Source organism: Armigeres subalbatus, chromosome 3 (assembly GCF_024139115.2).
Source record: "Armigeres subalbatus isolate Guangzhou_Male chromosome 3, GZ_Asu_2, whole genome shotgun sequence".
Classification (NCBI taxonomy): Eukaryota; Metazoa; Arthropoda; class Insecta; order Diptera; family Culicidae; genus Armigeres; species Armigeres subalbatus.
The window spans coordinates 327301267-327373355 of NC_085141.1; the positions used below are offsets into that span (position 1 = coordinate 327301267).

At 39.6% G+C, this 72089-nt stretch overlaps 1 protein-coding gene and 1 pseudogene across 1 annotated transcript in view; both read right to left on the minus strand.

Moving 5' to 3' along the window:
• Positions 1 to 8126: 8126 nt before the first annotated feature.
• LOC134222714 (ankyrin repeat domain-containing protein 13D-like) lies at positions 8127 to 46463 on the minus strand (annotated as a pseudogene).
• A 23800-nt stretch (positions 46464 to 70263) lies between these two features.
• The window catches only part of LOC134225575 (ankyrin repeat domain-containing protein 13D-like), a 22454-nt gene continuing 20628 nt past the window's right edge, over positions 70264 to 72089 (minus strand). Inside the window, 2 exon segments of the mRNA XM_062705758.1 lie at positions 70264 to 70825; positions 70926 to 71233. Coding sequence (XP_062561742.1) covers positions 70939 to 71233 — 295 coding nt within the window. The 3' untranslated portion in view covers positions 70264 to 70825; positions 70926 to 70938.

The following is a 72089-nucleotide window of genomic DNA, read 5'->3' on the forward strand; positions in this document are numbered from 1 at the left end:
CTTTTCTCTTCTAACTTTTCACTTCTCACTATTCGCTTCGATCTTCGTACTCTAAACTTCTCACTTCTCACCTCTCATTTTTCACTTCCCACTACTCACCTCTCACTACTTGCTTCTCGTTTCTCACTTTGAATTTCTCACTTCTTACTTTTAACTTTTAATTTGACACTATTAATTTCTCACTTCGCGCATCTCACTTCTCACTTCACACATCTAACTTCTGACTTCGCACATCTCATTTCTCACATCTTATTTTTCACTTCTTACTTCTCACTTATAACTTCTTATATCTCACTTCTGACTTCTCATTTCTTACTCATCATTTTTTACTTCAAACTTTTCACTTCTCACTATTCGCTTCGATCTTCGTACTCTAAACTTCTCACTTCTCACCTCTCATTTCTCACTTCCACTACTCACCTCTCACTTCTTACTTCTCATTTCTCGCTTTACTTTTCTCACTTCTAACTTTCAATTTCTCACTTCTCACTTCGCCCATCTCACTTCTCACTTCACATATCTCACTTCTGACTTCGCACATATCACTTTTCATTTTTCACTTTTAACTTCTCACATATAACTTCTTATATCTCACTTCTGAGTTCTCATTTCTCACTTATCACATTTCAATTCTAACTTCTAACTTCCCACTTATCACTTCTCCCTTCATACTTTTCACTTCTCATAACTCTCTTCGCACTCCAAATTTCTCACTTCTTACTCTGTATTTTCCACTTCCCACTACTTATTTCTCACTTCTTACTTCAAACTTCTCACTTCTTATTTCTCATTTCTCACTTTCCATCTCTCCCTTTTAATTTCTCATTTCTAACTTTTCCTCTCTCACTTCTCATATCTCACATCTCATATCTCACTTCTCATTCTTCACTTCTAACTTCTTATTTCTCATATCTCATTTCTCACTTCTCACTTATCATTTTTCACTTCTAAGTTCTAACTACTAACTATGTCGTGCATGTACTGCTTCTAACAACATCGAGTTAGCGAGGTGAAAATGCTTTAGAAAATTACTTCGACTTAGAGAATATTGAGTAAGGGAGATATCGAGTTACGGAGAGAGCGCAATATGCTAGATTCAAGGGACTTTGAATTTCATCGAGTTAGAGAAAATATCGAGTTACATTATATCGAGTTAGGGAGAGTAAATGGTTTAGTAAAGTTTGAGAAAAAATTGTGTAACATGCTGTAAAGTAGTTGTGCAGACACGTCAAAAACAGCTGAATAGATTCGCCAGATTTGCTAGTAAAAGCATTGAATAGAAGTTCTTGATCATATGTATAGCACACATATTCAGCTTGAAGCCGTATAGACGAGTTGAAATAACATTTACATTGACATTAAATGTTAGTTGGGAAAGACCGAGTGATGATGGAAAACGTAAATGAAAAATGATGACGTACATATTTGTCCGGCTTCATATTTCATTCAAACATATTATCAGTTTGTGAATAAACATGAATATTTTTGAATCGAATGGATGAAATTAGTATCCGTGAAACTGGTTTCCTACGCTATTAACATCATACCAAGAAGCACATTAAAAAGCACGTGTATTGCCTGATATTTGCTCCACACTCGCACACTTCCCACGGCTAGCACGCTGTACTGTAATTTAGCTGTGATTTTTTTTCTCGAATTAGAAAGAATCATCAGACTAAATGTTAACCTTCGGTTTTAACCTCATGAAGTTTCTAGATCATAATTCGCTTCTTTTAACGATCGAAGGAAGTATTTAATGCACAGTAATCTATTCGCATTGCAATTTCTCTAGGTCAATTGTCACCATCCGACTCCGTGACTTGATCACACGCGCTTGTATCTGCCAAAACATTACACGTTGATCTCTTGATCTAGATTCTAGAACATTTTCAGCTGCTTTTTAAACGTGAGAGAATTAAGTAGTAGGGGAAAGTGGGGCAAGATGGCCATCCTAAGCGGTAACCCTTGTAAAATAGTGACACTCCTTAAAATTCTGCTGATTTGTTTATGAAACACCTTTATGATGACCCGTCTTTGACATAAGTATCAATAAACACTTATTAATAACGTTTCAGTATCTTATAAACTGGTTTTAAAAAAGGTGTTTTTATGATGCCTATATTTACCATATGGGGCAATATGACCACCCCTCGGGGCAAGACGAGCATGGACCAAAAACTATATCAAAAGTGTGCTAAATTTATTTAGAATAGGGGACACATTTCTTGCACTTCTATGGATTATGTTCAAATGATGCTTCGTTTAAAAATGTCGTATTTCATGTTGATTTCTTGACAACTGGCACTACAACAATATCAGAATTTGCCTAAAGCTAATTTTTACTGTTAAAACCATATCCTTTGTTTTGAATCATCTCTGATTCACGCAGAATCATTTTTAAAATGCATTTAAGGGTTAGGCGACTCTTAATCCTGGAGATGACCTTGTTGGCAATACCGTTGAGTTGGCAATGTTGAGTTGGCAATACCGCCCCAGGCCGACGTATATCCAAAAATTTATATCCTATCGAACCTAATTACTGTGAATCTCCTCAAATTATTATTGTATATAGGCTATACTGCCGTGAATCGCATATTTGTTCCATATGTATAGGAAACCCAGCAAAGATGGACAGATATGCGATTCACGGAAGTATAGTTATATAAAAGCTTTGGTAAATATCAATTTGTCCTGAAAAATGAGTAATTTAGGCTTCAATTGTTAAATTATGTAACTAGAAAATTATAAGAAAATTCGAATTTCAACTAAACCATTTTCAAATCAATATTACAAGAACAAGTGAGGTTGTCAAAGTGCATTTTTCAGTTGTACCGTGACCTGCCCTAATTCCGCGCATCGCCTAATACCGTGGTTTTCATCAAAAATCAGAACCTGGCTATCATGGACATCGTATTATTTGGTGAAATATTCAAACATAATATGTTTGAACAATTCACCAAATAATGTGATGTCCATGATAGCTAGGTTCTGATTTTGACGTAAACTACGTCTAAGGGGAAGACTCAGATACAGGGTGCAAAACCAAAATTTCCAAATTCGAGACCGTCACGAAATTAGGATAGATTTCAAACGCTAATAGCGTCTTTATCTTTCGATGGATTTTCGACATTTGCTTATCAATCGATTCAGAAACTCTCCAGCAATTTGCCAATTCTATTGATACTATTGATTATCAACGTTAAACTATTGAAAATGTTGTTTCTTTCCAAACCGGGTGAAAAATTCAATTCCGTTCATAAATCCCCAACACGGACATCAGATTGCAGTAAGGTACGTGCCTTTTGATCCACTGCTTCGTTTTCCCTGTGTATAAAAAGCCCCGTGTTTCGCGTGCGCGCGTCATTTTCATTCTGGATGTCACGGCGAGCGGACCAGGGCGTCAACAAGCGGTCCCAGTGACAACGGCTGTCTCAGCGGTGTGGTGGTGCGGATGAAATTTTTTCGGTCGGTGGTGGTGGCGGTCGTGGAAGCAGCAGCACATCATTTTCATCCGTGTCCCATCTTCGGCGGATCTGTCAATCGACGGCGTTCGTTGAGCCGAATCATCGGATGGCGGTCGCGCAGCCCAGTGGCTGCTGATAAGGCACATAAGTGGCAATTAATCGGTTCTTTTCAGGACCATCATTATATTTGGGAGGAAGGTTAAGTTGAAATAATTTTCCTAAAGTGCAACCGTTAGGAACTGGAAAATTCTTCGGTGAAATTTTCTAGCGTAATTCGGAGTTATATGATTTTAGTGATTGAGAATGTTGATATTAGACGAACTTTCTTCATAGAACAAAGCATAATTGTTTGGCATCGGTAGCGGAATCATAGCATTAGTGCCGGTCCGAGCATAGGCTGTCATCGGAAGATTGCTACAGCAATTTATTCACTAATGTGGCGTTTGCAACGATTTGGATGTTGTCGGCACAACATGAAATTTTCCCGCGAGACTTTAATTTTGTATTTTTCCTGTTGATGATTGAAAAAGAAATCGGTTCCGAGATGAACTTTATTCAAAGCGCAACCCTAACGTCGGTAGTTGAATCCCAAGCAAGTATCGGAAAGAGACCATGCAAACAATTGATTCGCATTATGACTGAAGAAAATTGTATGGCTTGTATGGCAGTATTGATGTTTGCTACAGATTTTTTCACGTAAACTTCGTCTAAGGGGAAGACTCAGATACAGGGTTTAAAATGGAAATTTCCAAATTCGAGACTGTCACAAAAATTAGATTTCAAACGCTAACAGCGTCTTTATCTTTCGATGGATTTTCGACATTTGCTTATCAATCGATTCGGAAATTCTTCAGCAATTTACCAATTCTATTGAAACTATTGATTATCATTAATGCTTAATTTTTTTCTACAACAAATATGATTTTGAAAAAGTATCACCGGTGCGTGCTTACTCACAATGTACATGCTGATACATTTACAGTTACATCAAACAACTGAAAACCGAAATACGCCATTCCAAAATTACGAGGTGACAATGTTAGAAAGAGACAAAAGATAGGAAAAATAACACAGTGTGTAGTGCCTCCCCGAGTCACCTTAAGGGAAGATCCTTTAATTACGTAACGCAAAAATTGGGCATTTCAAACCCCCCCCTCCCCCCCCTATATCACACTTTTTGTATGAAGCATCTAAAAATTATGTATGGGTCGTCACACTTCGCCCAACCCCCTCCCCCTCTAAGCGTTACGTAATTTGTGGACGCTCCCAAGAGCCACTTTCATTGATGGTAGCCGATCGTTAGTACTTCATATCAAATATCATATCATATCATAGCATATCAAAGAATATAGTGGCCAAATTCCATAAAATTTGGTCAACAGAAACCCCCCTGACAATAATAGAACAAAACCTGCCAAAGCCGTCATTCCCCCTATTTCAGACAAGAAAATTCAATCTGAGCGCTGCTAATGTTGATGACGACGACCGCGCGACCCACACCATCGCCGGGAATAAAATTTCCGGTAGGAGCTCCGCTGATGCCGAACCACTGGTAGTGGTATCACTACCACGGTCTGCTCTCCGCGACATCTCGAACGAAATGGCTCGCGCGCGCGGAAGGGCTGCTTTCTTGTAATCAATAAAGTTGAACCTGTAGCCACGCCCCTTTGGGGGGTGTGTGACGGTTACACAATATTTGCAGTCATACCGGACAACAAAGAGGCGGGACTAATGAGCCATCTTTATTGATTATAAAAAAAAACTGCTCTCCCGCGCGCGGGTGGCATTTCAGCACCTAAAAACTCATGGATGAGTTGAATCATCGTATGTTTTCTGTATGTATTTGGACTCACTGTATGTATGTAGAATCACGAGCGCGCGTCAAACGGAGAAGCTGCAAAAATGTTTTCGCATGGATGACTACTTATAAGTCTTTCTCTGAATCGTGATCTCGTGATTTTACTACCGACGGAAAACAATCTGCCATCACCAAGCAATTAAGTTTTACTTTGATCAAAATTCATCTCGCCTCAAGTTGTGACATAAGAGCTACTTTCATTGATGGTAGCCAATCGTTAGTAGGGGAAATTACGGCTTTGGCAGGCTTTGTTCTATTATTGTCAGGGGGTTTTCTGTAACTAATTATGCTCAAATTTGGCCAAAACATTCTTTGCATATCAAAAAATATTGTGGCCAAATTTCATAAAATTTGGCCAACAAAAACCCCCTGACAATAGAACAAAACCTGCCAAAGCCGTCATTCCCCCTACTTCATACAATGAAATTTAATCTGAGCGCTGCTAATGTTAATGACGACGACCGCGCGACCCACACCATCGCCGGGAATAAAACTTCTGGTAGGTGCTCCGCCGATGCCAAAGGTGGTACCACGGTCTGCTCTTCGCGACATCTCAAACGAAATGGCTCGCGCGCGCGGAAGAGCTGCTTTCTTGTAATCAATAAAGTTGAACCTATAGCCACGCCCCTTTGGTGAGTATGTGACGGTTGCACAATATTTGCATTCATACCGGACAACAAAGAGGCGAGACTAATGAGCCATCTTTATTGATTATAAGAAAACGGCTCTCCCGCGCGCGCGAGGCATTTCATTAAAAATGTTGTGGAGAGCGGTTCCAGCATCGGCGGAGTTGCTGAGAGAATTAATCGGTTCTTCTCAGGGCCACCATTCTATACAAAGGAAGAGGCGAGGCGAATATTATTCAAAGAGCAAATTAGCCACTTGGCGACGCCATAATGTTGCCGTCCGTAGCAGAATCACGATTGCGCCCCGGGGGGAGATTCTATATAATATGAATTCGTATGAATGGCATCAGTGGCAGCCAAGTGAAAAATGTCGGAAGTGAATCACAAGCGTGCGTCGGAGGGAGTTGCTGGAGTAAATATATTCATATGAATGGTAAATTGGTAATGTGATCGCATTTTGACGTGAACTACAGGGGAGACTCTGATACAGGGTATAAGATGAAAATTTCAAAACTGGGGACCGTCACGTAGTCATGTAAGATTTTAAAAGATAATCTTTATCTTTTGATGGATTTTTGAGATTTATATATCAAATGAATCGGAAACTCTCCACCAATTTGCAAATGTTATTGAAATTTTTGATTATCAACGTTAAACTAGTGGAAATTTCAATTCATTCCAAACCCAGTAAAAATTCAGACCCAATCAATAATCCTGCAACCCCAACACGGACATGAGGTTGTTATAAGTTACGGTCCTTTTCGCCCATCGCTCCATTTTTCTATGCATAAAAGACTCGTGTCTCATACGCGCACATCATTTTCGTTCGAGCATTCTCAGAGAGCGGACACGATACTTCATTTGTAGCCTTGAGCCAGCATTGGAGGCGATTGTCGGGCGGAGACAAAGGCATCTCACAGCGATAGGCGGCTGTCAACGATGGTGGAGCGACGGTCGGGACGGCAGCCTCACTGGAGTGAAAATTTTGCCCGCTTGCGGTCCAAGCGACAACGGCTGCCGCGTTGATGTTGGTCGCGTCGTCAATGGTGGAGCTGCGGTAATTGCTGATAGTGAATGGAGTCATTTAAAGTAAATCAATTCTTTGGATTACCATCATTACCGTTGAAAAATGGTGTTAAGTTGAGAGGATTTTCGAAAGTGCAACAACTTGTGACCAGCACACTCTTGGCGTTCAGTAAAATCTTCTAGCAAGATTCTGAATTTGGTTATGTGCTGTCAGTGATTTCCAATGCGTACCATTGAGAAAAATAACAATATAAAATTGATCAATTGGAGACATTCTTCGGTTAGTTACGCAGAACTTCGGTTAGTTAGGAAATTTAAATGCAAGGATGATATCAGTAGCAGTCAGCTAAAATTTTCATTTTTGCTGTTAGGGATTGGAATTGCACATTATCGAAGGTTAATCGGTTCTTTTTAGAACCAAAATTTTATACAAAAGAACATTAACCGAAACTAATTTTATTCAAAGTGCAAATTATTATTTGCAATAGAAATACCCAAATTAAATTAAGCTCATTCAGAATATTTTTCGAAAAATAAGAAAAAACAACAATGAAATTGATTTTTTTTCAAGTGAAACCCCTAATAAATTAAACAAACAAAACTAAACTTCTCATATTATATAAAACTCGAGAATTAAAAATTTTTGACTTAATTACATGAATATATCAGCTACTTTCAAAATGTAAATTTTTAATTGTCGTATCCAACAAATTTTATGTTTTGAATATTGCTCGACACCAGTGTTGTCTCAAAAGTAATCAAAAGAACAATTTTGTAATATTCATGAATTATGGGTCTTGCTAGGTTCTTCATTTCACCAAACGGTTTTACGTAGTTTACGTCGGGCGGTCGTGTCTTGTACACAACCCTTATGATTTTTTATGAAAACCACGGTATTAGGCGATGCGCGGAATTAGGGCAGGTCACGGTATAGCCCTTTTACATTATTGTTATCCATCCCTTGTAATAATAATGTGAATATAATGCTCACTTAAGGCATAATTAACGTTGGCTGTCTTGCCCCATATGGCCATCTTACCCCACTTTCCCCTAAGTAGTAAGCAATGTAGAAAAATTTTAGCTTGGTGGCGTTGGTGGCAATTACAATGTAAAATCTTCAAAACTGGTTTCGAAGCAAATCAATTATTCAAATTATTTTTGATAGAAATACAAATAAGATATATATTTCGTTAAAATTTCGTAGTTCATTATAATAGAATACACGAATCTAATAAATATACATAGAATTTCGAAAACAAAGCTGTTTCATATCCTTTCAGAGTGTATACAAAAATCTTCCAGTTTATCTTGTTCGCGTGTCTTAAATAATTTATTAATGAACAAAAACGTTGGATATAAAATAAATAATATGCACTGAGAGAAATCGTTATCTTACTATAAGTTGTCTTTAGTAACGTATGCATTATTACTGCAATCAATAGCTTGTCAAGTTATCTTTCTCTGCTTCGTATTAAGCTTATCAGTGACTGAGTCACTTTACATTGGCTTATAAAATGTTTCTTTCTTTTTCACTTTTGTATACGTTACAGAAAAATGGCTAGTGATAATAAATATAAACATTACGATGTTCCTTTTTTTAATTTCTGTTAGTACACTAGACTCACGAATATCGCATACTCGTGACGGGCTGCTCATGGTTTTGCACCCTGCTCGCTCTACTTCCGTAACCTAATCTAATTTTGGAATCGTGTTCTTATGTGGAAAAAAATCATTACCGTATAAATTCAACAGCAGAAGAAAAAAATACTCTATTATACACAGGAAGCAATTACCGTCCCCTTCGGGGGGGATCTTACCATGGACGGAGTCCTATTTATCCTCTAAGCTCAACCGGAGCACCTCGGCGAGCATCTCTTCCTCGCGTTTGCGTTCCTCTTCGCGGCGTCTCTCCTCTTCCTGGCTTAGCTTGATCGCCAGCTCCAGATTGGGATCCAAATAGTCCGGTATGCTGTCGAGTTCGTCCGTACCGTCGTCGTTGGTGGTGTTGGCACTGCTGGCTACCCTCGGTGGATCCTGGGTTCCTACTGCGACCGCCGTTGCCCCTTCGGAGGACGTTGTTACGCTACCGCTTTGAAACCCTGAGATCAGTGATTCTTGCAAAGCTCTGTGGATTACAACACATAAAAGCGATTTGTTTCTCTCTAGCGATAGTGAGCGTGGATGGTAAAGGATACCATAGTGTATACAGTGCGTCCTCTCTCCCTGTACAAGATGGTGTATGAGTGTAAATAGTGAGGTAGCAATTCGGTGGGAATTGTTAGCGGCGGAATTCAATAAGCTATTTACAATAGACATGCAGTTTTCTATTTATATGGCAGTCTAATAATTAGACCGTTTCTATTATTAGATGGAAGGGGGTTTCATACAGTTGTGTTGTACATGAAATAGGTATCTTCTGTAGTTCTGTATTTTATGAATCATCAGTCGACTATTATTGAATTCTCAAATCGCATCAAGTAACGTGCAGCGAATACATGTTCAAACTTATTTTACCAACATTGACTCCACGGTTGGTCAAACTTTCAAAAAGTACGCTTTCAATTGCTTGACTAACATAACACAGGAACGAGCAATTACATACCATAAGTAGCACCAACCACCAAAAACTGTATGGAAATCAGTGCAACTTCATCACAAGCGCGATTGATCATTAAGACCCCGCCCTCGCTGGCTCAAACTTAGATTTAATTTGATTTTCCTACCAACCAAGCCAGCAAACGGTTATTCGAACAACTTGAAGAGCCATTAAAAACATCAACGTAGCGTTTTTTGAGGTAGGAATCAATGTTGGTTCATGAGCTAATTCAAACTACTTTTTTGTGATAAAGGTTTGCCTGTTAGGCTTCATAGCTCCTCCTTTACCGATTTCAGATTCCTTAAATTGAAAAATAGGGTGTCAGGCCATGGAGCCGAAGGCCATTTGCCTGAAGGACCTTAGACCGAATGATCATTAGGCCAAATAAGCAGAAAAATGAAAAGCTCTTCCTTCACCTTATTCCTTTTTCCTTCTCCCTTCCTGTTTCTTCCTTCTTTTTTCTTTCTTCTTTTATCTTCTTCGCTCTTTCTTCTCCCTTCTTCCTTCTTTATTCTTCATTCTCTTGCTTCCTTCATTCTTATTTTTTCTTCTTTCATCTTTCTTCCTCTCTTCTTTCTTTTCCCTTCCTCTTTTTTTCTACTTCTTTCTTCCTTTTTCTTTCTCCATTATTGTTTTCTTCTTACTTTTTCATTTCTTCTTGCTTCTTCCTTCTTTCTCATTCCTTCTTCCTTCTACCTTCCTTCTTCTTCGTTTTTCCTTCCTCGCTTTTTTTTTCTTCTACTTTCTTCTTCCTTCCTTTACCTTCTTCCTTTACTTTCTTCCTTCTTCCTTCTTTCTTCTCCCTTATTCCTTTCTCCTTCTTCTTGCTTCCCTCATACTTCTGCCTCCTTTCGTCTTTATTCTTCTTTCTCCCTTTTTGCTTCTTTCTTCATTCAACCTTTTCCTTCTTCCTTTGTTCTTCTTCCTTTTTTCGTCTTTATTCTTCCTTATTTCTTTTTCGCTCTTCCTTCTTCTACCTTTTACCTTCTTCCCTCTTGTTTCTTTCTGCTTTCTTCTCTTTTCATTCTCATTCCTTCTTCATTATTCCTTCTTTCTTCTTCCGTTTTACTTTCTCCTTACTTCGCACTACTCACTGCTCACTCCTTACTTCTCATTCGGCCTAATGACCCATCATCAAAAATATAATCAAAAAGACTGATCGCATTACAATGCCTTCCATTCGATGATGACCCTATGAAGGACAATTTTGAAAATGGGAAGCGCAGCAAAGATGATGCATTCAATCGCCATTCATGTGAAACATATAAGTATTTCATATGATAGTAACAAAATAATTCTATTTTTTTTAATGTAAAGATACTAGTTTTTGTCTATTTCCAGTACTATATAATGGACCTGTGTTGAACACATGAGGCATAATCGATAGCCAATATTACGCAGTGGCATCGTTTTTTTTAATCGTACCTTGATTCTAATTGCTTCCACTCATGAACGGTCGTTCATGCCCCAATCAAAGTGTAAAAATAGTTTAGTTTCATATAAGAACTAGCAATACCCCAAGAAGTAAGACAATCAATTCGATATTGTAATACTACATGAGTGCAATAAAAATTACCGAAACATTAAAAATGCAGCAAAATTGGGATTTCTATGATTTACACAAAACAAAAGCCATAATTGAAAATTATTGTATTCAATACAAAAACTAAAGCATAGACTACGTAGCATAAAAACTGAGCCATTAAATTGCATTACGGTGTGATATTTTTTTAATACTAAATAGGTGCATGGAAAAGTAACACATTAACGAATAAAAGAAAATCGTGATTAGCTTTTGCTAAACAGCTTCTTTAGTGGACTCTTAGCGAGTGAGTTCGGTAACACGGTGCTAATCAACGTCGATGGAGTCGAAGTGCGAGATCTCTTGTCGACATTGGTTTTTGACGAGCTACCAATAGAATACATTACGAAGCACAAGCAAATCCGGGATGATCGGAGTTAGTGAGCGAGGAAAAACAACAGCAACAAGCATCAGTTAGTGCAAACCACAGAACCACAGGAATTTGGGGACAGAGCATCGCCGAGTAACCATGCAAGAGAAGAATACAAAAACGTAACCAATTCAGTAGTGGCTCAACGTTGAAGAACCATTACAATACGGCAGTATAGGTACAATAGAGCGATTGAGAAAAGACAACATCGAACTTCGAACCGTAAAACTACAAATCCCCAACCCGGTCCCAGTCAAGACATACCTCTGCAGTTGTTCGTCCTCGTAGAAGCTGGGCGTGAGGGGCCGCTGCGCTTTCAGCGCTTCCCAAATGTCCACCTCGTCGTTTTCGCTGCCCTGCTCGATAAGGCTCTGCTGGATCGCAAACTGCATCAGTTCGTCCTCGTCCTCGAAGGTCATCTGGCGCCGGAAGTCGTTACCGCGGCGCACATACTCGGCCGGTACGTCAAAGCAGCAATCCTCGATGATGCAGCTGGTTCGATCGTCACTCTCCTGCAAGCTACTCACGTTCGGCACCGGGGTTTCCATCGCGAATACATTGCCGAACGTTACTACCGCATTCAGGACGTGAAAGAGGGGAATCTCTGTAATAAGGGAAAAGTGCGAAAGATGTCATATAATTATTATCCTTTTGTCGGTGCTCTGGGGTCAATATGACCCCAGGCCACTTTGAAAAGCTGCCATTTTTTAGTTTTCAACCGATTCTCCTAATTTTTGGTGGTGGTCGCCAAAACCTGGCCCCTAGATGCAAATTTGCTTGAAAAATCTTGAAAATCAGTGCTGCAGTATACTTTTGTCCCAGAACTTATACTTACGTTGTCTGTGCTCTGGGGTCATATTGACCCCAAATTGAAATCGCTATAACTTTTTTATTGTTTGGCCAATTTCGGATTTTTTCAGCAGTTTTGAAAGATAATGTAATCATCTTTCAGGACGTTACCTAAGATTGACTGAAGGTAGGCGGACACCTTGCGGGGAGGGGTTTTGGTAAATTAGGGTACAAAAACAGTGATTTTTCATGCTTATTTTACTTATATCTGAAAATCATACCCATTTTGAACTGCATATTTTTAAAAAGGTTATGCTGGTTAGTTTAGAACTTGGCCACTAGATGGTGGTTTATATGGAATCATTATTTCAGACTACTCAAGTTATTTCGATACATGGAATTTTCCCCATTGTAAATATTCTTACCGCTTTGAAAGATCGGATCGCCAGTCTCCGTCATCACCGTCGCGCTGGTAAGCTCATCAGCTTCGATCTGGAGAACGCCTTCGATCGGGTGCGGCACTCGTTCCTCTTCGAAACCATGCGGTCGCTCGGGTTCAACGAGGAACTCATCTCTCTTCTCTCGAACATAGCCAGTCGGTCGACATCCCGGCTGCTTATCAATGGGCACCTCTCTCGATCGTTTGAGATCACATGGTCGGTGCGGCAAGGCGACCCGTTGTCCATGCATCTGTTCGTGCTCTATCTTCATCCACTGCACTGGTATGTGTAGGCTTGAGCAAGTGTGTGGGGATGATCTACTCGTTGCCTACGCCGACGATATCAGCGTGGTTGTGACGTCATCGTGGCAAATAGAAGCGATGAATGAAATATTTCGTCGCTTTGGGCTTGCCGCCGGCGCAAAATTGAATTTGCGGAAGACGGTTGCAGTGAACGTTGGCGTTTTCGAAGGTAACGAAATTTGTACCCAGTGGCTACAAACAGCCAACGTAGTCAAGATTCTTGGTGTTACCTTCGCCAACTCGATTAGGCTGATGACTACACTCAACTGGGATGCGCTGGCGGGCAAGTTTTCACAGCAAATGTGGCTGCAGTCCTTGCGCACACCAACTCTTCACCAGAGGGTGATTATGCTGAACACGTTTGGCACATCGAGACTGTGGTACCTTTTGTCTGTACTGCCTCCGCTTGGTGTCCACACAGCGAAAATAACAGCAACGATGGTGACGTTCCTGTGGTCCCTGTGGAGAGGAATGCCTGCGGGCGTTCCCATTATGCAATTGATTCGCAAGAAGGAGCACGGTGGTTTAAATTTGCATGTTTTGGCATGTAAAAGCCGTAGTCTGGCCACCAACAGACACTTGAAAGAGATCGACTCCATTCCTTATTATAAATCCCTTCTATTCCACGCAATCCCCCGCCCCGCAATTTCTATAGACAATCCTGACCTAAAATCGATCCTCTCAAATTTATCCCAAATTGGGTTGTTTAGGGGTATATATGTTTTTACATATTCTGAATCTGGATAAAAAAACTGAGTCTAATCCCAATTTTTCAGAATTTTTGGAGCCCTGGAACTATTTTTTATTTGCATTTTAAATTTATATGGGACTAAAAATTTGTTCTTATGCTGCATGGGCCAACTGTCATTCTATGAATGTTAGTGTCATTCTATCGATTAAAATGTCTTATTGTTTGCTGTATAAAAATGTAAATAAAAGGTTTACAAACAAAATAAAAATATGTTGGAGATCAGGAAAGCATGCTCTTTATGTTAAACTATAAAAAACCTCATATTTTTCTTTGCTAAACAACCCAATTCCCCACCATATCCAACAAAACCCTTCCGCCGATCTGATCCACCGGCACTTCGTCCAGCAAAGCGAACTGCCAAAGGTGGAACGAAACAGTCCAGCGCTTGACTGGCCACGCGCGTGGCGAAATATTGGAATGAAAGAGCTTTCCTCATCGCAGCGATCCTAACTTTACCTGCTGGTGAATGGGAAAATCGAACATCGGAAGCTTCGGCACGTGATGCAACGGGTGGCGGACGAGAACTGTCAAGTAACAATCGCAATGCTTATGCTAGTTTTATAGAGGTATTATTACGGCGTGTAGAAATGCTTAAAGTTTTATTTTGGTTTTATGCAGTTGTCATTTAATCAGATCCTCAAGAATACTTGAGAACTACGTTTTGAATTCCAATATAAAACCACAGCTCTTTAGGTTTTATACCGCTCCTGTGTTCCTCCTCAGAACTAAGAAATGGAACTAACATAAAACCAACAGTTTAGTTATATGTTGGCTTTGATCAAGACTTATAAAAGCTACCAAGCTTCGTAAAGTCCTGTATAAAACCCACATATAACCTTTAATCCTGAAGAAGGCCTGCATAGGAATACGAAGCTTTAAACTACTACAATGGATAGAAAACAAATTTTAAATTCAGAACAAATTGTTTGATCCACGGAAGTCTTTTCATTTCGATTTCAGTCGAAAATAAAAAAAAAACAATTTTCAAGCAGTTTTTTCTACGTCGTGAATTATGTAGGGGAACTGATTTGATCTCCATCTCACTGAGCATACATTCATCTCATCGGAAAGCAAAGAAATACGGTACCAATTCCGTCGCTTCTTTTTGTCAACATAAGTGCTCCTGCTGAAAAAAAAAAATACAAATCAAATACCTTTCCATTGCTCTGCAAGGCAATTAATTAAACTTAAAAAATTCTAAATAATAACAAATTAACGAAGCGCATTGCTAAAATACTGATTATTTATCATGGTTTCGCCATGAAAAATCTCTGGCACGCCTTCAAACATGCATAGAACACCAAAAGCCAGATATGAACTTTTATTGAACATGGCTGATAATAATTCTTATATTTTTGTTGCTGACATGTAATCCATATAGGAACAATCCATACAGGAAGAAAAACATATTCCTATTCTAGTATGTACAAACGATAAACAAATAATCGACCTGAGAGTTGACAGCTGTCTAATTATCGGCTTGTTTGTTATATCATAGTCATGAAGCGGTTGTATTATTTATTATTTATTCAGACTAAGGCCGAAGTGGCCTGTGCGGTATATAAGAGTCTTCTCCATTCGGCTCGGTCCATGGCTACACGTCGCCAGCCACGCAGTCTACGTCATCTTCCACCTGATCGATCCACCTTGCCCGCTGCGCACCTCGCCTTCTTGTGTCCGTCGGATCGTTGTCGAGAACCATTTTCACCGGGTTATTGTCCGACATTCTGGCTACGTGCCCGGCCCACCGCAGTCGTCCGATTTTCGCGGTGTGAACGATGGATGGTTCTCCCAACAGCTGATGCAACTCGTGGTTCATTCGCCTCCTTCACGTACCGTCCGCCATCTGCACCCCACCATAGATAGTACGCAGCACTTTCCTTTCGAAAACTCCGAGTGCGCGTTGGTCCTCCACGAGCATCGTCCAGGTCTCGTGTCCGTAGAGGACTACCGGTCTAATGAGCGTTTTGTAGATTGTCAGTTTGGTACGGCGGCGAACTCTATTCGATTGGAGCGTCTTGCGGAGTCCAAAGTATGTACGATTTCCAGCCACTATACGTCTCCGAATTTCTCTGCTGGTATCATTTTCCGCAGTCACCAGTGAGCCCAAGTACACAAATTCTTCTACCACCTCGATTTCGTCACCACCGATGCCAACTCGCGGTGGGTGGCTCACATTGTCTTCTCTTGAACCTCTTCCTATCATGTACTTCGTCTTCGACGTGTTGATGACTAGTCCGACCCGCTTGGCTTCCCTCTTCAGTCTGATGTAGGCGTCCTCCATCTTCTCAAAGTTACGTGCCATAATATCTATGTCGTCGGCGAAGCCAAATAGCTGGACGGACTTATTGAATTTGTACCACTCGTGTTAATCCCTGCTCTTCGTATTACCCCTTCCAAAGCGATGTTGAATAGCAGACACGAAAGACCATCACCTTGCCGTAACCCTCTGCGGGTTTCGAAGGGACGGTGAAACTCGAACTACGCACATCACCCGATCCATCGTCGCTTTGATCAACCGTGTCAGTTTATCCGGAAATCCGTTTTCGTGCATTAGCTGCCATAGCTGGTCCCGATCGATTGTATCATATGCGGCTTTGAAGTCGATGAATAGATGATGTGTGGGCACGTTGTATTCGCGGCACTTCTGCAGTACTTGGCGAATGGCGAATGGCGAACACCTGGTCCGTGGTGGAGCGTTCGCCCATAAAACCCGCCTGGTACTGCCCCACGAACTCCCTTGCAATTGGTGCTAGTCGACGGCATAAAATTTGGGAGAGTACCTTGTAGGCGGCGTTCAGCAATGTGATTGCGCGGTAGTTGCTACAATCCAGCTTATCGCCCTTTTTGTGGATGGCACACGACACCTTCCATCCACTCCTGCGGCAAAACTTCCTCCTCCCAAATCAGCGCTCTAGTCAGTGCCTCACCACCGTGTTTAAATAGCTCTCCTGGTAGTTGGTCAACCCCAGGGGCTTTGTTGTTCTTCAGCCGGCCAATCTCCTCCTGGATTTCCTGGAGATCCGGGGCCGGTAGAATTATGTCCTGCGCGCGTTCTCCCAGGTCCATCACCATACCGCCATCTTCGTCTGCCACATCGCCATTCAGGTGCTCTTCGTAGTGCTGCCGCCACCTTTGGATCACCTTACGCTCGTTTGTGAGAAGGTTCCCGTTTATGTCCTTACACATATCAGGCTGTGGCACGTGGCCCTTACGTGAACGGTTCAACTTCTCATAGAACTTTCGTGTGTTATTAGTGCGGTACAGTTCCTCCGTCTCTTCACGGTCTCGATCTTCCTGCGGAAAATCGAGTTTTGTCTTTTCCGCGCCTGTTTATATCGTGCCTCGTTCGCCCTCGTGCGGTGTTGCAGCAATCTCGCCCATGCTGCATTCTTCTCTACTACTACCTGCTCACATTCGCCGTCATACCAGTCGTTTCTCTGATCCGGGGACACCGTGCCAAGTGCAGCGGTTGCGGTGCTACCAATGGCGGATCGAATATCTCTCCAGCCATCTTCAAGAGACGCTGCGCCTAGCTGCTCTTCCGTTGGGAATGCCACTTCCAGCTGTTGCGCGTATTCTTGGGTTAGTCTACCGTCTTGTAGCCGCCCAATGTTAAGCCGCGGCGTACGACTTCGACGCGTGTTGTACACCGTCGAGAGTTTTGAGCGCAGGCATACTGCAACGAGGTAGTGGTCGGATTCAATATTCGCACTGCGGTAAGTGCGTACGTTCGTGATGTCGGAAAAGAATTTACCGTCGATTAGAACGTGGTCGATTTGGTTTTCCGTTTCTTGGTTAGGTGATCTCCATGTGGCCTTGTGGATATTTTTGCGGGGAAAGAAGGTGCTTCGGACTACCATTCCGCGGGAGGCTGCGAAGTTTATGCATCGTTGGCCGTTGTCATTCGATACAGTGTGCAGTGTGCATCCGGTCCGATGACCGGTCTATACATTTCCTCCCTTCCTACCTGTACGTTTATGTCACCGATGACGATTTTGAAATCCCGCAGTGGGCATCCATCGTATGTCTGCTCCAGCTGTGCGTAGAACGATTCTTTCTCGTCGTCGGGTCTCCCTTCGTGTGGGCAGTGCACGTTGATGATGCTATAGTTGAAGAAACGGCCTTTAATCATCAGCTTGTACATCCTTGCGTTGATTGGCTGCCACCCAATCACGCGTTGGCGCATCTTTCCCAGCACTATGAAGCCGGTTCCCAGCTCGTTGGTGGTGCCACAGCTTTGGTAGAAGGTAGCCGCTCGATGCCCGCTTTTCCACACTTTCTGTCCTGTCCAGCAAATCTCCTGCAGCGCCACGACGTTGAAGTTGCGGGGATGTAATTCATCGTAGATCATCCTGTCGCAACCTGCGAAACCTAGCGACTTGCAGTTCCATGTTCCAAGCTTCCAATCGTGATCCTTTATTCGCATTATCTCTTATACTGTTCGTAATTATTGGTTTTCCAGGCGGCTTATTGGGCCTGCGCAAACCTCCTGTCTCGTCGGAGGGCCGTCGTGTCAGGGCTGTTTAGCGTCCCACCTAACACCAGGACTTGGGCTTGTGCGCTTTGAGCGGCACACGGTCGCTTTGGTTGTGCCCACTGTCAAACCCCACCACATCCTAGGCAAGCCCCACAACTCACAGATGGCGTGGGGAGGGATCGTCCTGCCCGTGATGACATGTCAAAGTAATGAAGCATTATTTCGGTCGTAGAAGGGCCTTTTTCCACTTTAAGTCAACTTTAATGGCTTCATGGTTACTTGGGTGGTTAGTTACAGAGACGTTGTGTATAGACCCGCGAAGAGTGAAGCCGAAAGTATCAAACGCGGTACCAAACGAGCAAAGTAAACAAACATTACCAATCGTTACTAATACTAAATGCAAAATAGGTATTGTTATCAACATTATAGAAATTCGAAATTTAGTTTTGCTTTGTGCGGAAAGTAAAACGATCGGCTGGTCACCGAAACTTTGTTCTGCATTGTGCGGGTGAGTAAATTAGTGTTACTGAGTAGCCATCGAGTAAGCGTTGTGCAGTGCGTGTTTTAGTCGCCGCGAAGTAATTAAGATATCGAATCAGTCTTCGGGAAAATACGTAAGACACGCGTTGCTTTTCCGTTTTTGTATCATCATGAATATGGCGTCGTTCAAATGAAATAATAAGTCGCTTACCGAGGCGATTTCCAATTATATTTCCTTCCCAACTAACATATTATTCCTTTCCATTCCGCTCATGGAGATGCAGAGGAGCTGTGCATTATTTGTTGTTTCTCGTCCAATCACGACAGTCAATCAAGCTAAACTAAGCTAAGCAAAGTTAAGCTCTCACAATGTTTTATGTTGCCAATCGCACAGGATTTTTTTGTCTGCTAGCCGAGAAGCCAGAATTACTTTTATTCTCTCCGTGTGTCGTCTCTGGTTAGTTAGAGCGAGAACAGGCTGAGCGCTGCAGCGCGCTGGGAAGTGAATGAGAGGTTTGCACATGTCAAGGTAGAGTATGAAGATGAGCACCCTCAGAATGATACTTAATACCTTCTCAGCAAGCATGCTTTTCTATTTTACTATACAACAGTTCTTTTTTGTTGCATCTTATCTAACATCTAGGGGGATCAGTACAAAAGGCCGAATCACAAAAGGCCGAACCACAGAAGGCCGAATCACAAAAGGCCGAAAATGTTCTAGCATACCACAAAAGGCCGAAAACCCAGAAGGCCGAACCTCGAAAGGCCGAATGATACAAAAGGCCGAATCTCAAAAGGCCGAATAACACAAAAGGCCGAATCATTACAAAAGTTTCAATCTTTCAATTAAGAGAACTTGGAATATTCGCAAATTTACGTTTACTTTTATTATGCTGCCTTATTAAGAAAAACTTGTCCACGTGTTTTGCAACTACTAGCAGCGATCTAATCAATCTTATTCAGTTGAGGTATTTAACGTCAGTTCAATGTCGAAGATCAATCTTTCAATTGAAAGAAGTTGTATGACGGTGTTTGCAGAGTCAATTTGATTCCTTATATATTGCATAATAGATCAATCTTCATTGCAGTAATGAAAGCATGAACATACGTATAAATATTATCACTTTAAAGTAATGGAGTAATCCAAGAGCTCTCTTTTTTCTTCCTTTGCTGACGTAGTAATTATTATCAGTAGTATTGGGAAAAGTTAAATTCCCAAATCTAATGCAAGAGCCCGAGGTAAATTCCACCGGATCCATGGCTCACAGAATGCATGTATGGTTGTGCATTGTGCTAATGATGCGCACTACTCATGATCTAATTGCGACATCAGAAGCTAAACAAAATAGACTTTTTCAATTATTATGCTTTTGACCAGTTTGACCAGTTAACTTGCGGTAACGCGGTGTTCCTCAATGCATATCATTTTCTCCCAATTTAAGAGAAACTGACTTCACAAGACTTCACTGAGAAATCACAAAATAATCCGAATATTCTAAATTATATTAAGTATTAGAATAAAAAAACTCTGAATAAAATCGGCAGACCAACAAAGTGGACCGGAGCGAGCGCGCGCTCGCTCCGGTCCACTTTGTTGTTCTGCCTATTTTATTCGGCCTTTTGTGGTTTCGGCCTTTTGTGATTCGGCCTTATGTGATTTCGGCCTTTTGTGGTTTCGGCCTTTTGTGCATTCGGCCTTTTGTAATTCGGCCATTCGTGATTCGGCCTTTTGTGATTCGGCCTTTCGTAGTAGACCGCATCTAGGCTAGAACGCAAATTTAAAAAAGAACGATAATCCCGATAAATGTGACTTAACTAAAACTTTGTTTATGACTGTTTAAATATACCGTGCTGAGCCCTTATTCAGGGGCGTCTCGTGAACTTTTGGTACACCTGTTCTACTCCGCGCGCGGTGAACGAGTGAGCATACCATGGAGGAAATTATTTCAAAACTTTTGTCATGGCGCAAGACTTTAAATTTGACTTCTGGCAGCGCTGCTGTTGGTTCTTTATCATGAATCGTACGACTGGCTAAAGCTTTCTATGTGATGTGGTGTGCTGTTATCCGTCGGAGAAACACATATTTCTCGGGTACTTTTTCAAAACGGCGTATGTCGCAAATTGTAAACAAACCCGTTTTCAACAGCATATGGCATCAAATTAATCTAAAAATGTGTATATTTTCAAAGCTACATGAAAATGTGTTTGTAAAAATGTAAATCAATTTTTGCAAAACGGTGTAACAGCATTGTTGAAAATATTGCACATACACCGCTTAGCAGAAAATGTACTTTAAATAGTTTTTTCTGAACAACTAAATAGTTTAAAATGTGCGTCTGCTTGTACTTTTCATCACTGATTTCAAAATTAAGCATGTTGCTTTAATATTCTGATTTTCGTTAAGAAAAACATTTTACGTTGTTTTTCTGCAGCAAATGTTGTTACGTCGTGTTGTAAGTGTTGCAATTTTTTTGTCGCATGTGCGTGAAACGTTTCAACTTGACGCAACATTTCGACGTATCAACAATGCAGCGTACGAAGCAGCGTAACATTTCGACGAAAGTAGCATGACCTCGGTCATGCTGACGTATCAAAACGACGTATGTGATTTATCTTTGCAGAACGTTGTAACATATATTTTTATCAAAATAACTAAAATGTTCACACGCAGTGCAGATTTCATAGTCAGTGACGATGAACCTTTTCTTAATGTATCGTTGAGGTGTATTCAATTGCAATAAAAATGATTAGTTTCTAAATAGGAATAAAAATGAAATCTGAAAACTTCCAAGTTCATTTTCTCAGCTTGATCAAAATGTTACATACGCCGATTTGAAAAAGTTCCTGAGATTTAGGTACAATGCGATCTGTTACTGTACGCCAAGCATGTGGCGTTGAGTTGATCTGTCTACGCAATATTTTGTTTCGTTAGATATTAAATCATCATTGGAAGTATTACGTGAAACTTTGTTTAAAAATTTTACTGGGTAATTTTTTGCCCTAATATTAATAGCTTAGAAATTAATTGTAAGGACATTTCTACTTCTGAACAAAAATGGTTACCTGTTCCTTGAACAGGTAGAACGTATGGACGAGGCGCCTCTGATTCCGTTCACCTAAGACCTAAGACATGTCTAAAAACTCTAAAAAATAGCTGTTTAATATTTTGAAGTTGCAATTTCGCTTCATAGTGTCATTTTCTATATACAATTGAAACGAAAATATGTTGGGATGCATTCATAGACTTTGATTCCAATAGTGAAAGCAAACTCGAGTAATTATATGGTCCTAATTCCAATCATCTGAAATGGCAATGTTCCTAATTCTGTTCATTCGTGTTCCTAATTCCAATCATAGACTTACGCAAAATGAACTCCCCCAAGAAATTATGACGTTTGAGCGGGTCGCATAATGAACGCAAAATGAACTTTTGTTCGAGAAGACGACCCGCTCAAATGTCAAAATCCATCGGGTGAGTGAATTCGATGAACCCCTGCATAAGTCTATCTGAAATGACAATGTTCCTAATTCTGTTCATTCGTGTTCCTAATTCCAGGGTGACCAGTGAATTTTAAATTTCAAATTCCCGGTTATTTCCCGGTTTTCTCCGGTATTATGGAAATTTCCCGGTACAAAAAAATATTTGAGTATTAGAAAAAATTAAAAATCCGCGAATTCATAAATATTAAAATAGAAAAGAATTACATACAATACAAACAATTATACTGCAACTGCAAAATTAAATGTAGAAGAGTGATTTTTGCTGGCTAAATAATACTATTTTTTACTTAATTAGTTCGATTTTTTTTATTCCAGTAAGTATGAACTCATGACAAATTATTTATACATTGCGATTCTGCAGAAAAATATCGAAAAATTAAAAAAAAATAAAATGTTTAAACACTTCATATACAGACATATGTACAATGTTCTATTCATCGAAAGTCCATATTTTTGTTAACGTTTGAAAGTATAGTTCGTCCGTAGAGGTAGCCTCGCACACCTCAGGGAATTTGGTCCGGCCATGGATTTTTCCCCATGTATTTTTACGCATATATGCGATGTTTTTCGGGCACGGGCACCATTTTGGAATATAAAAAATCCCAACCCCATTTAAAAATGTAAAACCCCTGGGACCAAAAATTCAGCGAAAATTTTTCCCGAGGTGTAAGGCAGCCTTAAACAGGAATACCGAACCTAAACATCATATGTCACGAATTGAATATAATGTGTAACTGTGAATCAAATTTCCATCGTCACAACTCTTTTGATGCATCATGAGGATCGTGAGAGTAATTTTATTTTTGTTGAATACAAGATTTTTGTTGAAAACGAAGGTGTTTTTCAGCTTTGGAAATGTTTCAATATTTGAAATAAAACAGGAGAGGATGCCAAATGTAATTATTTGGACAAATTACAGAACCTAAAAAGGAATCCCGATTGAAGGATAATAATTAAAAATCAAGGAAAGTTCAAATCAGATTGAATACAAAAAATCGGTGCCAATCGAGTTGATTTGCTCATGTTCCAGGTACATATAAGTAACCCTGAGTTGTATGATGTAATTACTATGTCTGAAACTCAACTTTTGGTCAACTTGATTGAATGGGGTGTTTAGGGACTTGACCTACTTTAGAAATATGTAAACTCTGGAAATAGAATTTGGAATGAGCAAATGAGTTCTCTCATGACATGTTTTGATATTACTGCACTATTTTTACAAAGAGACAAATGCAGATTTGAAATTTTTCCCAGTGGTTATTAAATTTCCTGCACATATTTCCCGGATACATCTTTCCTGGTGATTTTCAATTCCCGGTTTTTCCCAGTTCTCCTGGTTTTCCTGGTTCGCTTTGGTCACCATGCTAATTCCAATCATCTGAAATGGCAATGTTCCTCATTCTGTCTATTCGTGTTCCAATGTCCAATCACCCGTAAAAATTGAGTTTCTTGAAAGATTTTAATATACCAGACATAATTTTTCTCACAAATTCATCTTTCCATTCATTATTATTGCAAATAAAAAGCCAAATGTTATTTTCGTCAAACTTAAAATAATAAATTTGTTTGATACTTCCTTAGTTTAGCCAAGTTGGCTTTTTTTTTGTTTGTTTCACTTACCATTTTAAGAGATTTTGTAATGAATTTAACATGAGCATTGAAAAATTCAAAGATTGATTTAAGAAAAGGACAGATAGAATTCCTTATCGGAGTTTTCCACCTTTATTCGTCACGTAATTTTGATTGGAGCTTCCGGCAGGCTACACCTTAATTTTGGCCGTATACTCTCTGAAACCAATGTCTCTTGATTGTTTGTTTCTACCCTGTTTCCTGTTCAATTTGAATATTTGTACAGGGTTCTTTCTTAAAACTCCTGATAACCCTAATTTTACACAGTTATCTACGGATTTTTGCCATAACTTGTGAAATCATGAAGCTTTGATATGCCGCATGATGGAGTTTGTTTACTCCCCAAAATTGGACCCTTGTAAGATCGGTTTATCGGTAAAACTGTTTACCGGTTCCAATCGATTCAAATACTGTCCAGGAAGTACCGGCTTCTGCAAGGCCTGCCATAACTTTTGAAATCATGAAGGGTGATGGTATTCGCCCTGGCCCTAATAAAGTGACCCGTAACAGGTTCCGGCGGAACGTCCGGATTCCAGAATACAGGTATATTTCGGACCGATCAAATTCCTGATCAAATTTGAAACAAAGATTAATGTCCGTTTCTATTCAAAATATCCCCTAACATAAACATTTCCGAAGTAACCGTTCTGGCATATGGCCAAAAGCTAACACCCATTTTAAAATCGGAATAACTCCGGTATCAAGTAGCCACACCTAAACGTCCATAGAGACCCTGAAACATTTGTTGGACTATGGTTTAATAGCGCGGGGTTACTTAGAGAAAAAAGAGCATAATAGTAGTAAAATTGAGGGGTGCTCTTGTCTAAATAAAAGCACTCTTTTGCCTCGGGTGACGACTTTGCCTCGTCCTCCTCTAAGAGTGTCGCAGCGCAGCGGGTGGCAACCGCAATCGCCACCTCGAGGCATGCCAGCAGAAGTGAGCTCGCAAGTGTGAGTATGAAGGCTGCACATTGTGTGGTCTTAGCGTAGAGACTGAAGGTGCACCAATCATATCGCGCTACCTCGAGGCATGGTAGAGTGGGCGAACTAAACTAGAGTTAGCCTCACGTGGCATGTTAGAGACGGAAGCACCAAAGTCAGCCTCGCATGACATGTCCAGAAGTGAGGAACTTTCTACAATGATGCTGCATAATAAAAAGCCCGCCCTTGCCGGTTTTCATACCAAAATGGTCAACTTTGGAAGATCTAAATCTCGATTGCGATAAGAACCGTTTTGCTGAAAGTTTTGATGAGCTCCAGATAAAACTGGAATTTTGCCACACCTGAATATCGACCATTTGGTTCATACGGTAAAAAATTATCGCGGATATGACTAAAGCAATTTTTTTGGCCCAAAAATTAATTTTATTATGTCGCTGAAAACTTCTGGCTCAATGTATTTTGGTGTGGTGAAATTCAAGTTTTATCTGAGCTCTGGTCAAATTTTCAACAAAATTGAATTCACAGCTCAAGTTAAACGACCCCCAAAGTTGACAATTTTGTATGAAAAACTAACTAAATTAGACTTTTCTGGGTATGGCGGTCACTGTAAGTCCCTAATCAAATGTATTAGAGCGACTGTCCCAGAAGGAGTGACGGGATGTTGCTGGAGTGAGCTACTAAATAAGTCTCAAATTGGTGGTGCTAGGGCGTAAATCCAGGTGGCATGTTTTGAGGGCGAGCATCCAAGTAGAACCCATATGCGCCAGGCCGTCAGAGAGTGTCAAATTGTGTCAATGAAAGTGTAACGGTGAGACATCCTTGAAGTAAGCCTCATACGGTCTGCACGTGACGGCGTGAATGAGCAGGTACAGTAAAATACTGCCCATCCCTCCGAAGTAATGTTGGGAGGCAGTTCCTAGGGGTTTGGTCGGTATGTGATTCACTGTTCGGAGTCCAACTTACTCCAGTGCACTTCCGCCCCTAAGCTTTTTTGATAGTAACTGGGTCGATATGTAAATGCATTCTCCCTTGTAAAAAGGAGTGTGTCGAGTATCACGTCAACATATTCCTACTCACTCCTTAAATAAAATTAATTTGAACTTGCTTGGCGCCGTTATTTTCAGAATTTTTCAGTGCATTGGAAAAAAAAATTGTGCACTGGGGGTTCTATTTCATGATGCTGAAATTTGACAACAACCGAATTTCGATTTTTGGCAACAAACGAAAGCATTAGTTTCCTAGAATGAGGACCATTGGTAATTTGTCCAAATTGATTTTCTGGTCCCCAGGGTTTCTTCTGTAACCAATGAAATACTGTTTAAGCTTATCAATTGAACTTCTAAATGTGAAACTTGATTCTATAAAGCATAAAATTACATATGAATGTGTACTCTGATGATTCCAGTTCTGCACTCTGTCATGTCATGGGCGGTTTAATCTATTGAGCCAAATTGATTTTCGGAAAGCCTCTGAGAGATCCGGAACATCCGTAAAAGTGGCTTATTTCAAAAGTGGTGCCAGGCTATATTGGGCTGATAGAGCCGTTAAGGCCTTCTACCTTCTTCCTTCTTCTCGCCTTATCCTTCTTTTCTTCTTTGCATATTTGTATTTCAGCTCTTCCTTATAACTCATGGTACTTCTACCTGTACCCTTCTTTTTTCTTCCTTGCTGTTCTTCCTTCTTTCTTCTTCATTCATCCTTATTTCTTCTTCCCTCTTCCTTCTACCTTCTTTCTTCCGGTTTCTTCCTTCTGCATTCTTTCTTCTTCCTTCTTTTTTCTGCCTTCTTTCTTCTTCATTCTTTCTTCTTTCTTCTTCTTTCTTCCTTCTTGCCTCATTTTTCCTGTCCTTCTTCCAACTATTGCTTTCTTCTCTCTTCCTTCTTCTTTCTTGTTCTTTCCTGCTTCCCTCTTCCTTCTTCCTGTCTCCCTTCTATCTTCTTCTTTACTTCCGCCTTCCTTCTTCCTTCTTCGTCGTCCTTCCTTCTTTTTTTCTTTTCCTTCTTCCTTCCTTCTTTCTTCTTCCTTTTCCTTCTTGTATTTCCTTTTCCCTGCTTCTTTCATCCTTCTTATTTCTTCTTTCTTTCTTATTCCTTCTTTTCTTCTTCGTTCTTCTTTCTTCCTTCTTCCTTCTTCATCCTTCACTTCTTCCTTCTCCCATCTCCTTCTTCCTTTTTTTCTTGTTCTTCTTCCGTTTTTCATCTTCCTTCTGCTAGCTTCCTTCTTTCTCCTTCATAATTCCTTCTTCTTTCTTCTTTATTCCTGTATTCCTTTTTTTTTTTCCTTTCGTTCTTCTTCCTTCTTGCTTCTTGCTTGTTCCTTTTGTGCCTTTCTTCCGTCTCCCTTCTGTCTTCTTCCTTCTCTTACTTCCTCCCTCATTTACTTGCTACTCACTTCTCACTCCCCGGATCATTCAGCCCTGTGTTAGCATCCTAAAATGTTTGACAACGGTCATCTGGGAAATTCAGGAAGGCCCGTAAAAGTCGCCTATTCAAAAATGTATACTAGAAGCTTCGCGATTTTTCGTAAACAATCATACTGGCAAATTGCATTAATGGAACAAGTCGAACAAATCGTTGCAAAATATACTCACCGATTTTAACGGGGAAGCCAGCAGGAAGTTGCATCGTCACAAAATCTTTCAGCAGACGCATGCGGACTGGCCATCGTCGGCATGAGGCCCTAATATAGGCGCAGCACCTGTTCCTGCTGTAGCTTGATAGGAAATTGTTCGCTCAGCCACATGTTCGCCTTAAAGCGTTGCACCTTGCCGGAAATTCTCTTCGGTTTGCCCACGTCTCGTCAACGCAAATCTACCTCCGCGGAGAAGTACTCTTCCACGCTAGGTGCCGCGCCATCCGATTGCTGGATTTGATGACGATGCTGCACCCGCCACTTCATTCCACAGGGCTGTTAGTGGTGCTGCTATTGTTTTCCTGTCCCAGTAAAGGGGATGCTGCAGAATCGCAGAGGCATTGGCTCCCGCGTGGTCCTGGCTCTTCTTCCGGTCATGCAAAAGATGCTGCAACGAAATTGCGAACTTTTGATCCTGGCCTGTTCCTCGCTCAGGTGCTCATTTCTCGTACGCGTAATGAACTCCCTGCATTGCTCGCTCCGTACACCTTGCACTCCATGCCGTTGATGTTTACCAGTCTTTTTCGCTGCGCCATCCCCAGTGACATTCCGCTCGAAGTACAATTTGTCCATATCAAATGTGATTTGCAAATGATTTCCGTTACTGCGATAAGCTACCAGATCTTTCGAAGGCGTTATGCCATCAATGTCTTCCGATTCGATGTTTCGCATGTGCTCGATCGATACCTCTCCGATATCGTGGTCGATTTCGATCGTGGTGACCGACTCCGCCTGCCCCTTGAAGATGTAGCTTCAGTTGCCTCGCTGCCGGGTAGTATTATCAGATCCTAGAAGGGTAGTGTCAGTTCTTGCGTTCGAACTTCCCCGTTTGTACACTTTGTAGGTATCAACTGGGACAGATTGCCAGAACATCAACGGAACCCAACTGGTAAACTCCCACTTCGTTTCGACGTAGAAATCCGGTGTATCTTGGAGGTGTTGTAGCAGCTGTATGGAACGCTGAAACTCACCCAGTGTGACGTTGGAGGTCCCGCACTTCCAGGACAGCGGTTAGGATATTGGCATCGCCGGAACAGACCGCTTCTTGGACAACTGTGGAAAAGATAGAATAGTTTAAATGCATGGAGAAAGTATTTTTCATTATTTACATAAAACTGTTGCAAACGTTCAGTACAAATAGATTTAAAAAAAGCTCGAAAAAAAAATCTTCAAAGTTCAGAAACAGCTATATATGGGTCGCTGTTGGAATTGAATACTATTATAACTCTTAAAAGCAACACATTTGTCAAATTTTTATATCTATGCCCTCACGAAAATATCAAATTAAGGAACCCAGGAATTAAGGAATCATATATATAAATATATACACAAATGTTTGCCGCATTGTATGTAGATCATTGAGTGACATCCGATTATTTTCGAGCGCTTATAGCCGATTAAGATGCAGTACAATCATGCAAAATAAGCCCGCATATATTGGCGAAATCACCATTGCCCATTCAACGTGAGCCCTCATTATCACAACATTTCGCGCCTCGTTAGAGCGTCATCATTTCAGCGCAGCAATTAAAACATCTCAACTTCGACATACATATGCTAAAATATATAAATGCTCTTCCGTACTTCACACACTTCGTATTTAGCACCGCTGACGGGCCGTTAAGCAACATTTGCTCAAACGACGAACGATAAGTTTATTGTATAAATATTAAACAGTTTTCTCTTCAATCGTTCTTTTCGTCATCCCGCATCCAACCGATTGATACCGGCATAAAATAACGTAGTACAGGTTTATCTCCACCCATCAAAGCAATCGAAATAGCCAAAAAGTTTGGAATAATCCACCTATCTAGCTGTTGACGGTACTTTCATTGGTTTTGTTTTAAGATCTCCTAATTGTTTTTACACCATCGTTGGGGTCTGTCTCATTTGGAGAATTAAACTGAAATTACACCGATGCCTCCCACCCACCAGTGGGGTAAGGTGCATTCCTACTTGCAAAAAGTTCCAAATTAAAACTAATCTCATAATTTTATTTTATTTTTCCGTCTGAGTAACATATATGAAAGGTAGGTAGAATCATCGACATTGATTTGTTATGCAAAAGCCTTTCATAGGGCCATACATGATCGATTTTTAACTAAGTGCGTACCTCCCAGTCACTTCCTCTACTCTATAGATGCTACTCTGCTACAATCGTTTAACAGTAGCTCGCAACAGGTATATCGCTTCCATGGCTTGTTTCTTACGCCATTCCAGCATTACACAGCGCTTGTAGGACTATAGAGCAAGTGGATGCCTTTAGCTGTGTCATCAGAAACTTCAATAGTTCTCTACAGGCTCCGGCAACAAAAAGTCAAATGTAAACACGTGAGTCACTGACTTCATATGATAAGCTATTAAAGAAACTGCATATAAGTTTGCATTAAATGCGTATGTAATCTTCTAAAGATACAGAGTTATGCGCTGAAAGGCTGAAGATTGCACGGCTAAACACCTAGCTCCCTCTTTCGAGTCTAGCACTTTCGAAGCGCCCTCATCGGGTCACGGAACGCATGATGAAGTGTTTGCGTGTGTTTAGGTTTAATTTGTTTCGACAGCGCGAGGATCATGAGAACTTGCTAACGGCTAATCATCTTTCTCTTTCCAGCAGGATTTGTTAGGAATTTCCTGCCTGGTTCAACTGCACCGCTATTAAGAAAAATAAGCACCCCGCTAAGAAAGTATTTCCTGCAGTTTAGTCTGAAAACCACCAAACACTTATGTAGTGTTTGACGATAGGCCTAAATGCTGAAAAGCAGGCAGCTGCTGTCTTTGTTGAGTGATAACAGTAAGCATTCCGCTGGAAAAGGTTCATGTTTAGTCATCTTATGTTTATAGCGCCATTACTTTGATAGTCTTCACAATCAACAGCAAAATTTTACCATGGAATGCTACTCACTTGTAGATTTTGGGAAGTTGCTACAATAAACGTCAATACATACATAGTCTAAACATGATAGACTTTGATTTGCTAATTATTAAGAGAGACTGTTTTATGCTATATGAGCATGCATATTGGATAAAAGATGAATATGATTCAGCCAAACTGACTACTTGTAGATATTAGTGAATCCTCTCTTGCTCGATATTGAGGGACACATGAGTGAGGATTATCGAGATAGGGAACACATTATAGTTTGGCCGAATGCCGATTAAACCGAACAGAAAGTTAAATTGGTTTTATTAAGAATGGATTGAAGGAGAGATTCGAAGGAATGAAGATAGTCAGAACTGAGAAGTGAGAAATAGAGATTTTTTTAAATGGAAGCAGAGTAGTGAGAAGTGAGTACTAGGAAACGGAAGTGAGTATTGAGTAGTGGATCATAATTCATGGATGTAGTAGTGGAGTGAGAATGAGAGGAAGAAGAGTGGGTGAGGTGAGTTGCATGATGTATTGAGTAAGAAAAGGATGAGTGTGAAAAGTGGAAGCAAGGAGCTATTGAAGGAGAGGATGTATGTGAAGTTGAGAAGCGAGATGTTGTAGTGGAAGTGAGTGGAGATATAGAACTAGAGAAGGAGAGTAAAAAGGAAGAAAAAAAAGAAAGGAGGAAAAAGAAAATAGCGTTTCTCACTTCTTGTTTCTACTTCATTCTCCCTTCCTCATAACTTACGCTTCTCATGCTTGTTTCATCTTCACTTCTACTACTTAGCTTCTTCTCTCTTCACATTTCACATTCCCGCATCTGCCCTTTCCCACTACTACTTTCACTTTACACTCCCTCTACTGAATCTTCTGACCTGTCGCCTTGTCACATTTCATTTCTCATACATCCTCATTTTCACTTCTTACACTTCCCATTATAACTTTTTATATTTCACTTTGACTTCTCATTTCTACTCACTCATCACTCTTCTCTTTCATTTCTCTCACTTCCATTTCTTGCGATCTTCAAGTACTCTAAACTTCTCACTTCCCTCCTTCTTTTCATCCCCCTTCCCCTCTCCTCGCTCGCTTTGCGTTTCTTAACGTTCTCCTTCTTACTTTTTAACTTAATTTGCTATTGCCATTAACTTCATCTCAGCCATCTCATTTCTCATTCTCCCACTACATCTAACTACAGCTTCGCATCATCTATTTCTCAAGCTCTTATTTTCACTTCTTACTTCATTTATAACTTCTTATATCTCACTCTGACTTCTCATTTCTTACTCCATCATTTTCACTTAAACTTTTCACTTCCTCACTATCTCTACTTGATCTTCGTACCTTCAAACTTCCCACTCCTTCTCACCCTCTCATTTCTACCACTCTCACTACCTACCTCTCACTTCTACTTCTCATTTCTCGTACTTGTCTCACTTCTACTTCTATCTTCTCACTTCCCTACTTGCCATCCTTACTTCTCACTTCCATATCTCACTCTGATTCCCCTGCAATTACATCATCTTTCCCTTTTTCACATTTGTAACTTCTCACATATAACTTCTTATATCTCATTTCTGAGTTCTCATTTCATCTTCATATTTAATTCTAACTTCAACTTCCACTATCCTTCTCCTCTACTTTTCTACTTCTCCTTACTCTTTCGCCTCAAATTCTCTCACTTACCTGTATTTCCTTCCCTACTTATTTCTCACTTCCTTACTTCAAACTTCTCTTCTTATTTCATCTTCCTCTACTTTCCATCTCCCTTTAATTTCTCATTTCTAACTTTCCTCTCTCCTTCCTCATATCTCATCCTTCATCTCACTTCTCATTCTCTTCACTTCTAACTTCTTACATTTCTCATATCTCATTTCCTTTACTTCTCATCATTTTTCACTTCTAAGTTCTAAATCTACTAACTATGTCGTGCATGTACGCTTCTATCAACATCGAGTTAAGGAAGGTAAAAGCTTTAGAAAATTACTTGACTAGCGACAGAATATTGAGGAAGGAGATATGAGTTACGGAGAGACGCAAATGCTAGATTCAAGGGACTTTGAATTTCATCAGTTAAGAAAAATATCGGAATTGCTACTATATCGAGTTAGGAGGTAAATGGTTGTAAAGTTTGAGAAAAATTGTGTAACATGCTGCCTAAAGTAGTTGTAGACACGTCAAAACAGCTGAATAAGATTCCTTCAGATTTGCTTTAGTAAAAGCATTGAATAGAAAGTTCTTGATCATGCATATGCTTACACTTATTTCAGTTTGAAGCATTGCATAAGACGAGTTGAAATAACATTTCGTTGACATAAATGTTGGTTGGGAAGACTGAAGGGATGATGAAAATAATGAAAAATGGTGATACCTCATATTTGTCCTTATATTTCATTTAAACCCATACCTCCAGTTTGTGAATAAACATGAATATTTTTGAATAGATGGATGATTAGTATCCGTGGAAACTGGTTTCCTACTGCATTAACATGTACCAAGAAGAATATAAAAAGCACGTATTGTATTGGATATTTGTTCCACACTCCGCACACTTTAATGGTCTAGCACGCTGTATGGTAATTGGCTGGCAAGATTTTTTTCTCGAATTAGAAGAGAATCATCAGACTAATGTTTAACCTTAGTTCATTAAGTCCTCAGGGATCTAATCGCTTCTTTCTAACGATCGAAGGTATTTAGCACCAGTAATCTGCTTGCATTGCAATTTCTAGGGTCATGTGTCACCATCGACTCGTGACTTGAGTCACACCTTGTATCTGGCCAAAAACATTACCGCCTTGATCTCTTTGATTAGATTCTGAAACATTTCAGCTGCTTTTTAAACGTGGAGAGGATTCAGTAGTATGAGGGAAGAAGATGGTCCATCCCTAATGGGTAACCCTTTGTAGAAAATAGTTGCCTTTAAAATTCTGCTGATTTGTTTAGAAACACCTTTATGATGACCTGTCTTTGATGATAAAGGAAGTATCAATAAACACTTATTAATAACGTTTCAGTATCTTATAAACTGGTTTTTAAAAAAGGTGTTTTTATGATGCCTATATTTACCATATGGGTGCAATATACCCTCAGGGCAAGACGAATAAGGACAAAACACTAATCAAAAGTAAGTAACTTTATTTAGAATGAGGGGACACATTTCTTCAACTCTATGGATTGGTAATTCAAATGATGCTTCGTTTAAAAGTGTCGTATTTCATACGTTGATTTCCTTTCGACACTCAGACTAAACAATAGTCAAATTTTGGCTCAGAGCTAATTTTACCTGTTAAACCATATCCTTGTAATGAATCATCTTGATTCACCAGAGATCATTTTTAAAATGCATTTAAGGTTAGCGACCTGGCAATCCTGGAATGACCTTATTGGCAATATAGTACCGTTGATGTGATGAGTTGACAATACCGCCCCAGGGACTGATATGTATCCAAAATTTATATCATCAGACCTGGTACTGTGAATCTCCTCAAATTATTATTAGTATATAAAACTGCCGTGAACTCGATATGTTGTCCCATATGAAAGGTTACCCAGTGCTAAAGATGGACAAATGATCAGGCGATGTCATTGGTGTCATTCTAGCTTAGTAACATTCAATTTGTCCTGAAAATGAGTGAATTTAGGCTTCAATTGTTAATTATACAAATAGAAAATTATAAGAAAATTGAATTTCCTCAATCTAAAATCCATTTTCAAGAGTAATATTACCACAAGAACAGAGTAGAGGTTGCAAAGTGCATTTTCAGTTTGTACTGCATGACCGCCTCTAATTCCATTGCATCGCTAATACCGGTGAAAGTTTCATCAAAATCAGAAAAGTATCATGGAATCATGTATTTGTAGAAATATTAAAGCATATACTGTTTGAACACACTCATAATAATGGATGATCCATGATATAGGTGATTGTTGACCAATCACGTCTAAGAGGAAGACTCAGATACAGAGTGCAGAGCCAAAATTTCCAAATTCGAGACCGTCACGAAATTAGGATAGATTTACAAACGCTAATAGCGTTTTATCTTCGATGGATTTTCGACATTTGCTTATCAATCGATTCAAAACTCTCCAGCATTTGGCCAATTTATTGATACTATTGATTATCAACTTAAACTATTGAAATGTTGTTTCTTTCACAAACGGTGAAAATTCCAATTCCGTTCATAAATCAACACCGGACACTGTACGTTGCAGTAAGTGCGTGCCTTTGGATCCTGCTTCGTTTCCATGTGTATAATAAAGCCTGTTTCGGTGTGCGCGTCATTTTCATTCTGGATGTCAGCTTTGAGTCGGACCAGGACGTCAGATCAGCGGTCCAAGTGACAATGGCTGTCTACAGCGGTGTGTGGTGCGGATGAAATGGGCTTTTCCGGTCGTGGTGGTGGTCGTTTCGGAAGCAGCAGCACATTTTCATCCGTGTCCCATCTTCGGCGGGGATCTGTCAATCGACGGCGTTGCGTTGAGGCCGAATTATCGGATGGCGCGTCGCGCCGTGTATGTTGCGTAAGGTACATGAAGTGGAATTAATCGGTTCTTTTCAGGACCATCGTTATATTTGGGAGAGGTTAGTTGAAATAATTTTCCTAGTAAATCAGCGTTAGGAACTGGAAAATCTCTTCGGTGAAATTTTCTATGCGTAATCTGGCAGTTATATGATTGTTAGTGATTGAGAAGCGTGATGATGTAGACGAACTTTCATTAGAACAAGCATAATTGTTTGCATCATTGAAATCTATAGCATTAGTGCATCCGAGTTCAGGCTGTCAATGGAAGATTGCTAGGCAAATTTATTCACAATGTGGCGTTTACGGCAATTTGGTGTTGTCGGCACAATACGGAAATTCTTGCGAGACTTTAATTTTGTATTTTTCTGTTGATGATTTGAAAAGAAATCGTTTGAGATGAACTTTATTCAAAAGCGCAAACCTCTAACGTCGGTGATGATTGAATCCCAAGAAAGTGTCGGAAAGAGACCATGCTACAATAATTGATTCGCATTTTGACTGAAGAAAATTGTATGGTTGTATGCGAAATGTTTGCATCGATTTTTTCCGTAAACTTCATTCTGAGGAAGACTCAGACAAGGGTTTAAATGAAATTTCAAATTCGAGACTGTCACAAATTAGATTTCAAACGCTAATAATGTCTAATAACTTTCGATGATTTCCGATCATTTGCTATCAATCGATCTAGAATTCTTCAGACATTTACAATTCTATGAAAACTATTGATTATCATTATGCTTAATTTTTTCCAATGTAAATAGTAGTTTTGAAAATTATCAATCCACGTGCTTACCACAATCTATATGTTGATACATTTACATTACACAAACAACTGAAACCGAAACTACGCCTTCCAAAATTACAGGGTGACAATGTTAGAAAGAGACAAAGATGGAACTAATACAGTGTGTGAATACTCTGAGTCACCTTTAAGGAAGATCCTTTAATTAGCAGCAACAAAATTGGGGCATTTCAAACCGCCCCCCCCCTATATCATCACTTTGTATGAAGCATTCATAAAATTATGTATGGAGTCGTCGCATGCCCAACCCCTCTTAAGGTAGTAATTTGTGAACGCTCCCAAAACCACTTTCATTGATGGTAGCTCGATCGTTAGGTACTTCATATCAGATATCCATCTCATCATAGCATATCAAAATATATGTAAAATTCCTCAAAATTGGTCAACAGAAAACCTGACAATAATAGACAAAACCTGCCAAAGCCGTCATCTCTTTCAGTACAAGAACATTAACCTAGCGCTGCTGACATGTTGATGACGACGACCGCGCGACCCACACCATCGCCGGAAACAAAATTTCCGGTAGGAGCCCGCGATGCCTGAACCACTAAGTAGTGGTACACTGCACGGTCTGCTTCTCCGACGACATCCTCGAACGAAAGGTTGAACGCAGCATGGAAGGGCGGTTTTCTTGTAATCACTAGTTGAACCTGTAGCCGCACCCTTGAGTGGGACGTTACAATAATTTGCAGCGATACTGTGGACAACAGAAATAGGGTTTACAGTGCCCATCTTTATTGATTATAAAATCGCTATTCTCCGCGCGGCGTGTGATTTCTTGCCCTAAAAACTCATGGATGAGTTGAGATGTCATCATATGTTTTGCTGAATGTGTGGACTACTACTGTATGTAGAATCACGAGCGCGCGTCAAACTGGAGAACTCAAAACATGTTTCCGCATGGATGACTACTTGCATAAGTCTTTCAACTGTGATCTCCGTGGATTTTACTACCGACGAGAAACAACTGGCATCCCTGAAATATTAAGTTTTACTTTGATCAAATTCATCTCGGCCTCAGGTTGTGATTATAAAGCTACTTTCATTGATGTAGCTAATCGTTGTCAGAATATTTCACGGTCTTGCGAGACTTCATTATTCAGAACTTCTGTAACAATTATGCCTCAAATTCCATGCCAAAACCCTTTGCATGTCAAAATATTGTAGCAACTCTATAAAATTTGGCAAAAAGCTTCCCTGACAATAGAACCAAAACCTGCCAAAGCCGTCGCACCTCCTACCTTCATACAACGAAATTTAAGTCCAGGTGACTAAGTTAAGGCGACGACCCGCGACCCCCACCATTCATCTGCCAGGAATAAAACTTCGAGTGGTGCTCCGGCCGATGCAAAGGTGGTACCACGGTCTGCTCTTCGCGACATCTCAAAGAATACAAGGCAGCGGAGCACGTCTTGTAATCAATAAAGTTGAACCATAGCCACGCCCTTTGGTGGTATCTGACGGTTGCACACGAATTTGCAATTTCTACCCGGACAACAAAAGGCGAGCCCAGCTATGTTTCATCTTTATTGATTGCAAGAAACGGCTCTCCGCGCGAGGCATTTCATTAAAAATTTGTGGAGAGGCCGTCCAGCATCGGCGGTTGCGGAAGAATTAATCGGTTCTTCTCAGGCACACCATTCTCAAAGAAGAGGGAGGCGAATATTATTCAAAGATAAATTAGCCCAGACGCTCATAATGTTGCTGAATCCGTAGCAGAGATACGCGTGCGCCTGGAGATTTCTACTATAAATGAATTCAAAGAATAGCATCCAGTGCGCCAGCCAAGTGAAATGTCGGAAGTGAATCACATGGCGTGCGTCGGGGAGTTGTTGGTAAATATATTCATACTCAGATGAGCAAATTGGTAATGTGTGGATCGCATTTCGACGTGAACTCACAGGAGACTCTGATAGCAAATATAGATGAATTTCTAAAACTGGGCCGCTCACTGCGTATCATGTAATTTTAAGAGTCAATCTTATCTTTTTGATGATTTGATTTAATATATGACCGAAACTCTCCACCATTTGTAAATGTTATTGAAATTTTTGATTATCAATGTTAAACTAAGGCATTTCTAATTCATTCAAACAGAAGAAATTCAGACCAATCATCATCAACAACTACTTGGACATGAGGGTTGCTACAGTAATTACGGTCCTTTTCGCCCTGCTCCATTTTTCTATGCATAAAAGACTCGTTCATACTTGCGCACATATTTTGTCGAGTACTTCCTCAGAGGCGGACACGATACTCATTTGTAGCCTTGAGCAGCATTGAGGCGAGCTTAGTGGAAGATCAAAGCATCTCACGCGCATAGGCGTAGTCAACGATGGGTTGGGCGACGGTCGGAACTGGCAGCCCACTGGAGTGAAAATTTTGCCCGCTTGGTCAAGGACAACGGCTGCCGCGTTGACGTTATTACGCGTCGTCACCGGATGGAGCTTGGGTAATTGCTGATGAGTGAATGGAGTCATTTAGAATGAAATCAATTCTTTTGACTACCATCATTACTCGTTGAAAAAATGGTAGTAAGTGAGAGATTTCAAGTGCAACAACTCATGACCAGCACACCTTGGCGTTCAGTAAATCTTCCTAGCAAGATTCTAATTTGGTTATGTGCTGTCCAGTGATTTCAATGCGTACCATTGAGAAAATAATCAAATAAAATTGACTCAATTGCGACATTGGATCAGTTGGTTACGTCAGAACTTCTAAGTTGTTAGAAATTTAAATGCAAGGATATATCAAGGTGAGCTTGACACAAATTTCTCTTTTTGCTGTTAGGGATTCAGAAATTGTATTATCGAGGTTAATCGTTCTTTTAGACCAAAATTTTTCCTAAAGAACATTAACTCGAAACTAATTTTATTCAAAGTGCAAATTATTATTTGCGGAATAGAAATACCCAAATTAAATTAAGCTCATTCAGAATATTTTTGCAATAAGAAAAAACAACAATGAAATGGATTTTTCTAAGTGAAACCCCTAATAAATTAAACAAACAAAACCCTACTCATATATAAAAACTTCGAAATATTAAATTTTTGACTTAATTGACATAATATATCAGCACTTCAAAATGTAAATTTTAATTGTCGCTATCCAACAAATTTTATGTTTAATATTGCTCAACAATACACAGTGTCTTCTCAAAAAGTAATCAAAAGAAGAATTTGTAATATTCATGAATTATGGTCTTTGAACTAGTTCTTCGCCTTCACCAAACGGTTTACGTGGTTTACGTCAGTGCGGTCGTGTCTTGTCACACAACCCTTAGTGATTTTTTATGAAAACCACGAGTATTGAGCGATGCGCGAATTAGGTCTGAATGCGGATAGCCCTTTTACATTCATTGATACCATCCCTCTAATAATAATGTGAATATAATGTTCAATTTAAGGTATAATTAACGTTTGGTGTCTGCCCTTCATATACCCTTACCCACTTTCCCCTTGAAGTAGTAAAATGTAGAAAATTAGCTTGGTGGCGTTGTAGTATCAATTAAATGTAGTAAATCTTTCAAAACTGGTTTCGAAGCAAAATCATATTATTCAACTTATTTTTGATAGAAATACAAATAAACAGTATATATTTCGTTAAAATTTCGATAGCTTCATATAATACGAATACACATCAATAAATATACTATAAATTTCGAAAACAAAGCTGTTCATATCCTTTTCAGAGATGATAGCAAAAATCTTCCAAAGCTATCTTGTTCTGCTGTCTTAAATAATTTCCCATTAATGGAACAAAAGCGTTGGATATAAAATAAATAATATAAAGCTGAGAAAACGTTATCTTACTACAAGGGTGTCTTTAGTACAACGTATGCATAATACGTACAATCAATAGCTTGTCAGTTATCTTTCTCTGCTTGTATTAAGCTTCATCAGTGACGGCCATAGGCTTTAACATTACTGCTCTTTCTTTCTTTTCACTTTTGTACCACGTTCGAAAAATGGCTGTGATAATAAATACTAAGATACGATCATTTCCTCCTTTTTATTTCTTGTTAGTACCCAGCTAATTTGCTCACATTCGAATATACGTCATACTCGTGGAGCGCTGTCAGAGTTTTGGAACATCGTCGTCTCATAGTCCGTAACCTTAATCTAATTTTGGAATGTCGTTCTTATGTGGAAAAAATCTCACCGTAAATCAAATATCGTCAGCGAAAAAACATACTCTATTACGAGAACACATGTCCTCTTCAGAGGTCACTCTATGGACGCTGAGTCCCTGATTTATCCTAAAAGCTCCAACTAGCAATCTCGTGCAGGCATCTCTTCTTCGGTTTGCGTTCCTCTTCAGTACGTCTCCTCCCTTCTGAGCGGTGAGCTCCAGATTGGGGATCCAAATAGTCGAGTTGTCGAGTTCGATCCTGCTGCGTCGTCGTTGGTGGTGTTACACATTAGCCACTCAGGATCCTGGTTCTCTACCGACTGCTAGGTACTTCTGAGAGGACGTTGTTACAGCCCTACCGCTTTGAAACCCTGAGATCCAGTGATTCTTTGCAAAGCTCTGTTGGATTCACATACACATAAGCGATTTGTTTTCTCTAGACGGAATGGGAGTGGAGGGTAACAGCGAAAAATCAGTGCGTCCCCTCCCTAGGCAAGATGGTGTAGTGGGTAAATGGTGAGGTAGCAATTCGGTGGGAAGTTTATATGGTGGAATCAATAAAAGCTATTTCTATAAATAGACATGCAGTTCTCTATTTATATGCTAGCTGATAATTAGGACCGTTTCTATTAATAGATGGAAGGGGGTTTCATGACAGTTGTGGAAATGTTTTGAAGAAATGTATCCTTCGTGTTCCTGTATTTGGAATCATCAGTCGACTATTATTGAATTACTCAAATCGTCATAACATAACGATAAGAATAAACGTCAAACTTATTTTTACCTCTTATTGACCTAATCGGTTGGTCAAACTTTCAAAAAGTACGCTTTCAATTGCTTGACTAAATACGCCCTGTAGACATGTTAAATATACCATAATAACTTCAACCACCAAAACTGTATGGAAATCAGGTCACTCATCACAAGGCGATTGATCATTGAGACCTCGCCCTCCCAGCTCAACTTAGATTTAATTTGATTTTCCTACCAAAAGCCAGCAAACGGTTATTCTTGAACAACCGAAGCCATTAAAACATCAACGCTAGCGTTTTTTGAGCTAGAATCAATGTTGGTTACATGAGCAAGTCAAACCTATTTTTTGCTTGATAAAGGTTTGCCTGTTAGGTTTCATAAAGCTCCTCCTTTTACTGATTTCTAGATTCCCAATTGAAAAATAGGGTTGTCGAGCCATGGAGCTGCCGGCCACCTTAGTTGGACCCTTAGACGAATGATCATAGTGATACAGATAAATGAAAAGCTTCTTCCACTACACCTTATTCCTTTTTTCCTTCTCCCCTTCCTGTTTCTCACCTCTTTTTTCTTTCTTCTTTTATCTTCGCTTCTTTTCTCTTTCTCCCTTCTTCCTTCTTTATTCTTTCAGCTCTCTGCATTCCTTCATTCTTTTTTTCTTCTTTCATCTTTCTTCCTCTTCTTTCTTTCTCCTTCCTTTTTCATTCTTTTTCTTCTTTTTCTTTCTCCATTATTGTTTCTTCTTACTTTTCATTTCTTCTTCTTCTTTCCTCTCTCTCATCTTCTTCCTTCTACCTTTACCTTCTTCGTTTTTCCTTCTCTCGCTTTTTTTTTCTTTCTACTGTATACTTCCTTCCTTTACCTTCTCCTTTCTGCTCTCTTCCTCTTCTCTTTCTTCTCCCTTGTTCCTTCTCTCTTTCTTCTTATTCTCATACTTCTGCCTCCTTTCGTCTTTTTTCTTCTTTCTCCCTTTGCTTCTTTCTTCATTCAGCCTTTTCTCTTCCTTCTATTTCTTCTTCCTTTTTCGTCTTTAGTTCTTCCTTTCTTTCTTTTTCGCTTTTACCTTCTTCTAATTTTACCTTTCTTCCTCTTCTTCTTTCTGCTTTCTTTCTTTTTTATTCTCGTTCCTTTCTTCCTTATTCCTTCTTTTTTCTTTCGTTCACTTTTCCTTACTTGCACTCCCCTTGCTTATCTTTACTTCTCATTCGAGTCTAATAGACCCATCATCAAAATATAATCAAAAAGACTAATCGCTTTACAATGCCTTTCTCACGATGATTGACCATAGGGATACATTTTGAAAACGGAAGCGCAACAAAGAGATGCATCAATCCTAATCCCAATCCATCCATGTGAAACATATCAGTATTTCATAACAATGCTAGTAAAAATTCTTATTGATTTTGATGGAAGATACTTGTCAGTTCTTTGTCTAAGTACTATAGAATAAACCGTTGTTGAACACTGGCAGGGGCATAATATATAGATAGCCAATAATTAGCAGTGGAGTTTTTTTTAATCGTACCTTGATTCTAATTAGCCTCCACTTTCATGAACGGTCAGTCATTACTGTAATCAAAAGGTAAAATAGTTTAGTTTCATATAAGAACTCATATCAAGTAAGACAATCAATTCGATATTGTAATACTAAGGAGTGCAATAAAATTCACTCAGAAACATTAAAAATGCAAAATTGGCATGGTTCATGATTTTAAATAAACAAAAGCATAATTGGAAAGCATATTATTCAATACAAAACTAAGCATAGACTACTGTATAAAAACGTACCATTAAAGATTCGCATTACAATGTATATTTTTTTTTAATACTAAATAGGGTGCATGGAAAAGTAACACATAATCTGAATAAAAGAAAATCAGAATTAGCTTTTGCTAAAGCAGCTTCTTTGGTGAGACTCTTAGCGAGCTGAGTTCCGAGAATGGTGCTTGCTAATCAACGTCGATGAGTGTCAAGTAGGAATCTCTTATGACATTTGCTTTTTTTTGACCTGCCACCTAAAAAGTTTACGCATTACGAAGAGGCACGAAAGAACCGGGATGAGTCGGAGTTAGTGAGCGAGGAAAAACAAAACACAAGCATCAGTTAGTGCAAACCACAGAACCACGTGGAATTTAGGGGACAGGAGGCATCACCGAGATAACATGTAAAGAGAGTGAATACAAAAACGTAAACCAATTCAGTAGCCTGTAATACGTTGAAGAAACCATTAAATCGGCAGGTATAGGATTGTGGAGTGCGATTGAGAAAAGACAGACATCAGACCGAATATACGAAACTCTGGGTACTAAACCCACCGGTCCCAGTCAAGACATCTTAGCGGTTGTTCGTCCTCAAAGCTGGGGGTGAGCTGGGCCGCTGCTCAGCGCTTCCCAAATTCCACCTGTCGTTTCGCGCCTGTTCTGCGAAGGTCTGCTGGATCCAAACTGTCTCAGTTCGTCCTCGTCCTCGAAGGTCATCTGGCGCCGGAAGTCGTTTGCGGCGCACACACTCGAAGCCGTAAGTCAAAGCAGCAACCTCGATGTGATGGTCTGATCGTCACTTCCTCAAGCTCCTGCTCGTTCGGCTTTCCGGGGTTTCCATCGCTGAATACATATGTGGAACGTTACCACACGTTCAGGACGTGAAAGAGGGAATCTCTAATAAGGGAAAGTGCGAAATATGCCATATATGTATTATCCTTTTGTCGAGGCTCTGGTAATATATGGCCACTTTGAAAAGCTCGCATTTTTGGTTTTCAACCGATCTAATTTTGTAGTGGTGGAAAGCTGCCAAACCTAGATTTGCAAATTTGGAAAATCTTGAACTTATATGCTGAGTGTACTTTTTGTCCACCAGAGACTTATATCATGTTGTCTGTGCTCTGGGTAAGGACCCAAATTAGAAATCGATAAACTTTTTATTGTTTGAATTTTCGGATTTTTTTAGCAGTTTTGAAAGATAATGAATCTCATCTTCAGGACGTTACCTAAGATGACTGAAAGGTAGGAACTCCTGAGGGGGTTTTGGTAAATTAGGATTTACAAAAGCATATGCTTATTTCCACTTATATCTGAAAAGAACCAATGTGTTAAAGGTTTATGCGCTGGTTAGTTTAGAACTTGGCCATAGATGGTGGTATATGGAATCATTTTTCCAGGCTACTGCTAAGTTTTGATACATGGAATTTTCCACTTGTAAATAGCTTCTCACTCTTAAGAATCAGATCGCCAGTCTCCGTCATTAACAACGTCAGTTGGTAGCTCATCGCTTCGATCTGGAGAACGTTCCTTCGATCGGTAGCAATCTCGTTCGCTCTTCGAAACCATGCGTCGTTTCTCAGGTTCCGAGAACCTCATCTCTCTTTCCGAACATAGCCGTCAAGAAGCATCGGCTTATCATCATGGGCTACCTTCGATCGTTTGAGATCACATGTGGTCGGTGCGGCAAGGTCACCCGTTGTCATGCCTCTGTTCGTTGCTCTATCTTCAATCCACCTGCTGTAGGCTGAGCAAGTGGGGGGACGTAATCTACTCGTGCTCTACGCCGACGATATCAAGCTGGTTGTGAGTCATCGTGGCAAAATAAGCGATGAATGAAATATTGTCGCTGTGGAAGCGCCGCGCATTTCAAATTGAATTTGGAAGACGGTTGTAGTGGAACGTTTGCTTTCTGAAGGTAACGAAAATTTGTAGCCCAGTGGCTACAAACAGCCAACGAAGGTCAAGATTCTCGAGTACCCTTACCCAACGTCTCGATTGGCTGATGATCACTACACTCTCAACCAGATGCGCTGGCGGGCAGTTTTTCAGCAGCAAATGTGCTGCAGTCCTGCGCACACTCAACTCTTCACCAGAGGGGATTAGTGTGAACACGTTTGGCACATCGAGGGATCATGTGGTACCTTTTATTCTGTGCTATCTCGCAGGTCGTCACACATAGAAAAATAGCAACGATGGTGACGTTCCTGTGGTCCCTGGAGAGGAATGCCTGCGGGCGTTCCCATTGCTAGTTGATTCGCGCTGTTTTAAGGCTGCAAAAGCGTAGTCTGGTACACCAACAAGACACTTGAAAGAATCGACTCATCATTCATGCCAATCCGCTCTATTCCACGTAACCCCCGCCCTGCAATTTCTATAGACAATCCGACCTAAATCGGATGTCTCTCAAATTATCCCAAATTAGGTTGTTTGAGGTATAGTTTTTACATATTTGAATCTGGATAAAACGCGGATCTAATCCCAATTTTTCAGAATTTTTGAGACTGAACTTTTTTATTTGCATTTAAATTTATATGGGACTAAAATTTGTTCTTATGTTGCATGGGCCAAATCATGTCATTCCAGTTCTGAATTTAGTGTAATTCTATCGATATAAAAGTCTTATTGTTTTTGCTGATAAAAAGATAAATAAAAGGTTCATACAAACAAATAAAATATGTTGGAATCAGGAAAGCATGCTCTTTATGTTAAATATATAAAACCCTATCATTTTTTCTTTGCGAAACAAACCCAATTCCCCACCTCATCAATAACACCTCTGTACCGATCTTGTGATCACGGAACTTCCGTCCAGCAAAGCAGACTTAAGGTGCAGAACCAAACAGTCCAATACTTGATCCAGTCACGCGGTGGCAAAATATTGAATGAAGAGCTTTCTCATCGAGGATCCAACTTTTCCCTCAGGGAATGGGAAAAATGAACATACGGAAGCTTCGGCACGTGAGAAAGGGCGGACTGAGAACTGTCGCAATAAATCGCAATGTGCAAGATTTATGACTGGTTTATAGAGGTTTTATTACGACGTGAAAAGCCTAAAGTTTTATTTTGGTTTTATGCATTCTGGTTCAGTTAATCAGATCTCAAGAGTCCTTGAGAACTGCTTTAAATTCCAATATAACCACAGCTCTTTGGGTTTTATACCGCTCTGTGTTCCTCCTCAGAACTAGAAATGGAACCAACATAAAACCAATACGAGTTGTTAACACTGTATACATTCAGAGACTTATAAAGCTACCAAGCTTTAAAACAGTCCTGTATAAAACCCACATATAACCTTTTTTTAATCTAAGTAGACCTGCATAGGAATACGAAGCTTTAAACTACTACAATGGTAAAAACAAATTTTAAATTCGAACAAATTGTTGATCCACGGAAATCTTTTAATTTCGATTTCAGTCGAAAATAAAAAAAAATTTTCAAGCAGTTTTTTCTACGTCGTAGTTAATGTAGGGAACCTGATTCGATCTCCATCTCACTGATATAGCACTTATTCCATGGAAAGCAAAGAAATACTACCTTAATTCGTCTCTTTTGTCAACATAAGTGCTCCTGACTGAAAAAAAACGAAATCAAATACTTTCATTGCTCGCTAAAAAAGCAATTAATTAACTTAAAAATCTCTAAATAATAATAAATTAACGAACTGCTGTTAACAAATACTGATTATTTACTCATGTTTCGCTCTGAAAAATCTCTGGTAACCGCCTTCAAAACATACATAGAACACCCAAAGCTGATATGAACTATGAACATGGCTGGATATATAAGTACTTATATTTTTTGTTGCTTGATGGCTAATCCGAAGCAATCCCAACAGGAAGAAAAAACCTCCCTGATCAAGTATGTACAAGCGAAAACAAATAATCGACCTGAGTTGACAGCTGCTCAATTATCAGCATTTTTATATCCATGAATCAATAAGCGGTTGTATTATTTATTATTTATTCAGACTATACGCAAAGTGCATCTGTTGCCGTATATAAGTCTTCTCATTCGGCTGTCATGGCTGTACCGTCGCCAGTTCCACGCAGTCTGATCATCTTCCAATCCTGATCGATCCAGCTTGCCCTGCGCAACTTTCGCCTTCTTGTGCCCGTCGGATCGTTGTCGTAAAGAACCTGTTTCACCAGGTTAGTGTCCGACATGGCTATGCGGTCACGCAGTGTCCGATTTTTCGCGGTGTGAACGATGGATGGTTCTCCCCACAGCTGATGCAACTCGTGGTTCATTCCGCTTCTCTTCGTTACCGTCCATCATTCTGCAAACCTTAGATAGTACCGCACCTTTCCTTTCGAAACACTCAGTGCGCGTTGGTCCCTCCACGAGCATCAAGTCCAGGTCTCAGGTCCATGAAGAAGGACCTACGGTCTAATGAGCGTTTTTGTAGATTGTCGGTTTTGGTACGGCGGCAACTCTATTCTAGATTGGAGCGTCCTGCAGGAGTCCAAAGTATGCACGATTTGCACGCCTGGCGTCTCCGAGATCTCTGTGTACTAGTTTCGCAGTCACCAGCTGAGACCCAAGTGGACCAAATTCTTCTACCACGATTTCTACAACACCTGATGCCAACTCGCGGTGGTGTGGCTCGCCCATTGTCTTCCTCGAACCCTCTTCATTAATCAGTGTACTTGCTCTATCGCGTGTGATGACTAGTCCGATCCTTTGGCTTCTCTTTCAGTCCTGATGATACTCTCCATCTTCTCAAAGTTACTGCCATAATATTCATAGTCGTTAGACGGCTCAAATAGCTGGATTGACTTATTGAATTTAGACTCATCCTCGTTTATTCACAGTGGCTGCCTTCCGGTCTAAATAGCACCAGACACTTCTGTGTTCTTAGTGAAGACGTAAACTGAACCAGCACATCACCCGATCCACTCTCTGCTTTGATCACAACCGTGGCTGATTTATCCGGAAATCTCGTTTTTCGCATTAGCATGCTGGTCCTCGATCTGATTTTCATATGACGCTGAAGTCGATGAATAGATGATGTGTAGATCGTTGTATTCACGACTTCTGCAGTCTATGCAGATGTTGCAATGGCGAATTGCGTAACTACCTTCCGATGGAGTGTTCGCCCTCAGAACCCGCCTGTATGCTACTGCAGCCGAATTCCCTCAACTGTAGTGTGTGTCAGCCATACCATGGGGAGGCTACCAGTGGGCGGCGTTCAATGGATTCAAAGTAGTTACCTAATCCAGCTTATCCTTTTGCCCGCGCACATACTTGACACCTTCCATCCACTCTGCCAAACTTCCTCCTAAATTCAGCGCTCTAGCAGTCCTCACCAATTTGTTAAATATACTCCTGGTAGTTAGTGGCCCTAGGTTTGTTGTTCTTCAGCGGCCAATCTCCTCCTGGATTTCCTAGGAGTCGCGGTTGCGATAGAATTATTCCTGCGCGCGTTCTCCAGGTCCATCACATACCGCCTGTTCGTTGCCATCGCCAGTTTCAGGTGTTTCGTAAAGCTGCTGCCGCCACTTTGGATAATCCTTACGCCTGTTTGGAGAAGGTAGTCCGCTTCATGTCCGGCGTTGTACTATCAGGTCGGCACGTGGTCGCATGTGAACGGTCTCAACTTCTCATAGCAACTTTGCGTGTTTAGTTAGTGCGTAAGTTCCTCTGTCTCATTTAGGTCCTTGGATCTTCCTGAAAAATTGAAATTTTGTCTTTCTCGCGCCTGTTTTTATATCATGCCTCTGCCGCTCTGCGAAGTGTTAGCAATCCCTGCCCATGCTGCATTTTTCTCTACTACCACTGCTCACATTCGCTACCGTCAGCCGTGTCTTCTTGATCTCCGGCACCAGTTAAGGCGCAAGGTTGTGAAGGTCAACAATGAGCGATCGAATATCTCCAGTCATCTTCAGAGACGTCGCAGCTTAGCTGCTCTTCCAGTTAAGAATGCCACTCCAGCTGTTGGCGTTTCTGGGATAGCTCATCACCGTCTTGAGGCCTGCAATGTTATGAGGGGCGTACGACTTCGGGACGTGTCGTCACCGATCCGAGGTTTTCGATGCAAGGTATACTGCAACGAGGTGTGTCGGATTCAACTCATTACGCATGCTGCCGGTAGTGCGTACGTTCGTGTGATGCGGAAGAAGAATTGCTCGCAGTCGATTAGAACGTGAGTCGATTTTGCATTTTCGTTTCTTGGTTGGTGACTCATGGGCCTTGTGGATTTTTTGGAGGAAAGAAGGGTTCGACTACTTCATTCCGTACGGTTGCGAGTTTATGACATCGTTGGCCGTTGTCAATTCGATACGCGTGTGCAGTGTGCATCCGGTCCGATGGACTGGTCTATTAATTCTCGCGCCTTCCCTAATGTTATTTATGTCACTATTGAGTTTGGAAATCCCAAGTCGCGAATATCCATCAGCTATTAGTCTGCTCCAGCCTGTGCATGAACGATTCTTTTCGCAATCGCGGGTCTCCTCGTGGGCAGTGCACGTTGCGTAGTGCTATAGTTGAAGAAACGGCCTTTATCCATCAGCTTGCTATTCCTTGCGTTGCTTGGCTGCCACCCAATCACGCGTTGGCGCATCTTCCCCAGCACTAGAAAGCTGGTTTCATGCTCGTTGGTGGTACACAGCTTTGGTAGAATATGCCGCTCGATGCCGTCTTCCCTGACCACTTTCTTGTCCATTGCCACAAATCTCCGCAGCACTCACGACGTTGAAGTTGCGGATGTAATTCATCGTGTCGTCCTGTCGCAACCTGCGAAACTCTGAGACGCTGCAGTTCCGTGTTCCAAAGCCCTTTAATCGGTGATCCTTCTTTATTCTGCATTATCTCTACTCGTTCGTAGCCATTAGTGTTTCCAGGCGGCTTCGGGTATGGGCCTGCCAAAGCCTCCTGTCTGATCCGAGGGCCGTCAGTCAGGCTGTTTAGTGTCCCCCCAACACCAGGACTTGAGCGCTGTGGGCACACGGTCGCTGGTTGTCCGCTTCCACTGTACAAACCCACCACATCTTGAAGCCCACAACTCACAGATGGCGGGGGAGAATCGTCCTGCCCGCTGTGATGACATGTCAAAGCAACTGAAGCATTATTTCGGTCGTAGGTGCGGCCTTTCCACTTTTAAGTCAACTTATGGAAACTTCATGGTTACTGTAGTGGTTAGTTACTGGCGAGACGTTGTTTATAACCCAGAAGGTGGAAGCTCGAAAGTACCAAACGCGGTACCAACAGGCAAAGTAAAACAAACATTACCAATCTTACTTAATACTAAAGATGAAAAAAGGTATTCATTTCACATGTAGAAATTCGAAATTTAGTTTTCTTTGGCGGAGTGCAAAATGATCGGTCATTAGCCTCGAACCATTTTCTGCAATTGGTGGAGATAGAATTCAGTTACCTAGTAGCCATCAGGTAAGCGTTAGCAGTGCGTGTTTTAGTAGCCGCCAGGCGTAATTAAGATATCGAATCAGTCTTCGGAAAATACGTAAGAACGCGTGTTCTTTCCGTTTTTATCATCAGTAATGGCGTCCTCAAATGGGAAATAATAAGTTCGCCACCGAGAGCGATTTCGCTCATGTATATTTCCTTCCCACTACACTTATATTATTCACTTCCATTCCGCTCCATGGGGAGATGGAGGCTGTGCATTATTTATGTTGTTTCTCGTCCAATCATTGAGTGCAATCAAACTTAAAGCTAAGCTAAGCAAAGTTAAGCTCTCTATGTTTTATGTGCCAATCCTTTTATAGGATTTTTTGTCTGCTAGTTCGAGAAGCTTAAGTTACTTTTATTCTCCCAGTGTGCGTCTCTGGTTAGTTAGAGCGAGAATAGGGCTGAGCTAGGCCTACAAAGTAAATGAAATGAGAGGTTTGCATCTGTCAGGTAGAGTCATGAGATGAGCACCCTCAGAATTACCTTAACACCTTCTCAGCAAGCAATGTTTTCTTATTTCTATACAACAGTTCTTTTTTGTTTGCATCTTATCAGCATCTAGGGGGATCAGTACAAAGGCTGAATCACAAGAAGGCGTAACCACAGAAGGGCCGAATCAAGAGGCCGAAATGTTCTAGGGCTACCAGCATAAAAGGTCGAGAAAAAACACAGAAGGCTTCAGAACCTCGAAGGCTGACAGCGGTACAAAGAGCCAGATCTCAAAGGCCGAATAATCACAAAGGCGAATCATTACAAAAGTTCTTAATCTTCAGACTTAAGAGACTGGAATATTCGTGCAATTTACGTTTTTTTATTATGCTGCCTTATTATGAAAAACTTGTCCAGCGTTAAGCAACTACTAAAGGCGCGATCTAATCATCTTATTTCAGTTGAGGTATTTAAACGGTCAGTTCAATGTCGAAGATCAATCTCAACTTGAAAAAGTTGTAAGTGAGGTGTTTGTAGAGTCATTTGATTCCTTATATATTGACATAATATTAGATCAATCTTCATTGCGTAATGAAGAAGCATGAACATACTATATTAATACTTTTACAATGATAACTGAGAGTCTAGGCTCTTTTTTCTCGCTTGCATTTCTGTAATCTATTTATCAATGGGGGAAAGGTAAATTCCAAGAATCTAATCAAAGCCGAGGTAAATTCCACTCGGATCCATGGCTACCAGAATGGCATGTTGTGCATTGTGCTAATGTGCCCTGCTATCTAATTGCGAGCATCAAGCTAAACAGAAATAGACTTTTCAATTAGTTATCTTGCCAGTTTGACCACAAGTTAACTTGCGGTAACGCGTGGTCCTCAATGTCTCTACTGACTTCCCAATTTAAGAAAAACCATGACTTTCAAACTTCACTGGAGAAATCACAAAATAAATCCTAGAATTCTGAAATTATACCCTTAATAGAAAATGATAACTCATAGATAAATGGCAGACCCAAAGTGGACTGGGCAGCTGTTCGCTCCAATCCATGTTTTATGCTAGTTTCGCCTATTTTAGTATCGGCCTTTGTGGATTCTCGGCCTTTGTATTCGCCTGCATTTTCTGGCTTTTGTGTTTGTTCATCTTTGGCCTTTTGTAATTCTGGCATTCGTGATTCGTCTTTGTGATTCGGCCTTTCGTAGTGACCGCATCAGGTCTAGAACGATTAAAAGAACGATAATCCCGATAAATGTGCTAACGCTAAAACTTTGTTTATGACTGTTTAATCCTGTGCTTGAGCCCTTATTCAGTGAGGCGTCTCGCATCGACTTTGGTACACCTGTTCTACTGGCGTAGTGTAACGAGATACAAGTTACATGGAGGAATTATTTCAAAACCCTTTTGGTATGGCGGAGGCTTTAAATTATGACTTCTGGCAGGCGCTGCTGTTGGTTCTTTATCATGATCGTAAGACTGGCAAAGCTTTCTAAGTGATGTGTGGGAGCTGTTATCCGTCGAGAAACACACATATTCTCCAGGACTTTTTCAAAACGGTATCATCGCATTGCATAAAACAAACCCGTTTGCACAGCATATGGTGTCATCACTGGTAATTAAAATGGCATATTAAAGCTACTGAAAGTGTTTGTGTGTAAACATACTTTTTTGGCCAAAACGTTGTAACATCATTGTTGGAAAATACTTTTATACAACTTTCTTATGAAATGCCTTTAAATAGTTTTTTGCATCAACTAAATAGTTTAAAACGTGCTGTCCAGCGGTAGCCTTTTTCTCGTACTCGATTTCGAATAACTGTTGCTTTAATATTCTGATTTTCGTTATGAAAAACATTTTACTTGTTTTTCTGCAGCAAATGTTACATCGTCGTTGTTAAGTGTTGCAATTTTTGTCACATGTGCGTGAAACACTTTCAACTTGACGCAACATTTCAACGTATCAACAATCAGCGTACGAACAGCGTAATCATTTCGACGAAAGTAGCATGACCTCGTCATGCTGACGTATCAAAACGATTATGTGATTTATCTTTTGCAGAACGTTGTAACATATTTTTTTATCAAATATTTAAATGTTCACACCAGTGCAGATTTCAAAGTCAGTGACGGTAGAACTGCTTTATAATGTATCGTTGAGGTGTATTCAATTGCAACTAAATGATTAGTTTTCTAAATAGGAATAAAAGTAAAATCTGAAAACTGGCTCATTTTCTCAACTTGATCAAAAAGTATTTACATGCGCCGATTGAAAAAGTTCCAGATTTGGTACAATGCGATGTTACTGTCGCCAAGCATGTTGCTTGAGTTGATCTGTCTACGCAATATTTTGTTTTCGTGTATTAAACCATCATTGAAGTATTACATGAAATTTTAAAAATTTTGGTAATTAGTTTTCTGGCTCTAATAATCAATAATAGCTTGAGAAATTAATTATAGGACATTAGTTTCTACTTGAACTAAAAATGGTTACCTGTTCCCCTTGAACAGGTAGGAACGATGGACGAAAGTGCACTCTAGTTCCCGTTCACCTAAGACTCAAGAGACCATGTCCTAAAAACCTCATAAAATATTGCTGTTAATATTTTGACAGGTTGCATTTCTTCATAGTGTCATTTCTATATAGGCAATTAAGAACGAAATATTTGGGATGCATTCATAGACTTTTGGATTCCAATAGTGAAATGAAACTCGAGTATTATATGGTCCTAATTCCAATCATCTGAAATGGCAAAATTTCCTAATTCGTTCATTCGTGTTTTCCAAATTCCAATCATAGACTTACACCAAAGTGAACTCTCTACAAAATTATGCACGTTTGAGGCGGTCGCATAATGTAACGCAAAATGAACTTTTTGTTCGGAACATGACTGCTCAAATCAAAATCCATCAGAGTGAGAATCTGATGAAACCCGTATAGCTCATCTGACTAATGACAATAGTCTTAATTCTGTTCATTCGTGTGTCCTAATTATGGGGTGACCAGTGAATTTTAAATTTTAAATTCTGGTTATTTCCCTGGTTTTCTCCAGTATTATGGAATTTCCAGTACAAAAAATATTTGAAGTATTGAAAAAATTAAAATCCGCGAATTCATAAATATTAAAATAAAGAAAAGAATTACATACAATACAAAACAATTATACTGGGTACTGTAAACAAAATTAAAATGTGAAGAATTGATTTTGGTTACTAAATAATATTATTCTTACTACATTAGTGGTTCGATTTTTTGTTCTCAGTAAGTATAGAACCTGCTGACAAATTATTTATACATTTGCGATTCTGGGTCAGAAAATATCGAAAATAAAAAAAATAAATAAGTGTTTAACACTTCAGTAACGACATATGTACAATAGTTCTATTCATCGAAAGTCCACTATTTTGTTAACGTTTGTTATAGTTCGTCCGTAGATACTACACCTCGAGAGATTTGGTCCGCGATTTTCCCCATATTTTTAGAATACTCGATGTTTTCGGCCTGGGCACGGAATATAAAAATCAGCCCCATTAAAATCCTGGACCAAATTCGCGAAATTTTTCCAGAGGTTAAGGAGAGCAACCTAAACAGGAATAAAATCCCAAACCTCATATTATGTCAAATACAATTAAGTATAATGTAACTGTAGATCAAATTTCCATCGTCACAACTCTTTGATCGTATCATGAGGATCGTGAGAGAATTTTTATTTTTTGTTGAATATGTCAGATTTTTTAGTTGAAAATGAAGTAAGTTTTTATCCTGGAAATGTTTCAATATTTGAAATAAAACAGGAGAGGATACAAATGTAATTATTTTGCGATGGAATTCGGAGAACCTAAGAATCGATTGAAGATAATTAAAAATCAAGAGAAGTTCAAACAGATTGATTATGCAAAAATCAGTGCAATCTAAAGTTGATTTATCAGTTCCGGTACATATAAGATAACCGAGTGTGCTAATTAATTACTAATGTCTGAAGGGCTAACTTTGTCAACTGATTGAATGGGGTAGTTTAGGGACTTGACTACTTTAGAAATATGTAAACTCTGAAATGAATGGAATGAGGAATGAGTTCTCCTCATGATGTTTGATAATACTGCATGGTTTTTACAAGAGAGTCAAATGCAGATTTGAAATTTTCTAAAGTGTTATTAAAGTTTCCTGCATATTTCCTGAACATTTCCTGTGATTTTCAATTTCCCGGTTTTTTCCCAATATTCTCTGGTTTTCCTTCCAGTCCTTAGTACAGCTACATTCAATCATCTAAGTGGCAATGTTCTCATTCTGTTCATTCTGTGTTCCCTCTGTCAATCACCCGTAAAATCTAAGTTTCGAAGTTTTAATAACCAGACATAATTTTCTCATTAAATTCATTCTTTCATTCATTATTATTAGAAATAAAAAGCTTAAAATTTATTTTCCTCAAATTTAAATTGAACAATATGGCTGTGGATTAGCTCGTTGATTTTTTTTGGTTTGTTTCACTTAACCATTTTGAGATTTGTATTGAATTTACATTGACATTGAAAATTCAAAGTTGATTATGAGACGATAAATTTCCTTATCGAGAGTTTTCCCCTTCTCAACCGTAATTTTGATTGGAGACCTGTAGTACACCTTAACTTGTTGATACATCTCTTAAACCAATGTCTCCATTGTTTGTTCTATTCCTTTTATGTTGTTCTGTCTCAATTTGAATATTTGAACAGGGTTCTTACTTAAACTCCTGATAACCCTAATTTTTACGTATGATCGCACTGATTTTTGCATAACTTAGTAATGCTGGAAGTTTGATAATGCCATTGATGGGGTTTGTTTAGTTTCCAAATTGCCTGTTGAATGGATTTCATTGGTAAAACTGTTTACCGGTTCCAATCGATTCAAATCGTCCAGGGAAGTTATCGGACATTCTCATAGGTAGCCATAACTTTGAAATCATGAAGTTGTGATGGTATTCGCCTGGCTATTTCATAAAGTGACCCGTAACAGGTTCCGGCAACGTCCGATTCGGAATCAGGCATTATTCGGACCATCAATTCTGATCAAATTTGTAAAAAAGTTATGCGTTTTATTCAAAATATCCTAACATAAACATTTCGAAGTTAGACCGGTTTCCATATGAGCTAAATACCATTTTAAAATCGAGAATACTCCGGTATGCAATAGCCACACCTAACACGTCCATAAGAACCGAACGAGTGACTATGGTTTACAGTGCGGTACTTAGAGAAAAAGAGAGCATAATAGTGATAAAATTTGAGGGTGCTCTTGTTCAAATAAATATGCTTTTTTGCCTCGGTGACGACTTTGCTCGTCCTCTCTAAGAGTATCAGAAGCGTTCGCGTGGGAATCGCAAATCGCACCCTCGAGGTCGCGCAGAAGTGAGCCGCATAGTGTGATATAGCTCACATTACGGAAGTTTAAGGTAGAGACTGAAGTAAATCATGATCCGCTACACATTCGAGGTCATGGTAGGTGAGGCGAACAACTAAGTTAGCCCACGTGCATGTTAAGACGGAAGCACCAAAGTCAGCTCTACAGTGACATGTCCAGAGTGAGGAAACTTTTACATGAGCGCAAAAAGCCGCTTGGTTCATACCAAAGACTGAGTTCAAGCTTTTGGAAGTATCTAAATTTGAGATCAAACGTTTGTGTGAACATTTTGCAATTGACCAGTTATAAAACTGGAATTTATGCACACCTGAATGTCGACCATTTGATTATACGGTAAAATTAATTCAAATGACCAAAGAATTTTTTTGGCCACAAAATTAATTTTCATTATGCTCGTGAAAACTAATCGGCTCAGTTACATTTGGTGTGGTAGAAATCTAAGTTTTATCAAGCTCTGGTCAAATTTCAACAATGGAATTCACACGCATCATTAGACCCAGTGCCACCTTGGCGAAAAACTATGGCTTAAATTGACTTTTCTAGTGGTATGAAGTAAGTCCTAACAAAGTGTGGGTTGGAGCGGACTGTCAGAAGGGAGCGGGCAGTTGCTGGGGTGAGCACAAATAAGTCTCAAAATGGTGCGTGCTGGGCGTAAACTGGTGGCATGTTTTTAAGGGCGAGCATCCAGTAGAACCCAATGCGAGCGTCGAGAGAGTGTCAATGCGCATGAAGGTGTAAGTGAGACATCCTAAGTAAGCCTCATACGGTCTGCGCGGACGGCTGAATGAGTTGCAGACAGTAAATACTGCCCATCCCTCCGGTAGGTAATGTTGGAGTAAGAGTTCTAGGGGTTTTGGTCGGTATACTTACGGTTCGGAGTCAACTTACTCCGTACACCCGCCCCCCTAGTTGTAGTACTGGGTCGATATAAATGTCATTCTCCTTGTAAAGTGAGCTGTTGTCGAGTACGCCGTCAACTATTCCACTCACTCCTTAAATAAAATTAAATTTGGAATTGCTGGCCTATTTTGAGATTTTCAGGCATGAAAAAAACATTAGTGCCTGGTTCTATTTATGGTGTTGAAATTTGACATACAACCGATTCGATTTTGCACCAAACGAAAGCATTAGTTTCTTAGAATGAGGACCATTGGTAATTTATCAAATTGATTTTCTAGTCCCTGAGGGATTTCTCTGGTAACCAAGAAATACTGTTTAAGCTTATCAATTAGTCATACTAAACAAATGTGACTCTGATTCTATAAAGCATAAAAAGCATATGAATGTGACTCAGATGATTCCAGTTCTCACTTCTGTCTAGTCATGGGCGTTTAATCTGAGCCAATTGATATTGGAAAGCCTCTGAGAGATCCGGAACATCGTGAGGGCCATTTCAAAGTGGTGCCAGGCTTATTAGGTGCTGATAGCCGTTAAGGCCTTCTACCTTCTTTCTCTTCTTTTCGCTTCCTTCTTTTCTTCCTTTCATATCTTATTTCATCTTCTCCTAACTCATCTACCTTCTTCACCCTTTCTTTTTTCTTCTCTTGCTGTTCTTCCTTCTTTCTTCTTCATTCATCCTTATTTCTTCTTCCTCTTCTTCTACTTCTTTCTTTCCGGGTTTCTTCCTTCTGCATTCTTTTTCTTTTCCCTCTTTTTCTACCTCTTTCTTCTCTTCTTTCATTCTTTCTTCTTCTTTCTTCTTCTTCCTTCATTTCCATTCCTCACTCCTCCTTCTTCTCTCTTACTATTCTTTTCTTCTCTCTTCCTTCTTCTTTCTGTTCTTTCCTGCTTCCCTTCTTCCTCTCTTCCTTTGTCTCTTCTTCCTATCTTCCCTTCTTTTACTTCTTCCGTTCCTTCTTCTTCGTCGTCCTTCTTCCTTTCTTTTCTTTCTCCTTCTTCCTTCCTTCTTCCTTCTTCCTTTTCTTTTGTATTTCCTTTTATGGCTCAATGAACCTGGCTGTAGTCGTTTAGCGCTAAACGGATACATAGTTCAGGACTTGGTTGATCAGGTAGATCTTAATCTTTTGAGCTTCTGTGGTGTTTTCGGAGAACTTTAATGTTCAAATTGCACATGATTTCATAGATGACGTATCAACAATTCGGAAATTTTAGTGAGTTTGTTTACTATGCGTTTACCAAAGTAATCTGACTGCCGTAAAATATCGATACTTTGCTTGTTCCATACTCTAATCTGAATGCTTGCTGGTTTTAAATGTTTGAGCAGAGTGATGTTTGTCTCCAAATTATTCGAACACGTGCGCAAGTGCATTGGTTGTTACGTCAACTATGAACCAAGGGCAGTGTAGTAGTTTTTAAACATTACAACTGAAATTCTAGGCGCATTAGACCTGCTGGAATGATTAGTATTGCAGATATGCCGTTCAGGACTTGGTTGATTATTATATATTTAGTAGAAGAAAAATCTAACCTAGTACTGCTTACTGTTTTGAATTTAATGCTTTTAAATTTTTGAGAGGACTTCTTTTGAAAAAATTTCTTCTTTCGTATACTTTCTCGTGGAGATTTTTCCGATTATCATCTTTCTGCTTCTTCTTCTTTATGCAACATCGAAGCTCAATCAGAATAGATAGAAGGTGAGGAAGACCCATCTATCAATTTTTGGTGGTAAAAGCTTCAACTTCTAGCCCTTTGCTGTATGTAATATTTGAAATAAAAAGCAGCCAATGCTGGAACAAAAGAAAAGCCTCCGCAAATAATCCCCAACTTCAACTCGACTACTTATTACCCAAATACATAGTAATATAATCTGCTTCAATGGGGCTTTATTCAGGGATTTTTTGAATCTGTTAAATAAGTTTTATACAGCCACTGAATTCAATTTGATTAAATATTATTTGAGAGGAGAGTAAATGTCGGAGTTTTATTCAAATGTTTTTTTTGGTGAAAAACCTTCAAATATCAATTTTGTTGCTACCTGGATTCGCTGAAACTCCTGATCTCCCTGATCTCAATGGGTTGCTGCTCTGTCATCACCGCTCACTTTGACATATGTAAATAACACAAAAAATTATGGATGTGCTTCTTCGCACACCCTAAAGGTTGTTTTTACTTCACGTTATTTTTCAGATTCATGCTGTATAAACGTTAGAAAGAAGCCTACAAGGTGCTGCTTTCAGCATTATTTCAAATCCATTATTCAAACATCTATCAGCATGCATCAATCAGCTGAACTTGTTTATTAGGCAACATTTTCTCGATCTCAGAGTAGAGTGGGGCAAGAGTGCGTGGGTGGGTAGTATTACGTTTTCGATTTTTTAAAGCAATAAAAAAAGATAAAACTAGCAGCACTGCATCAGTTTGATGTAGGTATTCTGCCCAACTATTATTATGTAATTGTAAGCGATAATATATGGAATATATAAAGATATGGAGTTAGATACCCTTTTTGGTCATTTTGCTAAAAAATAATTGTGTTTTTCGTAACCAGTATTTCATTGCCATATATACGCGTTCAATCTAGTGAACATTATACTCATTTCGATAACCTATTGTGTAGAGTAATTTTTATAGTGCAGAACACCAATCCGGTTGGTTTTCCAAGAAGTCAAAACCATTACTTGAATAAATTTTGGGACTGTGGGGTAAAAGTACGCATGAATGGGTGGGGCAAGAGTACGCATGTGAATCTTCCAGTTCTGATGTCAAACCCATATCTACGGTTAAAATAAGACTACTTTCAAAGCGTAAAGATCCACAACTAAGAAAAAAGAGACAGAAATCGAAAATCATCACAAGTTTTAGAGATTTCAACTAATAATTTTGGTGTTAGAAAACTACTTAGCAGAACAAAGTACTGGAAGCGAAATAATAATGAAATTGTATTAGGACTGTACACCTGTACACCTGGGCTTGTACACCTAAATATAGTACGAAACACAGTTTCATCGTAAATGATAATTTCATTTAATCGTAAAAGTAACATTCATAAATTACGCAACACTTTGCTGGGAGGAGTTAGTAAGATGTATGGGGACGATCCATATAATTTTTAGAGGATTCATACAAAAAAAGTGTAAAAGATAGGGAAGAGGGTGATGTAATATGCCAAGTCAAATTTTACGTTACGTGATTGGTGGACTTTCATTAGGGAAGAATTCTTTTGGTTCACGCCACGCGAAACATGATATATTTTTACCTCCTGAACAGCTTCTTTCTTCATAGCATAAAAAAGTCAAAGGTTCTTTTCGTATGAAAGTGCACATTGGTAGGACCCCTCCCCCTTTAAGAGTTACGTAATCTTTTAAACATTCCCTAATATATGTTCATTAAACACATCAATTAGACAAGTTATTAACTCTTATTTGCATGTTAATATATACTTTAAAGCACATGATTGGATACAATGCGTACTCTTACCTCACTTTGATGCTAGCACTTTCTTACCAACCGGTGGGGTAAGAGTGCGTTTCTTCACTCTGTCTTGCAAAAAAGAGTTCCACTAAAAACTAATCTCAATAATTTTATTTTATTTTTTCCGCTGGGTAACATATATGAAAGAGTAGGCATGAATCATCGGACATTTGATTTGTTATGCAAAAAAGCTTGTACACTTCATAAGGGCCATGATCGATTTAAAACTAAGTGCGTACTCTTGCCCCAGCACTTCTACTCCTATAGATGCTTTACTCTGCTACATTCTGTTTAACAGTAGCAATCAACAGAAAAATATCGCTTCTAAATGGCTTGTTTTCTTACGCTATCCTGCTAGCATTAATGACAGCAGCTTTGTCTGAAGTTACTATAAGAGCAAGTGGATACCTTTGTAGCTGCATTCACAGAAACTCAATAAGTTCATACACAGCTCCGGCAACAAAAATCAAATGTAAACATAGCGGTTTTGACGTTCTGTTGCATACTGATAAGCTTATTAAAAGAAGCAGTATCAGGAGGTTTGACTTAAATCGCTTGTGTAATCTTCTCCAAAGATACAGAAGTTATACCCTGAAAGAGCTGAAGATTTGGCTAATAACAAGACACACAGCTCCCTCTTTTCAGTCTACACTTTCGAAGCGCCTCCATCAGGTCACGGAAACACTACGATGAAGTGTTTATGGGTTTCAGGTGTTGAATTTGTTTCTGACAGCGCGAGGACTCAGAGAGCTGCTAACAGCTAATCATCTTTCTCTTTCCAGCAGGATAGATTTGTTTTCATTCGGGAAACGTTTCCTGGTTTGAAATTGAAAAACAATCAGACAAACAACTAGCACTATTATTAGTAGAAAATAATGGCAAGCACCCCTATCCTGCTGGAAAGAGAAAGATGATTAGCCGTTAGCAAGCTCTCTAGTCCTCGCTGCTGTCGAAACAAATTGCTAAACACAAACACAAACACTTTATCGTAGTGTTTTCCGTGACCCGATGAGGGCGCTTCGAAAGTGGTAGACTGAAAAAGAGAGGAGCTGTGTCTTGTTATTAAGCCAGTCTTCGCTAAAAGCTTCTGTTAGTTCATTTATAGCGCCATTAGTTGCTATATTGATAGTGCTATTAAACAACAGCAAAACGTTTTCATTGTCAGAATGCTACCTCACTGTAATTTGGGAAGTTGCTAACAAGCAAACTCAATTAGCATACCTTATGAGCTCTTAACCTGATAAGCTTTGTTGCTAATTATTAGACAGAGCTGTTTTTATGACTATATGAAAGCTACGCATATACGGATAAAAGATGAAATATATTCGGTACAAAACTTTGCATTGACTAGCTTGATAGATACAGTGACTCTCCGCTTACTCGATATTGAAGGGACCATCGAGTTAGGGAGGTATCGAGGATAAGGGAACACATTATATTTGGCCGAATGCCGTTAAACCGAACAGATTAAAATTGGTTTCCCTTATTAAGTGAAGTGGGAGAAGAGAGATGTTCGAAGTGAATGTTGCTGAAACAGTCAGAACTGAAAAGTGAGAAAATGAGTTTTTAAATGAGTAGCAGAGTAGTGAGAAGTGAGTACTAGGAAACGGAAGTGAGTATTGAGTAGTGAGATAATGTGTGCTTATGTAGTACATGATGAGTAGTGTAAAGTGAGAAATGAGAAGTGAGAAGAAAATGGTGAGAAGTGAGCTGCAGATAGCTAAGTAAGAAAAAGGGATGCTGGTGGTAGTGAGAAAAAACAGAAGGAAGGAGTGAGAAGGAGAGAGGATAGTTATGGAGTGAGAAGGAGATGTTGGCAGTGAGAAGTGATGGTGGAGAGATATAAGACAGGAGAAGGAGACAGTAAAAAGGAAGAGAAAAAGAAAGGAGGAAAAAAAAAAGAAATATCGTTTCTCACTTCTTGTTTCCTCATTTCTTATTACTCCACTTCCTCATAACTTACTTCTCACTCTTAATTTCTCACTTCACTTCTCATACTACTTACTTCTTACTTCTCTTCACACATTTCCATGTCTCATCTCCATCCTTTTTCCCACTCACTCACTTCTCACTTTACACTCCCTCACTCTGAATTTCCTGACCTCGCACTTCCCCTTGCACATTTCATTTCTCACAATTCTCATTTTTGCACTTTCTACTTCCCACTTATAAATCTTTTTATATTTCACTTCTGACTTCTCATTTCTCACTCATCACTTTTCTTCTTTCAACTTTTCACTTCCTCACTATTCGGCTTGATCTTGTTACTCTAAACTTCTCACTTCTCACCTCTCATTTTTCTACTTCCCACCTTACTCACCTCTCACTACTTGCTTCTCGTTTCGCTGCACTTTGAATTTCCTCTCACTTCTTTACTTTTTAACTTTTAATTTGACACTATTAATTTCTCACTTCATGTGCATCTCACTTCACTTCCACACATCTTAACTTCTGACTCTCGTACATCATCCTATTTCTCAAGCATCTTTATATTTTTCACTTCTTACTTCTCACTTGTATAACTTCTTATATCTCACTTCTGACTTCTCATTTCTTACCTCATCATTTTCACTTCAAACTTTTTCACTTCCTCACTATCTGCTTCTTGATCTTCGTACTCTAAACTTCCCACTCTCTCACCTCTCATTTCTCAATTCCTACTACTCACTCTCACTTCTTACTTCTCATTTCTCGCTTTACTTGTCTCACTTCTAACTTCTCAATTTCTCACTTCTCACTTTGCCCATCTCTGGTACTCTCTCACTTCACATATATCTCACTTCTGACTTCCCCTGCAATACAGCCACACTTTCATTTTTTCACTTTTAACTTCTCTCACATACTAACTTCTTATATCTCACTTTCCTGAGTTCTCATTTCTCACTCTATCACATTCTCAATTCTAACTTCTTGAACTTCCCACTTATCCATACTTCCTTCATACCTTTTCTACTTCTCATAACCTCTCTTCGCACTCCAAATTTCTCACTTCTTACTCTGTATTTTCCACTTCCCACTTACTTATTTCTCACTTCTTACTTCAAACTTCTCACTTCTTATTTCTCATTTCTCACTTTCCATCTCTCCCTTTTAATTTCTCATATTTCTAACTTTTCCTCCTCTCACTTCTCATATCTCACATCTCATATCTCACTTCATTTCTTTCACTTCTAACTTCTTATTTCTCATATCTCATTTCTCACTTCTCACTTATCATTTTTCACTTCTAAGTTCTAACTACTAACTATGTCGTGCATGTACTGCTTCTAACAACATCGAGTTAGCGAGGTGAAAATGCTTTAGAAAATTACTTCGACTTAGAGAATATTGAGTAAGGGGAGATATCGAGTTACGGAGAGAGCGCAATATGCTAGACTCAAGGGACTTTGAATTTCATCGAGTTAGAGAAAATATCGAGTTACATTATATCGAGTTAGGGAGAGTAAATGGTTTAGTAAAGTTTGAGAAAAAATTGTGTAACATGCTGTAAAGTAGTTGTGCAGACACGTCAAAACAGCTGAATAGATTCGCCAGATTTGCTAGTAAAAGCATTGAATAGAAGTTCTTGATCATATGTATAACACATATTTAGTTTGAAGCCGTATAGATGAGTTGAAATAATATTTACATTGACATTCAATGTTAGTTGGGGAAGACCGAGTGATGATGGAAAACGTAAATGAAAAATGGTGACGTACATATTTGCCCGGCTTCATATTTCATTCAAACATATTATCAGTGAATATTTTTGAATCGAATGGATGAATTTAGTATCCGTGAAACTGGTTTCCTACGCTATTAACATCATACCAAGAAGCACATTAAAAACCACGTGTATTGCCTGATATTTGCTCCACACTCGCACACTTCCCACTGCTAGCACGCTGTACTGTAATTTAGCTGAGATTTTTTTCTCGAATTAGAAAGAATCATCAGACTAAATGTAAGATTATCCCAATTCTTAACCTTCGGTTTTAACCTCATGAAGTTTCTAGATCATAATTCGCTTCTTTTAACGATCGAAGGAAGTATTTAATGCACAGTAATCTATTCGCATTGCAATTTCTCTAGGTCAATCTTCATTATCCGACACCGTAACTTGATCACACGCGCTCGTATCTGCCAAAACATTACACGTTGATCTCTTGATCTAGATTCTAGAACATTTTCAGCTGCTTTTCAAACGTGAGAGAATTTAGTAGTAGGGAAAAGTGGGGCAAGATGGCCATCCTAAGCGGTAACCCTTTGTAAAATAGTGACACTCCTTAAAATTCTGCTGATTTGTTTATGAAACACCTTTATGATGACCTGTCTTTGACATAAGTGTCAATAAACGCTGATTAATGACGTTTCAGTATCTTATAAACTGGTTTTAAAAGGTGTTTTATGGATGCCTATATTTACCATATGGGGCAATATGACCACCCCTCGGGGCAAGACGAGCATGGACCAAAAAAACTATATCAAAAGTGTGCTAAATTTATTTAGAATAGGGGACACATTTCTTGCACTTCTATGGATTATGTTCAAATGATGCTTCGTTAAAAAATGTCGTATTTCATGTTGATTTCTTGACAACTGGCACTACAACAATATCAGAATTTGCCTAAAGCTAATTTTTACTGTTAAAACCATATCCTTTGTTTTGAATCATCTCTGATTCACGCAGAATCATTTTTAAAATGCATTTAAGGGTTAGTCGACCTTAATCCTGGAGATGACCTTGTTGGCAATACCGTTGAGTTGGCAATGTTGAGTTGGCAATACCGCCCCAGGCCGACGTATATCCAAAAATTTATATCCTATCGAACCTAATTACTGTGAATCTCCTCAAATTATTATTGTAGATAGGTTATACTGCTGTGAATCGTATATTTGTCCCATATGAATAGGAAGCCCAGCAAAGATGGACAGATATGCGATTCACGTGCAGTATAGTTATATAAAAGCTTTGGTAAATATCAATTTGTGCTGAAAATGAGTAATTTAGGCTTCAAACTTTAAATTATGTAACTACGAAATTATAAGTAAATTCGAATTTCAACTAAAACCATTTTCAAATCAATATTACAAGAACAAGTGAGGTTGTCAAAGTGCATTTTTCAGTTGTACCAAGGTGACCTGCCCTAATTCCGCGCATCGCCTATCACTGTGGTTTTATCAAAAATCAGAATTTGAGTTATCATGGATATCGTATTATTTGGTGAAATATTCAAACATAATATGTTTGAACATTTCACCAAATAATGTGATGTCCATGATAGCTAGGGTTCTGATTTTGACGTAAACTACGTCTAAGGGAAGACTCAGATACAGGGTGCAAAACCGAAATTTCCAAATTCGAGACCGTCACGAAATTAGGATAGATTTCAAACGCTAATAGCGTCTTTATCTTTCGATGGATTTTCGACATTTGCTTATCAATCGATTCAGAAACTTCCAGCAATTTGCCAATTCTATTGATACTATTGATTATCAACGTTAAACTATTGAAAATGTTGTTTCTTTCCAAACCGGGTGAAAAATTCAATTCCGTTCATAAATCCCCAACACGGACATCAGATTGCAGTAAGGTACGTGCCTTTTGATCCACTGCTTCGTTTTCCCTGTGTATAAAAAGCCCCGTGTTTCGCGTGCGCGCGTCATTTTCATTCTGGATGTCACGGCGAGCGGACCAGGGCGTCAACAAGCGGTCCCAGTGACAACGGCTGTCTCAGCGGTGTGGTGGTGCGGATGAAATGTTTTCGGTCGGTGGTGGTGGCGGTCGTGGAAGCAGCAGCACATCATTTTCATCCGTGTCCCATCTTCGGCGGATCTGTCAATCGACGGCGTTCGTTGAGCCGAATCATCGGATGGCGGTCGCGCAGCCCAGTGGCTGCTGATAAGGCACATAAGTGGCAATTAATCGGTTCTTTTCAGGACCATCATTATATTTGGGAGGAAGGTTGAAATAATTTTCCTAAAGAGCAACCGTTAGGAACTGGAAAATTCTTCGGTGAAATTTTCTAGCGTAATTCGGAGTTATATGATTTTAGTGATTGAGAATGTTGATATTAGACGAACTTTCTTTATAGAACAAAGCATAATTGTTTGGCATCGGGTGCGGAATCATAGCATTAGTGCCGTTCCGAGCATAGGCTGTCATCGGAAGATTGCTACAGCAATTTATTCACTAATGTGGCGTTTGGTAACGATTTGGATGTTGTCGGCACAACATGAAATTTTCCCGCGAGACTTTAATTTTGTATTTTTCCTGTTGATGATTGAAAAAGAAATCGGTTCCGAGATGAACTTTATTCAAAGCGCAACCCTAACGTCGGTAGTTGAATCCCACAAGTATCGGAAAGAGACCATGTAAACAATTGATTCGCATTTGACTGAAGAAAATTGTATGGCTTGTATGGCAGTATTGATGTTTGCTACAGATTTTTTCACGTAAACTTCATCTAAGGGAAGACTCAGATACAGGGTTTAAAATGGAAATTTCCAAATTCGAGACTGTCACAAAATTAGATTTCAAACGCTAATAGCGTCTTTAACTTTCGAGGGATTTTTGAGATTTTCTTATCAATCGATTCGGAAATTCAGCAGCAATTTACCAATTCTATTGAAACTATTGATTATCATTAATGCTTAAATTTTTTCTACAACAAATATGATTTTGAAAAAGTATCACCGGCGCGTGCTTACTCACAATCTACATGCTGATACATTTACAGTTACATCAAACAACTGAAAACCGAAATACGCCATTCCAAAATTACGAGGTGACAATGTTAGAAAGAGACAAAAGATAGGAAAAATAACAGTGTGTAGTGCCTCCCTGAGTCACCTTAAGGGAAGATCCTTTAATTACGTAACGCAAAAATTGGGCATTTCAACCACCCCCCCCCACCCTACATCACACTTTCTGTATGAAGCATCTAAAAATTATGTACGGGTCGTCACACTTCGCCCAACCCCCCTCCCCCTCTAAGCGTTACGTAATTTGTGGACGCTCCCAAGAGCCACTTTCATTGATGGTAGCCGATCGTTAGTACTTCATATCAAATATCATATCATATCATAGCATATCAAAGAATATTGTGGCCAAATTCCATAAAATTTGGTCAACAAAAACCCCCTGACAATAATAGAACAAAACCTGCCAAAGCCGTCATTCCCCTATTTCAGACAAGAAAATTTAATCTGAGCGCTGCTAATGTTGATGACGACGACCGCGCGACCCACACCATCGCCGGGAATAAAATTTCCGGTAGGAGCTCCGCTGATGCCGAACCACTGGTAGTGGTATCACTACCACGGTCTGCTCATCCGCGACATCCTCGAACGAAAGCCGGTTGCGCGCGCGGAAGGCTGCTTTCTTGTAATCAATAAAGTTGAACCTGTAGCCACGCCCCTTTGGGGGGTGTGTGACGGTTACACAATATTTGCAGTCATACCGGACAACAAAGAGGCGGGACTAATGAGCCATCTTTATTGATTATAAAAAAACTGCTCTCCCGCGCGCGCGTGGCATTTCAGCACCTAAAAACTCATGGATGAGTTGAATCATCGTATGTTTTCTGTATGTATGTAGACTCACTGTATGTATGTAGAATCACGAGCGCGCGTCAAACGGAGAAGCTGCAAAAATGTTTTCGCATGGATGACTACTTATAAGTCTTTCTCTGAATCGTGATCTCGTGATTTTACTACCGACGGAAAACAATCTGCCATCACCAAGCAATTAAGTTTTACTTTGATCAAAATTCATCTCGCCTCAAGTTGTGACATAAGAGCTACTTTCATTGATGGTAGCCAATCGTTAGAATTATGAGCTTTTGGCAGGTTTTGTTCTATTATTGTCAGGGTTTTCTGTAACTAATTATGCTCAAATTCCACAAACATTCTTTGCATATCAGGAATATTGTGGCCAAATTTCATAAAATTTGGCCAACAAAAACCCCTGACAATAGAACAAAACCTGCCAAAGCCGTCATTCCTCCTACTTCCATACAATGAAATTTAATCTGAGCGCTGCTAATGTTAATGACGACGACCGCGCGACCCACACCATCGCCGGAATAAAACTTGGTAGGTGCTCCGCCGATGCCAAAGGTGGTACCACGGTCTGCTCTTCGCGACATCTCAAACGAAATGGCTCGCGCGCGGGAAGAGCTGCTTTTGTAATCAATAAAGTTGAACCTATAGCCACGCCCCTTTGGTGAGTATGTGACGGTTGCACAATATTTGCATTCATACCGGACAACAAAGAGGCGAGACTAATGAGCCATCTTTATTGATTATAAGAAAACGGCTCTCCGCGCGCGCGAGGCATTTCATTAAAATGTTGCGGAGAGCGGTCCCAGCATCGGCGGAGTTGCTGAGAGAATTAATCGGTTCTTCTCAGGGCCACCATTCTATACAAAGGAAGAGGCGAGGCGAATATTATTCAAAGAGCAAATTAGCCACTTGGCGACGCCATAATGTTGCCGTCCGTAGCAGAATCACGATTGCGCCCCGGGGGGAGATTCTATATAATATGAATTCGTATGAATGGCATCAGTGGCAGCCAAGTGAAAAATGTCGGAAGTGAACCACAAGCGTGCGTCGGAGGGAGTTGCTGGAGTAAATATATTCATATGAATGGTAAATTGGTAATGTGATCGCATTAAGACGTGAACTACAGGGGAGACTCTGTTACAGGGTATAAGATGAAAATTTCAAAACTGGGGACCGTCATGTAAGATTTTAAAAGATAATCTTTATCTTTTGATGGGTTTTTGAGATTTATTTATCAAAAGCCTCGGAAACTCTCCATCAATTTGCAAATTTTATTGAAATATTTGATTATCAACGTTAAACTAGTGGAAATTTTAATTCTTTCCGAGCCCAGTAAAAATTCAGACCCAATCAATAATCCTGCATCCCCAACACGGACAGTTTGTTATAAGTTACGGTCCTTTTCGCCCATCGCTCCATTTTTCTATGCATAAAAGACTCGTGCGTCTCGGACGTGCGCATCATTTTCGTTCGAGCATTCTCAGAGAGCGGACACGATGCTTCATTTGTAGCCTTGAGCCAGTATTGGAGGCGATTGTCGGCGGAGACAAAGGCATCTCACAGCGATAGGCGGCTGTCAACGATGGTGGAGCGACGGTCGGGACGGCAGCCTCACTGAGTGAAAATTTTGCCTGCTTGCGGTCCAAGCGACAACGGCTGCCGCGTTGACGTTGGTCGCGTCGTCAATGGTGGAGCTTGCGGTAATTGCTGATAGTGAATGGAGTCATTTAAAGTAAATCAATTCTTTGGATTACCATCATTACCGTTGAAAAATGGTGTTGTTGAGAGGATTTTCGAAAGTAACAACTTGTGACCAGCACACTCTTGGCGTTCAGTAAAATCTTCTAGCAAGATTCTGAATTTGGTTATGTGCTGTCAGTGATTTCCAATGCGTACCATTGAGAAAAATAACAATATAAAATTGATCAATTGGAGACATTCTTCGGTTAGTTACGCAGAACTTCGGTTAGTTAGGAAATTTAAATGCAAGGATGATATCAGTAGCAGTCAGCTAAAATTTTCATTTTTGCTGTTAGGGATTGGAATTGCACATTATCGAAGGTTAATCGGTTCTTTTTAGAACCAAAATTTTATACAAAAGAACATTAACCGAAACTAATTTTATTCAAAGTGCAAATTATTATTTGCAATAGAAATACCCAAATTAAATTAAGCTCATTCAGAATATTTTTCGAAAAATAAGAAAAAACAACAATGAAATTGATTTTTTTCAAGTGAAACCCCTAACAAATTAAACAAACAAAACTAAACTTCTCATATTATATAAAACTCGAGAATTAAAATTTTTTGACTTAATTACATGAATATATCAGCTACTTTCAAAATGTAAATTTTTAATTGTCGTATCCAACAAATTTTATGTTTTGAATATTGCTCGACACCAGTGTTGTCTCAAAAGTAATCAAAAGAACAATTTTGTAATATTCATGAATTATGGGTCTTGCTAGGTTCTTCATTTCACCAAACGGTTTTACGTAGTTTACGTCGGGCGGTCGTGTCTTGTACACAACCCTTATGATTTTTTTATGAAAACCACGGTATTAGGCGATGCGCGGAATTAGGGCAGGTCACGGTATAGCCCTTTTACATTATTGTTATCCATCCCTTGTAATAATAATGTGAATATAATGCTCACTTAAGGCATAATTAACGTTGGCTGTCTTGCCCCATATGGCCATCTTACCCCACTTTCCCCTAAGTAGTAAGTAATGTAGAAAATTTTTAGCTTGGTGGCAATTACAATGTAAAATCTTCAAAACTGGTTTCGAAGCAAATCAATTATTCAACTTATTTTTGATAGAAATACAAATAAGATATATATTTCGTTAAAATTCCGTAGTTCATTATAATAGAATACACAAATCTAATAAATATACATAGAATTTCGAAAACAAAGCTGTTTCATATCCTTTCAAAGTGTATACAAAAATTTTCCAGTTTATCTTGTTCGCGTGTCTTAAATAATTTATTAATGAACAAAAACGTTGGATATAAAATAAATAATATGCACTGAGAGAAATCGTTATCTTACTACAAGTTGTCTTTAGTAACGTATGCATTATTACCGCAATCAATAGCTTGTCAAGTTATCTTTCTCTGCTTCGTATTAAGCTTATCAGTGACTGAGTCACTTTACATTGGCTTATAAAATGTTCTTTCTTTTTCACTTTTGTATACGTTACAGAAAAATGGCTAGTGATAATAAATATAAACATTACGATGTTCCTCTTTTTTAAATTTCTGTTAGTACACTATACTCACGAATATCGCATACTCGTGACGGGCTGCTCATGGTTTTGCACCCTGCTCGCTCTACGTCCGTAACCTAATCTAATTTTGGAATCGTGTTCTTATGTGGAAAAAAATCATTACCGTATAAATTCAACAGCAGAAGAAAAAAATACTCTATTATACACAGGAAGCATCACTGTCCCTTCGGGGGATCTTACCATGGACGGAGTCCTATTTATCCTCTAAGCTCAACCGGAGCACCTCGGCGAGCATCTCTTCCTCGCGTTTGCGTTCCTCTTCGCGGCGTCTCTCCTCTTCCTGGCTTAGCTTGATTGCCAGCTCCAGATTGGGATCCAAATAGTCCGGTATGCTGTCGAGTTCGTCCGTACCGTCGTCGTTGGTGGTGTTGGCACTGCTGGCTACCCTCGGTGGATCCTGGGTTCCTACTGCGACCGCCGTTGCCCCTTCGGAGGACGTTGTTACGCTACCGCTTTGAAACCCTGAGATCAGTGATTCTTGCAAAGCTCTGTGGATTACAACACATAAAAGCGATTTGTTTCTCTCTAGCGATAGTGAGCGTGGATGGTAAAGGATACCATAGTGTATACAGTGCGTCCTCTCTCCCTGTACAAGATGGTGTATGAGTGTAAATAGTGAGGTAGCAATTCGGTGGGAATTGTTAGCGGCGGAATTCAATAAGCTATTTACAACAGACATGCAGTTTTCTATTTATATGGCAGTCTAATAATCAGACCGTTTCTATTATTATATGGAAGGGGGTTTCATACAGTTGTGTTGTACATGAAATAGTTATCTTCTGTAGTTCTGTATTTTATGAATCATCAGTCGACTATTATTGAATTCTCAAATCGCATCAAGTAACGTGCAGGGAATACATGTTCAAACCAACATTGACTCCACGGTTGGTCAAACTTCCAAAAAGTACGCTTTCAATTGTTTGACTAACATAACACAGGAACGAGCAATTACATACCACAAGAAGCACCAACCACCAAAAACTGTATGGAAATCAGTGGAACTTCATCACAAACGTGATTGATCATTAAGACCCTACCCTTGCTAGCTCAAACTTAGATTTAATTTGATTTTCCTACCAACCAAGCCAGCAAACGGTTATTCGAACAACTTGAAGGGTCAATAAAAACATCAACTTAGCGTTTTTTGAGGTAGGAATCAATGTTGGTTCATAAGGTAATTCAAACTACTTTTTTGTGATAAAGGTTTGCCTGTTAGGCTTCATAGCTCATTGACCTTGCTTTTTACCGATTTCAGATTCCTTGAATTGAAAAATAGGGTGTCAGGCCATGGAGCCGAAGGCCATTTGCTTAAAGGACCTTAGACCAAATGATCATAAGGCCAAA